General features: G+C 41.9%; 1 long non-coding RNA gene across 2 annotated transcripts; it reads left to right on the forward strand.

The window, feature by feature from the left end:
* Nucleotides 1–38,278: 38,278 nt before the first annotated feature.
* LOC116662798 lies at nucleotides 38,279–55,775 on the forward strand. 2 transcript variants are annotated; one of them, XR_004318883.1, is made up of 3 exons: nucleotides 38,279–38,725; nucleotides 54,754–54,886; nucleotides 55,669–55,775. It is a non-coding gene; the product is annotated as an uncharacterized LOC116662798 (long non-coding RNA). The 2 variants fall into 2 exon arrangements; XR_004318905.1 differs by lacking the exon at nucleotides 38,279–38,725 and adding an exon at nucleotides 38,940–39,221.
* The last annotated feature ends 5,173 nt before the right edge of the window (nucleotides 55,776–60,948 follow it).

Here is a 60,948-nt window from a genome sequence, read left to right on the forward strand (position 1 = left end):
ACTCTGGAGTCAGACTGTCTGGGTTCAGTTGAGTGACCTTGAGCAAGTAACCCTCTCTGTGCCTCAGTTTTCTCATCTGTAAAATGGAGGAAATGCCAGGATCCATCTTAAAGATTGCTGTGAAAATGTAACATGAATAGTTCGCATAGACTACTAAGGACCTGGTAAGTATTAACTGCTTTGATGATTTATTACAGGTAAGGAGCATCCAGGGAGATTATAGACATGCCCAAAGTCACACAGCTAATACCAGCCTGGCACTCTTTTTGTTATACTTGCATTTAAATCACCTTGCCCCCCCCCCTTCCACCTTCCCACACACTTACAGCTAGCCTGCCTCCTTACATCATAACCACTTGGCAGCCAACTATTAACATCAGGGTGACATCAGCACTTTTCCACTGGCAAAGTGTGCAGTGACTGTCCCATGGAAGCAGCCAATTTCCAGGGTTTTCTGGCTTGGTGAAATGTATGATCTCCAAGGTCCCTGTCACTCCCAATGTTCTTGGAAGATTTGAGCTAAGGAAGCAAAGCAGTTTTCTCTGTTAGGTAAGAGAGAATAAATCTTTTGACACAATTGTCTGAATCCAAGATAAGACTCCTTAAATTTTTCTATAGTAGGATAATAGTTGAGGGAGTAAAAAAAAGGAAAGGAGAAAAACTTCTTTAGCCTGGCTCAATCCCTGTGGCCACCTGCACAATTTATCTATGCAATAAACCTTTCAGGTCTTAGTTAACATTCTGTGGGTGTGTTACTGTGGATCCCAGTTCCAGGCTCGACCTGAGATACTCTGTTTGGTTTATTCCTCTGTTGATCCAAGATGCTAATATTAGGGTATTGCAACTCACTGAGGATTCATGTGTTTGGGTCTCTCTGCTTTTACCTGGAAATTTGAGGACTGAAGAAGAAAATTCTCTTATGCGCCAGCACCAAATGGCCAGGCAACTCTGAGTAACTGATTGGTTTTTATCTGTGTACATGTAATGCACAGTATTTTCCCCTTTCTCACTGGCTGCTAGGAAGCTCAGAACCAAATTTGCAACCTGTTTCTAGCAAACTATACTGTCCAATATGGCAGGTTTGGTACACAAACCCCTGCTTGCTAGTTTTTTCATATTTTTCCCTACCCTTATCTCAATTCTTCTATTATTTTCAGCACAACACCAGATATAGGATATAAATAACAAAGATGATTTCTGGTGTTACTTTAAGAGCTGAAAAAAAGTCCCCAGAGGTCCCAGGCTATTCAGTTTTAGTTAATAGGTTGCCAGGCACTGAGAGGGAGAATGAGGAGTGAGTACCACTGGGTACAGGGGTTCTTTTGGGGGTGATAAAAATGTTCCAAAATTAGATTGTAATGATGACTGAGCAACTCGGTGAATATACTAAAAAACCACTGAATTGTACACTATAAATGGGTGAATTTTATCGTATGTGAATTATATCTCCATAAAGTTGATAAAAAAACTGTAGGAGTGGAGAGATGGAGAGCACGTCTTAAGAAAGCCCCCGTCCAGGTAGTCCTCTGCCCTACAAGGGGGCTGCGCTGCCTCTTCCCTCCGTTGGAAAACCTACACTTCATTATGTCCGCTCTCAGGTCTTGGTAATAATGTCTATATTTAAAGCAATCTCACCCCAGATTTCTGAGTGTGCTGATATATTGGGGTTTTTCATAGGTTGTGAAACCTCAGAAAAATTTCCAGACCAAACCTGACTGAATGCGCATTCCATCTGATGCTGCGAGCGCGCCCTGCGCAGTGTTGGCAGTGTGACAACAAGCCGGCGAGAGTTGGGTTAAAATAGTTATGGGAGTACAGGTGAATTGGCACTTCCTGTTTTTCACACCTAGAGCCCATGGACATCTGCAAAGCCAAACCAGCAATAGCGTTTCACAAACTTCGCTTTCAGGAAACAGCTTTCTTTCACTTAATAAAAATGGGCACCTACTTCTCTGTATCTGTTCACAAAGAGCTGACAGTTACTATTTGCTGCTAAATGAGACACGGGAATCTGTGTCAGGTTTAGATAGATATCGATGCCCTTAACTTAAAGATGAATTTTTTGTCACAAACAGAAAATTTTAGATGTAAAAAGAATCACCAATATGTGTTTGCAGTTTAATTGTTCCACCACAATATGAAAAGTCCTAGCTGATGGATTTGTTTTTTCCAAAGCTGGCTTTCTGTGTGGATGGAGAAGCTTGTTACTTGTAGGGTGTCATTTGCAACTGGCCAGCTGGGCTTTCTCAACCCTCTGCTCCGGGCCCTTCCCGGACTCAGTCTCCATCAACTGTGACTGAATCACACAGTTAAACGCTAGCTATGGCTCTGTTTCTCTTTAATATATAAACACCCTTGGGAGGAGAAGCACATTTAACACTTTAGAATCATCAACACCTTAGCTAACCAGATTCCCTGAGTTTCTTTATCAGATCTCTTTTGTCTCCCTGATAACTTGGAGCAGCACCTGGAAGAAAAAGGGGGTGGGAATTCTGCCTGGGAATAAAGAGGCAGAGAATAGAGAGCAAAGGACTGGGTATTTTTAGAAGGCCTGGCTGAGCTCCCAGCATCAACAGTTACTTAGTTCCGAGCCTTAGTTTCCTTATTTATAAGAAGTGACTAACAGTGGTGATGACATCTGCCCCGTCAGTCTCACAGCTCAGTGCTGGGGTCAATGCAGCTGTGAAAGTAAGAGTTTTATAGCCTCCAAACTGGCCTTTGCAAATGTGCGGCCCAGGGAGCACTTAATGAACCTCCATGATGTGCTGGACACTGTTGAGGGGCCCAAACAGACCACTGCAATTGCACACAGACCTGGAAGGTCCTATTTCCTACAGACTTCCCGTGGAAAACAGTAAATGGGTCTTTTAAAGATGTTTTCTGCAGTATCTTGTTATGAAATTTTTCAATCATATGTATTAGTTGAAAGAAATTTACCATGAGCCCACATTCCCACCACCTAGATTCTATCATTAAGATCGTATTATATTTGCTTTATTTCACACTTCTCCATCTATTCAGGGTTATCTTTAAAAGTGGGTTTGCCTTGCCTGCCACTTACTAAGATAATTTGTCCGGCGACCAGCATGTACAAAGGGGGAACCAAATAAAGCTTTTTTTGGCATCCCACTTGGGGCTATTATATCTAAGAACCGCAACTGCCAAATACCCTCATCCCTTTCCAAAAACAAAAACAAAACAGAAAAGATAGATTCGGTAAAAACCAGTAATATCTTAATGGTCCCAGTTGCCCACGCCAGGTAAACCATGCCGATTTTCACATTTAGGCAAGAACACCAAGGAAGGAAACATAAGGATTTTGTTTTTGTTTTAAGCATCATTGATGTGAACAGAGAGGGAGGATGTATTTTTTCCAGAAAAAGAAAAAGAAGAAAAAAGAAAGGAAAAGAAAAGAGAACAATTTGTCTATTATTGAAAGTCCTGAAATAAAACAAAACCTAAAACTACAAAAAATTTAAAGAGCCCTGAACATTGGTTTAAACTGTGAGCTCTGCACTTGAAGAAATACACAAGGAAAAAGACAATCTTAAAACAAGTAAAGGTTCATCTCCCCAACAATGGTTTCTGTACCTAAGAAAGAGAAGATTCTGGAACACTATAAATTGGAACAGAAGGTTTTTGGTAGATAATAATAAACTCCTCGCAATAATGTTGAGCTGTGTCTCCCAAACCTAGCCTTTTGAGTATCCTTTCACTATGCTGGCCACAGCTGATTATCTCCTGTGCTCTTATTTACTTATTGTTTTTCTTTAAACTGACTTGGTTTTTACCTGAATATATAGATCTTCAAAAGAAACCTTATATTATTTCCAAATATGGAAACTCAATATTATTTGCCATACACTCACAGTAACTTCAAAAATAAGAGCCATGAAAACCAAACCGTGTTATTAACGTCTACCTTGATCCTGTTCCTTGACAGAAGCTCTGAACTTGGGCCTGTCCTTATTAGAGAGTTGTTAAAACATTCAAGTGGAAACTTTCTTCTTGATTTACTCAGAAGGACTGAGGAGGTAATTAAAAAGAAAATTAATTTCTCAGTATGTGATTCAGCATTCTATAATATTGCCTCCTTGTGCTATTTTGTGTACCACCATGGTACATACTCCACGCTGGGGATGGTGTTTAAAAGTGTATAACACACTGTCTTGGCAGTATCTTCTGTGATCCTCCAAATCCTGCTTTTCTTTGGAATGCAGTCAAGATTGTTTGATTCTTGATTTCCTCAATTACCAGAGTGCCTTTCCTTACAAGTGTCCATTACGCAACAACCCTAGTAATTCAAGGCAGAGTTATGTCATAGCTTCTCCTCCATCCTTTATCCCCTGAACATCTCCCGTGTTTGTTATTCTCCAGTCATTTCCCCGCAGCTCCTCATTCTCCATCCTTCTTTGACCTGTTCTCTGTCCTGGAGATCACCACCTAAAGACTGGCTTGGATTCAGCTGAAAGAATCAACAGGAGAACATGGAAGCAGAGGAGGAGGGTGGCCAGGAGATTTCTCACCCCACTCCCTGTTTGCTTGGTGGAACAGTTCTGGCAGTATCCTCACCCCCCTACAACTATGGTACCCGCAGGGGGCCCTGCCTCCACAGTTCTAGCTTTTACCAGCTTCTGTGAACACTGTTTCCTCACTTTGCTCCTTCGGGCCTAAAGGTGATACTGACATCCTGTTGATGATGATCAACAATGCTTTCACCTTCCTTGTTTGATCCCTCCGTCCTACTGACAATTTTGTAATAATTTCTTACTAAACTACCTTCATATAAACCATTTAGGTTGGGGAAATTTTTGTTTCTTGCCAGATTCCAAGTGATACAGATGGAAAATTTTCACTGCATATACTTTTGTACATGGGTTTCCATGTGCTTGCAAAAAATACGAATTTATTTTTAATCAAAGAAATAACAATATGATACACTAAAATTTGTGAGACACAGCTAAAGTAGTGCCTAGAGGGAAATTTTTAGTTTTAAAGAAGTTTGACAATTAATGGTCTAAGCTTCCATCCCAAGAAACTAGAAAAAGAAAAGCAAAGAAAAAAAGAAAAAAAAAATACAGGAAATAGAGACAGGAGCCCTTCATACGGTGGAATATTATATAGTAATTTTTAAAAGCACATAAAACAACAAGAGTGAATCTCACAAACATTGAGGTGAGCAAAAGAATCCAGACCCCAAAATACTACACACTACAGGATTTCATTTATGTGAAGAGGAAAAGGGTGTAGTTCAGTTAATAGCAATTAATCTCAAATGTACACAAAAGTAACACTTGTATAGAACACAGACAGAAAACAATCTCAGCTATTTAAATGGACATGATCAAAGGAATTAATTGTACTGACCATCTGAACTCAGTGCCTTATAATCTAATCACCGTCCGATGCGGGAGACAACAGGAGCGTGATGTTCTTAGAAACTCATAAAAAGCTTTCTGAAAAAAGCCTTCAGCAAACATTACATATCAGACCCCTGTGGTGGAATAATATTTTAAGATATTAGCCACTGGGCCCCAACCCGGGCCCCTGGGTTTTCCCATGGCCCTTCCTCCCACTCAAGCTCAATGCTCTTTGCCTCGGGGTAGGAACGGCCCAGCAGAGAAGGAAAGAAGCCTTTGTAGTTTTAAAAGACTAACCCACAGCAGGGACCAGAAAGAGCACAGGGCATAGGACAAAAGATTCCAAAGAATACGTAATGACTCAGCCAGTTTTTCCCACCCTCAAAACCAGCTTTACAAAATTCCTTGGGTGGGTGGGAGAAGAGGACTGAAAGGAAAGTGTGAAAAAAAGCGGGACCCAAAGAGGGACCTGGCACCTTGCCCTCCCCGGGCTGTGTCCTCTGGGTGGAGGTCAGGGGAATGATAGAAACCCCAGAAAGGTTTGAGGGATACACAGACATGTCTATTCTTATTTCCCAGTGGAAACCTGAGGGGGTAATAAGCCACCCCCATTTATCCTGCACTGGGCAAGCAGCAGTGGCAATGAATGGAAATGGTTATGTGGGGTGTCTGGGTCGATGGGCCTGCAGCAGCCTCAGAGTACTCCTTCATGCTCCCAATCAGAAAAGGGAGATGCTCCAAAAAGTTGACCCTAAGGTGGGCTGGGAGAAGCAAAAAGAGCCACACTTGGAGAGGCCCACAGGGCAGCAAGGGAGATGAGTTAACAGCACACGTGTGGACCAAGGGGAAGGGGACACTGTCCATCTAAGCAGATGCCAGCCTAGTCCATGGTTCCCAAGAGTCCAATGTCCCTTCTCAAAGCCTCCTGGAACTTAGACTCAATCTCAGAGAGAAAGGGGAACCCTGAATTGACTGAGATTAAGTTTCTGCCACCAGACAGGCAGATAGCTAAAATATGAATCCAGTTAAAGAAAAAGAAAGAAAATGATGTTTCTTGTGCAAATGGGTATTGTCCTGCAGTTTGTACACATTAATGGTTTTCTAGAGTGCAAGGTTTTGTTTGTGGTGTATTCTAATTCCCTGCTTATACTCTCAGAAGCAGCTCAACCAGACTTATCTGCTTTTCCCTGGGCAAAATGCATTTCCCTCCAGCTCTAGGGCACTGTGATGCTGCAAAAGGTTGGGTGAGGGGGCCTCACTCACTTTTAGAATATGTGGCAACAACAAAAAAGCATAAACACGTAAGGATTTTCAGATTTCCTCTCCTAAGCTCATTAAAGTGGATGCTGCCTTTCCCTGTTGAGTATCCATCAGTAGGGCTCTCTGAGAGACATCTGCCTTTGCCACTGAGCTCTGCAGAAGTCTTTCTATCTCGGAATTGAGAGGCAAAGGGGAAGGTAGAATGAGGGAATCTCGTTAGAGTCCTGGGGAAGGAGTCCGTTGTTGGGGAGTGGTCGCAGATGCGCAAGGTGTGAAGCAAGTGGATGGAGAGGAAAAGGTAGCTTTCCCAATTCTTGCTATAGACCAGGTATGGCCTTCACTGTGTTTCAAGCAGTAAAAACTTCAGCTACTTTGGAATTACTTTTAGATGGTTAAGATGGTACCTCTATTGGCTACAGTTTCTATAGGAACACAATGACATGGGAGCTAGAGGTCTTAATAGTAAGCAACAGGGAGCCATTCCCTCCAGTGGATTTAAGCCTCAATATCATTAATTACAAGGGGTGTGGGAAGCTGACAGGAATTGCAGGGAAGGAGGAGAACTGGGTTTGGGGCTCTGTATCTAGACTCATCTGAAAACCTTTCCACTTCTCACCTGCTTCCTCTCAGTTCTCTGCTTTGCTAAGTTTGCTTCCAAGTCCGGGGCAGGTGTGTCTGAGGTGTCGAGTGCAGGTGGTGAGCCTGAGATCTGGAAAGTGTGAAGCTTCAAGGTAGGGGGTGGGCCTTCTGACACCTTGACCCAAAAGGAGGAGGAATTTCTCCAGACATTAAAGGAGGTCATAGGGTGGGGAGTCAGAGGATGGTGCCTACCACTGAGGTCAAGTATCTCGTAAACCCCGACTGGGGCACCAGGTTTATTCTGAGGTGCTTGTTAAAAGTGCAGATTCCATGTCTCTTCCTCTGAGCTACTGAAACAGAATCAATGAGAATGGAGTCTTGGTACCAACAAGTTTTTAAACAGCATCCCAAGCGATTTTTATGTACCTTAAGATTTAACATAACCCCCCATGAGCTCATGGGCACACCTGATGATCACTCTAAAAATCAGCATATGTTGGAAGCATTGTGAGCTTCCCACCAGGTAGCTGAGAAAAAAAGTGTAACCCTCTATAAAGAGTATGACTGTCTATAAGAGTACAGTTCTCCAGTCTATGGCTTCAGAACGTAACATGCTTCAGTTTGAATCCCAGTTCTACCCTCTGTAGTGCTTCCATTTCAGCAAAGTTATTTCATGTCCCTGAAACTCAGTTACTTTGTCTGTAAAATGGGACAATGGTAGTATGAACCTGTAACCGGTAGGACAGGCTATCTTGCTGTCACAAACAGCCCAAAGCCTCAATGATTTAATGCAGTAAAAGCTTGTCTTGTTCCACAAGTGGGTGCAGATGGATGGCTTTCCAGGGCAGCTCTCTCTGAACATCTGGGCTCCTCTCATCGGGCACAAGTTGGAGTCCTTCGCTTGTTGTTGTATCGATGAAGAAGAGAGAGCAAAAAGGGACCGTGGGATATCACATGGGAGGCTGGAAGGAGGCTATAACGTCTGCCAATATTCCAGTTGCCAGACGTCTGCTGTTATGACCAACCTGACTCCAAAGGCGGGGCTGGGAAACGCTACAAAGGACACAAATTTGGTAGAACACTAACGGTTTCCACCACAACCATCTCATAGGACTGTCACGAGCCACACGTACGAAGCACCTACAAATATTTTCATTCCATTTTGTCTAGATTTTCTTGGGTTTTGCTTTAAGTGAGGAGAATGTCACACAGCAGAGTTTCCCTGGTTTTATTCACCACAAATAAAGGTGCTCACAAGCTTCTGTTCCACTTGCTTCCCTGTGCAGCCTGGCGCTGGGACTGGTGACTCTGACAGCCAGCCGGGCCGCTCTTGCCCTCAGGCTTTGTGGTTCTTGGAGGAGGTGTTTTTTGAGCAATCTCAGCGCACTAAGATCTGTTGCACATCAGTAGCGCTTCCAACTCCGTGACATTGTGGACCAGGAACTTTTAGAAGCTCTTGGGCAGCCTGACTTCCTTGTCTTGTGGTTCCCACAGCCAGTATTGGGCATGATGATCTGGCCCTTGAATCTTTTCTGCCCCCTGTTGGCAATACCTCTGAGTTTCTTCCAGTTACACTTAATGTTGGTGTATTGGTCTGACTGGTGCTAGATGAACTTCTTGGTCCATTTTTGGTGATCAGGGGCTTCGTGAGAGTTCTGAGGACAACCGTGATGCCAAATAGGAGATGGCTGCTACCTCAGGAAGAGAGAGGAAGGTGATTTTTTTGGTTTCTTCTTTAAAAAATAAGTTTGGATACAAAATTAATCAATATTCATCATAGAAAACTTATTTGGTACACATAAGCAAAAAAAGTAAAATAAAAATCACCTGTAATCTCACCACCTAGAGATAATAGCTATTAAAATATGAACCTTTTATTTTCTTTTACAAAAATAAGATTTTATTACACTTATCCACGTAGAAGCTTGTTTTATTCATTTATTTTTTAACATAATGGCATAGTGTAACCAGTTTGGGCTGTCATTCCATGCTCTCCCTCATCATCATTTTCAATACCTATGAAAGTGAGTGTTATAGTCTACAATTTTTTTTAACATGTTGTTAATTGTTGGACATTCTTACTATTATAATCGACACTGTGATGACCATTTGATGCTAAATCTTTGTGCACATCCTTGGCTATTTCATTGTTAACCTGGGTTTTTCCACTTCCTTTAGTTCCCTGGGTTGGAGCCAGGCATACATAGCAGAGAACACCTGGCTGGTCACGCTGCTCACTTAATCAGCCGTGCAGATTGGAACTGGTGGAACAGGTTGGATGTATTGCTATAAAAACCAGCCAACCCCAGCTTTGACTCTTAAAATTACTCCTGTTCCCTGCAGATTATGTCCCCAACTCAAACGTTCTCTGGCACACATAGTGAGGGAACTGCCTCGTGCGTTATCTCATGGTCTTAAAAAAAAACACTGTCATCCTCACCGGAGTCCAGAGGAGCCCCTGGCAGCATGGGCTTGGTTACTATTTATACAGTATGTTTTATACGTGCTGGCAGGTGCCAAGTGTATTAAGGACAATGAGAGTCACTTGCACGAGGCATATGGGATCAGGATATAAAATGATTTGAAGTCTTTTTTTTTTTTTTTTGGTACAATGTATCTTCTTATATAAAATCTACAGATCTGCTTCCAAACCGAATTTTTAAATATCTGGCAGAGATGTTTCACAAGAACTATTCCTCTTCTCTTAGATCTTTTCTCAGACTCATCTCTGTCTAAACAGGGCTCAGACAGAGGTTAGCAAAGCTCTTAAATGATCGTACCATCCCCTGTTTTTAAAATGCCCCAGCCCCTTGGCTGCCCACACAGGACGAAGTCCAAACAGACAATTTCCTTGTTTGGGGCCGAATCTGGCCCCAAACCTTCCTCTGCAGCTTTATCTCCTGCCTGTCACTCCTTTCCTAGTGAACCACTGTGGATTATAACACTTTGTATCATAACTTGTTTAAACATCTGTCTCCCCTTCCCCATAATTTATCTTTTAACCACAAGATCTTGTGGTTAAGGCGCTCCTCCCCTCTGTTTATGTCTAAGAATCTAGCACCTGGTATACAGTAGGCAATCAGTAAATGTCTGTCATAAAATGAATAGCGAATACATGATAAGAAGGGCTAGCACTTGCTGTGCCCTGAGAGCTTCACCTGTGTTACCTCACTGAGTCCTCACGACAACCCATCAACCTGGTACTCTCACCACCTCCGTTCATAGGTGAAAAACGAAGACACAGAGATTAAGAAACTGTCCAACAGCAATCAATAGATGGCAGAACGGGGTTTGAATCCAGGCAGTCAGGTTCCAAAGTCCTGGTTCATCACCTACAATGGATGAAATTTACTGTAGACTAACTGGTGTTAACCGTGTCACTGGAACAGAGATCACACGTGGGGAAGCAGTCCCGTTTTCTTGATGGGTGCACGAGCTTATAGACTGACTACTTCTACTTAAATTCTGTTCTCACCATTTAGTAGCTTTTGGAGTTTGGGAAAGTTATTTAGATTTTCTCAGCCTCTGTTTTCCCATCCATAAGTGGCCCCCTCCTAATGAGATTATAGAGAACATTAAATGATATAATCCTTATTAAGCGCCTGGCATATCACAGGAGCTCAATAAATACTGTACACGCATAGCTATGATTGCCAGATCATAACACTCATACTTACTGCTATTTGCTGTCCTGGAGGGAATATTTCAAATACCTTGGCAAACAGGCCACTCATTCTGTAGTCACCTGCTTTGCACATGAGTCTGTGTGTGTGTGTATGTGTGTGTGTGTGTGTACTGATCACACAACATGAATATGAAATGACAAGGTCCCTAATCCACCTAGAGGGCTTCCCACATTATGTTCTGTATCAGCCATATCTGTTTCAGTTTTCCAGGGCAGCACCAAACAGGGCTTTGATGTCATACTGCCTGACAGCTCTCAGGGACCCTCTAGTTCCAACACTCCATCAGTCAAAGATTAAGACCTCTCCCAGACCTCAGGCAGACATGAGAACTTGGGGGTAGAGCAAAAGTTGGAGGCAGCTCTACCCAGAACCCAGAAAAGAGCTCTGCCTTCAACCCATCACTAATAAGACGCCAGCACACAGCACCACCCAAGCCTGTTTGGGCTCAACCTCCCAGAGACTAAATTCTTTGGGTTCTTCTCCCATCTGGAGGGGGCTGGGTGGAGTTTGCCCATGATCCCATACCTCCCTCTTCTTGTTTTATTTCTAGTGGGTCTAGGCAGTTGTGCCCTGAAAATATATCTCTGCCTGGAAGAAATACAATCTCCTTTCTTTCATCACCAAAATTCCAGTTTAAAGCTGAGAGTAACCTGAACTTCTGAAAAGTAAAGGGAGAAATCGGTCAGCACAATTCAGAAAGATGCTGAGAGAAAGAGAGAGGCAGAGTAAACAGCATGAAAGCTTCTCAAAGATGAGGCAGCAACAGCCCAAGGCAATGATAACAACCAGTAAGCACAGAGCCCCGATCTGTACAAGCAAAGCTCATAAAAACCAGCCAACACCAGCCTAAATTCAGCCTCGAGTATTATTAGTCAGACTAATTGGTGAAGAAAGGGTTTGGGGGACATTGTAACTTGCCTAGGATCACACGAGTCAGTGAAGAGCTATCAGGACCCACAGTGTTTCCTCTGTCTTTTCAGAAGACGTGGTTGCTGGGAGGATGCAAAGACCCATGGAATGTTAGTGTTAGAAGGAATCTACCCAGCTCTGCCCCCTCGTTTCTACCTGGGGAGGAACTAAGGGTCAGAGTGAATCCATTTGCCCAAGGTCACAAAGCATGACTGCCTGTCCATCAGGCCTAACACGGTGTGGGCTGCATGGTGGAGCTGGGACACCCCTGGTGTGCTGCAGAGTGGGAAAGAGCATGTGGCAGGGTCTCACAGGAAATGTGGCGTGTTTTTCTGCCCACTTGCACAAGTCAATTTCATTTTGGACCCCGTATGTGGAGTTAATTTTGCACCCAGAGGAGAGACTACAGGGTTCCCAGACCAGAGAGAGAAACTTCCAGGGCTATGCTCCCCAGGTAACCAAACAGATGGAGGAGCCAATCAAGTTGCCAAATACTGATGTGGCCATTCTTTTGCTACACATGACTACGGATTATTAACATTTTCTTAGCAAGAAAAGAAAGGGCATCATTTTCAGGATGCTTCTTGTAACTCACGCTGAGCCCTTATCCTATGCGGGCAGAATTATTTAATCCTCAGCAACACCAAGCAGTTACTGTTATCCCCATTTTAAAGAAGGGGAAATTAAGGCACACACAGAAAAAAGGTTAAGTAACTTGCTCAAGGCCTTGCAAACAGTAAATAATTTAACTTCAGAACCTGACTCTTCATCTTGATTATCAACTTTCTTGTAAAACTGCATATTTCTTATTTCATAGCATGGGTTCAGTCATTCTTTTCAAGTTCTGTTCTCTTTATCAAGTCTTAAATGAAAGTACCCCTCCAGGGATTAATGTTGACTAACGCCTGAACCAAATCTGTTTGTAACAGTAGAGCTGATGGTGTTCAGTTAATTTGCTGTTCTTAAAAAATGTTACTTTGACAAGACTTTTTTTTCAGTTTGAATAGGCTATATGCCACATAACCAATGTTAGCATGCTGGTATATTTCCTTCCTGCCACTTTTCTTTTTATTTAACATGTGTGGAGGAGGAAAAACTTTCTCCTGTACCCTCTTATGTTTAGCGTCTGGGGACCTGCAAATTAAACTGACAAAGGACAGATCAACAGGAGAATAAAACCAAGTTTATTTATGTGTGCAATATGCGTACACACTGGAGAATTCAGTAATGAGTAACTCAACTGGGTGGTTAGAATTGGGGGCTTATATACCATTTTAACAAAGGCTGATACATTCGTAGAGAAATGCAAGACAAAGAAAAAGGGAGTTGGGCTCCTGGCAGTGGTAAATTGTGAGCAGGAAAATATATGGGGAAACTAATGGAAAATAAGTTATTTCAGCAAGACTCGTCTGTGCAGACCCATCTCAGTGCTGGACTTTCTGTCTCCAGTGATAATGGTTGTTCTCCTCCTGGTCCAGGAGAGAAGAGGGGAACACTTTCACAAAGGAAAATTTATATCCTGCTTTTAGGCAAATAGTGGGAAGGCAGAGAGTTCTTTCTGTGTTTGCTGCTTCTTCATTGTCTTCAGCTCGTAACAATTCTTATGCCAAAGTGGCATATTTTGGGATGGCCTATCCTGATTCCCTTCACAGGATAAAACCTGCAGGGAGCATTCAATTTCTTATCTGCCTCCTCCTCCCTCACTAGCTAATGTATTGTTTTGTGTGGCTATGTAGTCTTTATGACTTTTCAATGAATAAATAACATTTCATTGAGTAGATCCATCATTATTTGATCATGATGATAAATAAATAGGGCACATAAAGCCCTATGATGAGATATTTGGGCCATTCCCAAATTCCTCATGTTATCAACAGCTGCAGTACACGTCATCTTTTCTTTACTTACTGAATATATTTTATTCTAGGTTAGCAGAATTTTCATTCTCTTAAGGAAGCTCAAAGCATGGTTTATATCTTTGTGAGTGTCAATAGGGAGACTTAGCTTCATGAGCCAACCCAGAAGTCTCAGCCAGTTCAGTGAAGAACACGAAAGGTCTGCATAAATCAGTAGCAACAAGAGGAGCGAGTTGCCACACCAACCAAGAGAATATGTACAAGTGATTTAGGAAGGCTGGAAACATCACCAGGGCACAATGTCCCAGCTGGAGAGACAAGTCTGGTATCACAGGGAACACAGGCTACCCAGCTGCACAGGGGCAGTTTTTCTAAACATGACAAGTTATTCATGAGTCCCAGATCACTTGGGGCATTCTCAGTTCCCTGCAATAACCAAAAGTCACTGCACACGTGCACAGACACACACAGTCTAGAAATGTCCGTTCTCCTGCTCATTCATGTAGCAGAGGTGGGAGACCTTGGGATTAGGAGGCAGGAAGACCTCAGTTAGGATCTCGGCTTCAACCCTGCCCACCAAGTTGACTCAACATGACTATTTCCCGGCTTCCTCACATGCGAAATGGGAACCACATTTAAGGGAATGATTAAGTGGATTTTTTAATGAGCGCTTTAAAGACCACAGAGAGTACAAAAATGTTAGCTCTCACGTATTGTTAGATCATTTAGAAATGCTGGCTTTTTTCCATAGTTATCACCCATCTTAGGGGCCGAGGGTAGAAGTGATTACGTATCCATAGTCTGGTATTTTATATTTCCTTAACAGGATACTTAACAAGATAGTTCAAGATTTTTCAAAAGGGAGATATGGATAAATTGTTTATATCTTCTGCTTTAGGAGATTCAAAAGAAAGAGTGGTATTTTCCCCTCAGCCTGCCTGTGGTGTGAGAGTCTGAGCCACATGCCTCCAGGGCCTGACCAGCTTTCCTGATGCTAAGCCCCTGGAAGACCCCACCCCCACCCCTGGGATCCCTGTAGAGTTTTGAGCTTGTAAACCCTGCATTCTGAGAAATCTCGATCAAATCTTGGGAATCTCTCTCACCTCTTTGTCCATATTAAATTAGTTGCCAAGCACATTAAATTCAGTTGCCAAGTTCTTTCGTTCTGTTCTTTCAATTGAGTGTCTCTGCTCTAGTCCCCCTGCTGCTGTCCTAATCTGTCCCCAGGACCTCTTGCTTTGTCTAATGTCATCACCTGTCTAGTTTTTCCTCATTTCAAGCCATCTGACACATCACTGTCAGAGACTGATTTTATTGCTAATGACATCCTTTGCCTCAAAATAATCTACTGTCTCCAAGTTGCATGATGAATTAAGTACTGAACTATTTTAACATGATATTCAAGGCCCTCTACAGAATATCAATGTAGCAGAAACTGCCAATTTGTCCTCTCCCTTCTCCTTAATGAGACTCTGTTTCCTTACTGAATGTTAGCCAGACTGCATGGCAGTTCTGAATAAGGACTACATTTCCCAGCCTCCCTTTTAGTTGGGGAGCCATGTGACTTAATTCTGCCAATGAAATGTAAGACGTGACCTGTGCAACCTCTGGGAAGTACCTTAGGGAAGAGACCCATGATTTTTTGCCCTCCCCTTCCTCCTTCCTGCTGGCTGGGATGCAGACGTGGTGGCTGAAACTCAAGTAGCCATCTTGAACCATAGATGGAAGCCACACACTGGGTATGACAAAGCCTGGTTCCCTGATCCCATGGAGACCACACCGGTCCTAAATTGACTGTCTTGGGACTTGTTTTATACAAAAAAAGAATAAACTTCTATCTTCCATTGTTTTATTATACTTTCCCAAATATGCATTTTTAACAGCTTTATTTTGGAATAATTGATATTAAAAAAAACTGCACACATTTAATGCATACAATTTGATGAGTTTCGGACATATGCATACACTTGTGAAACCCTCACTGCAGTCAAGGTAATGGCCATGTTCAGCATCTTCAAAAGTTTCCTTGTACCTCTTTGTTGTTGCTATTGTTGTCATAAGAACACTTAACAGGAGATCCATCTGCAACACATTTTTAAGTGCATAATACAGTATTCTTAACTTCAGGCGCAATGTTTTTCAGTAGATCACTACAACTTATTTATCTTGTATAACTGAAACTTTATACTAATTGAACACCTCACCATTTTCCCCTTCCCCCAACACCTGGCAACCAGCATTCTGTTCTCTATCTCTATGAATTTGATTATAGTAGATACCTCATACAAGTGGAATCATGCAGCATTTGTTTTTCTGACTAATCTCACTTAGCATAATACCCCCAGATTTACCTATGGTGACATATATGATAGGATTTCCTTCTTTTTTAAGGCAGAATAATATTCCATAGTGTGAGCATACCAAATGTTCTTTATTCATTCTTTTGTTGATGGGCATCTGGGTTATTTCCATATCTTGGCTATTGTGAATCGTACTGCAGTGGACATGGGAGTGCAGATTATCTCTTTGACATCTTGATTTCAATTCTTTTGGATATATACCCAGAAGTAGGTTTGGGGTCCAAATATGCATTTTAATAAGTGATTTATTGGGATATAATTCACATACCACAATTTTCACTTTTTAAAAGTGCCAGTCTTCTCATATACTTGTCCCCTATCCTTTGGACCCATAACTTTTTCATTTGTTACAGTTGGCCTTGTTTCATATTATTATGCACCTGTCACATCTCCTCTACTCAAATCCTGTAGTACCTGGCATTTTTAGGAGCTCAGTTGTTTTAAACTTAAGACTTTATTGCTGATTATATTTGTGAACATATAAAAACATTAGTTAAATTCAAATTCCAAGATGAACAAAATCAAATATATCTGAGAAGCCTGTATATAATACTTTGATTTAGTTCTAGAGAACAGGTATTCTTTTCAAGCCAACACATTAAACTTAAAGAAGTTTAGCAATATTAACATAATATAATTCAAAACAGGATCGTATTTAACAAATTTGTCAATTGTTCTTTCATTGTGCAGATTTTAGTCTGGGTCCTGATACAGAAGAAAAGGGGGCACCTCTTAATGGTTAACAAATCTTAGCAATCCCAGTTTGCAAATGAGGAAACTAAAGCCCATAATAAGAAGGTATTATTTCAGGAAATGGTACCTCATCATTTGATATTATCTAAAGACTTTAATCATAACCAGTTTCCTGCAGCTCTGAGACTCTTACTTCCCCTACATCAATCAGCACTTCTCAGAATGTGGTCTACAGAAGACTACGGAGGCTTGATCCACATATGGATTCAGGGGCTCCACCCAATTCCTATGAATTAGAACCCTTAGGGACGGGGCTCTAGAATATGCATTTTTAATAAGCTTCTCAGAAGATTTTTATGCACATTGGAGTTTGAGGACCTCAATTCTGCATAATTAATGATACATTAAACCAAATTATCTCAGCCCTCATTGAGTGTCAGAAGCTCCATGGAACTTGAATTACTCTGTTTCTGGGCTCCAGTCCCAGATATTCTAAGTCCGCCAGCTTTGAAGATGACTCCATTCCACTCCCACTTAACTAAGACTCAACTACCCAGAGGTTTGGAATAATTGCTGAGTGGACTATGCACTTGGATGAAAAATCAGTAATTCATAAAATCACCTAAGGCACTGAATAACACCTGGAAATAGGTAAGGTTCGTTTATGTTCTTCATGCTAAGCCATCCCTGTATGGAAGAAAGCTGGAATACTATATATATGGAAAGAGTTTCAATAGGATTGTGCTGACTTCCCAAAGACCACCAGCAAAACCTGTTAATCAAGAAAAACTAAGCTTCTTAGCCTTATGGTAATAAGAGAGAACATCACCCTGACAGACAAGATTGTCTCAAAAGGGGAAAGTCAAGGAAGGCTATTTAGAGGATTTTAGGGCCTGGGATAAAAGACTTGAAGGCAAGCCTTGGAAAGCAGGAAACTGGGGTTGGACAGAGTTTACAACACAATAGCTTTGGGTTGTTGGGCGCAGGGAGGACAGGGTCTTAAAGAGTCTTGATGGGCATGTTGTCACTCTTGGTAAGTAAATCATTTTGCCTGGCTCTCAGTCTTACCCTCCAGGAGCAAGTACTTCCTGGAGCAAGAAGATAAATTATTTGGTCTGGTCCCAGGATTGTTGAACACAAGAGGAAAGTATATTTGTTTCCACTCTAACTGAAATTAAAATATTTACACTGACACCTCAATTATCCCTAAATACCCACATTTCCAGAATTTTACATTCTGCAAGCACTGTGGTAGAAACCCACCAATTAACATTTGTGCTTCATTGAACAGTTTACAGAAAGCATTCATAGACATTGTGTCTTTTGATGCAATAACTTGTGTAGTAGTTAAGTCAGGTGACTTAATATTCACATTTTATAGATAAGAAAATAATAACTCTGAGAAGTTATGCAATTTGTCTTAAAAGTAAAATGCTTTATCCAGAAACTGAACATTGATATTCAGACTCCAAAATCCATACTCTTAAATAGCACCGCAAACAGGTTTTGTGATATTACACTGGAGGCTTAAAAAAAAAAAAGAATAGAAAAGAGAAAAAGTGATGAGGAATCTGGAGATAGCCCTTGAAGCTTGTTTAGTGTAATTTGGTTGTAGGAATACTAGAAGGACCTCATTATAACTTGGCCACAGCTATAAACTTCCAGAATCATGGACCCTAGAGAACGAGCTGTAAGTAATTAGCAAAGTATAAATCAACTGAGAAATAAGAAATAAACGATGACTTCCTGAGTGCAAAAAGCACTGCATAGCACTTTTGTCCAGGTTGCTATTAGCTCTTTAATGCAGACAACCTAGAAGCAAGTTCTGTGGGTTCCAAATTGTAAACTCTTACAGAGTGAAATGTGTTTTTCAAGGACACAAAGCCCCCCAAGCCTTACCAGGAAGTTACGCAGTTTTTGAAGCAGAAACTTACTGGCGGGACTTAATGAGCCGTGTCACTTCCATTAATGAAATGAAATATACCACATTTCCAAATGTCCCTTTAAATTGCAAATTTGTCTAAACAGATCTTTTCAGATAAGCAAATGCCACAATTCCCTCTGGACTAGAAAAGCACACTCTATGATGATTTGGGAAAAAAAAATCACAAAGTTGGATAAGGGAATAAATCACAGATATGGTAGGTGTTACATATATAATGAACTATTTCTTGGAAACTGAAAGTCCAAAGAGATTAAGTTTGTAAAGCTGCTTGAAGAGTGGAAGAGATCAATTGTCCCCTGCGCTTTTCTCATGAAGGGCCCACACTCTAAATCAGGGGCTCTCAGCGCTCACTGTACATTAAAATCATCTGGGGAGCTTTGAAAATTCCTGATTTTTAAGCCTCACCTCAGACCACGTGGGTTTTTAAACTTCCCCAGGTGATTCCAAAGTGCGAGCAGAATTTAGCAACAGTGCCCAAAACCGGTGGTTCTTGAAGTGTGATCCTCAGACCAGCAGCAGCATCTGGGAACTTGCTCGGCATGCAGATTCTTCAGCCCCACCCCAGCCTCTCTGAAACAGAAATTCCAGGGGTAGGATTTAGCAGTCTGTGTTGTCAGGAGCCTCCAGGTGATTCTGTATAGACTAGAGCATTCTTCAGAGGCACTGTTCTAAATAAAAGGACTGCATCCCTCCACCTGCAGCTTAAGGGAACCCAAGCCTGACCTGCCCTAAACACTGCTTGGGACCTGGGGCTTTTGTCTAAAGATAGAAGCCACTATTGACACAACACCCAGGCCACTGGCTTTAGGTAAACTGTGAAGTATTGTGTATAAGTATAAACTGTGGGACTTTAAGGTAGGATGAACAACAAAAGTCCTGGGCCCCAAGTGCAGGGCTGGTCCCACAAGGCAGGCTGATCTCATAACAGAGCATCTCCTGGGGACTGCTGTCAGTAACCCATGGCCAACATTTGGGGTTTTCCTCCTAGTACACATTACACCTTCTGACTGTCAAGATTTTTATTCAAGAATTCATCTCTCCCCCTTTTAGTCCCTGAGTGGGGTCTCAGGTCTCAGGAACCAGGCCAATCACCTAAAGGCTTTGGCACTGAGAACCTTGGCCCTGCCATTCTCTCCACTCCATCTCCTTCCATTTCCCAGCAACACAAGCATCACTCTGGAGGACCATCTTGTTCCTTGGCCACGTTCTTCCTGAACTTCTTCATTTCTCATGACCTTCCCCTAATCTCAAGCTCATCCATTCCTGCACACAAACCTTTTATCTACCTTTTGTAATTAGGTTTATTTATTTATTTCATTTATCTGTTTTTTTTAAATGGAGGTACCGGAAATTGAACCCAGGACTTTGTGCATGCTACGCACGCACTCTACCACTGAGCTACACACCCCACTCCAGCAAATCTTTCACTAATTCAAAAGTCCCATTTCCTGCCCTCAACCTCCTCTCCTTCCAGTGCCTTGGCTTGAATGGTCCTGGTTGACCTCCCCTGCCCTTTTCATCCATTAACCCCTCACTCCCTTCCTGGACAATGAATGCCCCTCACTCAAGGACAGGGAATAAACAATTCACATCTCCAAACACCCTCCCTCTTCCTGCTACTTGAATTCCACCATTCTCTTCAAATCTCCACCACCATAATATGACGGAGGACATCCCTTCTGCTTTCATAGGCAAATCTCCCTAAATGCATTCTGGTTCCTCCCTCCACAGCTCTTCTAAGAAACCTCATGCTACTCAGCTCCTGCCCCTATTTGCTTATACGTTTTCAATCTGATTCTTGCAACTGGATCCTTCCTATCGTCAACTGTTAAGCGTGTCCCAATCATTCTTGACTAAATTCTTCCCCGTGTGACGATACAACAGGCACTGTTCTAGTCTCACCTCCTTGCTCATTCTTCCCACCAGACGTGTCCACATTTCCTCTCTTGGTGGGCTCATCCTTGTTTCTTAGCCCTTTCTCATCTGGTTTCTGCCCCCCGCCCCCTCCTAATGTCTCCAGTGGACTCAGCTCCATGTGGCTAAACCCAGTGACTGCTCTTCAGTCCTTATTGTCCTTGACTTCTCAGGAGCATCTGACACACTTGTCCACCCCCTTCCTTGCCTCCTTTCCCCACTTAGAAGTTAAACTTTTCGAAAACAGGCCTTGTCTGTCTTGTACCTGCTGGATCTACATCCTAGAACAGCCTGGCACATGGTAGGTTCTCATTAAATATTTATTCAATGAACGAATGAGTCAATTGTGTAAATTCTCATCTCATTGTAGTACATGAAGAAAAGTACAACTGGAAAAGGACATATGATTGGGGGGGAGGTCTACCCTCACATTAGGGAATAGCACAGGGGCGGGAAGGCGTCTCATTTCCGCACTCTCACTCTCTCCAACTTTTCTTTCCATCTCTCCAACCTATCCTTCCCAATCTCCTTTGCCAGATGTGTTCCCCCTCTCTCACCCTGATGTGCCATTCCTCAGGAATTGTTCCAGGACCCCATTTTCTTCTCACCTTACAGCCCCTCTCTAGGTAAGGTAAGCAGTGCCCTCTACCATCTACATACCCATGTGACCTTTAGTTACACTAGTCCTTTCTTCTGAGCTCCAGACCCATTTATCCAGTATATCCCTGCCTGCTCAACATCTCTACCTGCATGTCCTGGAAGCACTCAAATGCAACATGTCCAAAATTAAGCAGACAAACTAGCACTTCCGCATTCCCCATATTTGCTTATTTTCCATCATTCTTTGTCTCAGCAAGTGATGCCACATTCTGCCTAGTTACTCACGCTTCCTTCCCCTCTAACCCTCCTCCCCAGAATTAGGAAGAGTGATCTCAGGCATTGTCTGTTATAATAAATGGGATTCTGTCTCTCTTAGGCCCCTCATTCTTTTTTTCCCTATCTACTAGATATAGGTAAATCCCAATCATAGTACACATATACAACTTTCTTTTACATTTTTCTGTATCTGGAGTAATTAATTGCCTCTTTTTTTGTTGTTGTTGTCATTTCACTTGTTTACTGGCTAGGTCTTCCCATACCTCAAATAGCTCTAGAAATCATTTCTCAGTACAAAACGTTTTACTTTGTCAGACTTGTTACATTGTCCATCCAATCCATTTTTCTTCTAGGTATATTTCCTTTAGAGTCCTCTCTTCTCTCCTTCTCTTCTCTCCCTGTTCCCCTTATTCTTGGGCCCCATGTCTTCTTTTCTTGGTTTGCTCTCATTTTAATGAAGCATTTCCTTTGGTAGCTTCTGGGAAGCATCAAAAGTAAATTTTTGAGACAACATGTCTGAAATGTCCTTAGTTTATCCTCATATAAAGGTACTAATTTGCCTGAGTATAGAATTTCAGGTTGAAAATAATTTTCCATCAACATTTTGAACTTATTTTACTGTCTTTTATTTTTAAATGTTGTGGTTGAGAAGTCTGATGTCTGCTTTCCAGTTCTTGTAAGTGACATGCTTTCTCTCTGGAAGATTTTTAGCTCCTCCATTTAGCAGTGGGAAGATCCTAAATTTTGTGGTGGGCCTTGATATATATCTTTTCTTTTATTCATTTCTTAGGCCACTTCAATTTGAAAACTCGGGTCCTTCAGTTTTGATAAATTTTCCTATATTTTATATTATTTTTAGTTTTTAATATATAATTTCCCTTTCAGTTTTTTTTTTTTTTTTCTATTCTCTCTTTCTGGATTTAAAGTTTTATTTTATTTTGTTTTTTGTATCTTCTCTTTGTCCTCTAAGTTTTGGTTTCGTATTTAATTTTGATTTCTCCTTTTCACACCAGAGGCTTTCCTTTAAAGGCTGTCATCCTTGGATATTATAATTCAGCTTAAGCTGTTGGTTGGTGGGCTTTACTGTGGGGCAATTGTATGGCCATTTGCCTTTTTCATAGGGGCCCTCAAATGTCAATTTCTGGATATCTTTATTCTGAGGTAGTTCAGTTTCTCCAGAGCAGATCCTCTGATCTCTTGCTTGGTGTGTTTATAAGTTTCCTCTGACTTCCTGGAGCAGGGGGTTGGGAATCTCTGAGATCTCACTTTTCAGTTAGCAGACTTGCATTTAATCCCTCACTTTCCCCAGTTCTATGCCTTGGGTCCCGAATACAGTACCCCTCTGGTTCAATTTCTTCATGGGCTCTGTCTCCTATCTCCCTGGGCTTGATGGAATGATAATATGTAAAGAGCACTGAAATGAATTTATCTGGGTAGAAATTTTGGAAGCTGATCTTTCGAAGAGCGGACACTACCCCCTCAGAGAGAGATGGCTGGAGCGGCTGGACACTGGCAGGATTTTGCGGATTTCATGTCCTTCCGTTGCCTCAAGATTTAGAGTGTCTTTACTAGTTCCTGTGCTCCTTTTGCCCATCGGTATTTTATGTCTGAGAGGAATCCAGCCCCAGTGGTATGGAAAATTTAGGTAACCTAACTCTTAGACAATGACTTATCTGTGTCAGGCCTGCTCAGTGGGGCTCAGACAAACCTCCATTTTGTGCATTGTTGGGGCGAGGGGAGGTGGAGAAGTGGGAAAAGGGTGATGAAGAAAATGTAACGTTTGACTGAAAACATCTTTGTGGGATTGTGCCTTTGGCCAGTGTTCCTTGCCTGGTTTGCCTGATGTAAAGCTACTGAGCAGTCATTGCCCATTTTAAAACTCACTGGATTTTGAAAGCTGTTCTTCATTCGGACAACAAAAGAAAGCATGGTGTCTCACTAAAGGGACTTCAGAATTAGTCCAAAAGAAGATTTTGAAAAGATGTGGGAAAGGGAGCTGGTGATTCTTTTCACACTTGAAATGAAACCACTATTACTGTGCTATCCATTATAATGCACACAAGTGACTTTAAAGTTCCTAACAGCCTCATTAAAGAGGATTAAAAGAAACAGATGAAACTAATTTTAATAACATACTTTAAATCACTCTAGCCAAAACATTATCCCTTTAACATGTAATCGATATGTAAAGTCATTGAATTAGTTGAGTTAGGATGTGTTTTGCAGTGTGTGCTGCGTTCTTCCAGCATGTGTCAGTTGGGACTTGGCCACATTTCAAAGTGGCTAGTGGCTACTGTATTGGACAACACAGCTCTTAAATCATTCATTACCAATGAGAAGCAATGGGCTGTGACTATAATCTGTAAGATTCCAGTGAAAAATTGGTTTCTCTGAGCCATTCAGATGCAAAGCTGGCATGTTTGTCAACAAGCATAGTTGAGCTGAGACAACTCTGGGCCTGCAGGGCATAGGCCCTGGGGCCACTGAGTGGAGACAGGCTTTCTGCCCAAGGGGCCAGTGCCTGTCAGCTAGGAAGTCCTGGGCTTTTTCCTTTCCTGGGGCATCCAGTATTTTTCCTCACTTTACAAATTAAAGATTTTTATTTTTCCTATTTCCAAAGTGTCCTGTGTAACAACTAAGATGTATTTTATGAGCCTCTTCGGAACTTCTGGAATTCAGGTGGAATTCCATGGATGGTGAGATGATAAGCAGAACAGAGTGGACTCCGGCTGCCCGCTGGGGTGGGTGGGCCTGGGTCCGGTTACAACTAATTCCTGCATTAACTGAACAAGCATGCATTCAAATAATATGCTCCTTTGCCTCACAATACATTAGGCTTCTTGGGATCCCAAATGTATTATCAAGATGGCCTAATTTATTCTCACTTTGAAGATCGGTTGTTTGGGTTGGTAAACATGCCATTTTATCTGAGTCGGCTTCCTTCCATGAGGTGTTGCTTATTCCTCCTAAGAGAGACCTGGCCGGGCAGAAGCGTGGGGCTGCCCCCTCCCTAGGCAGACCAGTTGGGGGGGGGCCCTCCGCCCCCCCCCCCCGTTCCAGGTTCTGAGACCAGACCACCTTTGCGTCCTGTGCTGCTCCACCCGCCGTGCTCCCTGCACACGGCCCGAGAGGCATCCATGAGGACGGACATGCACACAGAATTCCTGCCTGACTTTCAGATGAGCAACGTTGTTTTTTTCTGTCCGCGTGAAAGATGGCACCTTGAAATTTTCCAGTCCTGGCCGACTCTTCAGACAAACGACCTACTTAACGTCAGCGCGCCAGCTCAGGCCGAGGCACCCCCTGCACCGGGTCCGCCTGACTCCCAGCCGCCCTCGTCAACAAGCCGCTCACACTTCTAAAAAAGTGACATTTTAGCAGTCTGTTTATAAAACTGCCAAAGGAACATTTATCATGAGGTGCAAACAGAAGAGGCACTGGAGAGAAATGTTTTTCACCAGGTTTTCCAGAACCCTGTCACCTGCCTCCTGGACACCTCTTGTTTCCCCGAGCAGCCTTGCAAATAGCAGAACACGATTCAGCAGAACAGGGGCCCCCGAAGGCAGGTACATGCTGTGTGAACGCTCAGGCCGCGGAGTCTTGGACGGTTAGATGTATCAGAATTCACCACAACTGCGTCCAAGGGATTATTAAAAGAATATGCTGAGGGGAAATTTTTCTGATTACAGCAGGAGTCCAAGAGGTTAAAAAATTGCTGACTGGAGCTGCCCCTAGCATCGTGTTACATCTTGACAGGCCGCCCATGTTGGAAAACAAGTAAGCACTTTCTTCTATAAGACGGAGATAAATCAATGATTCTCCTGGTGTCACTGAAGCACAGACTTCAGAGTTTTACATGGTTTCCTCTAGTGACTTATCCAACTTGCTGTCTGCCAACTTGTTTGAACCCCTTTGGGGAAATACCAGAATCAGAAGTTAATGTCCTGACTAGAAGCTTCCATCAGAACATTACTCATTTAACTGAGAAAACCTGAAAATAATCAGTAAGATCTGGCTGCTGCCATTGATGCCCAACCAATCTGGAGCCGCTGCCTTATTCCTCCAGGGGTCACCGGCCAGCCCACCCATGACACACGGGCTACCAGGGAAATAAACTCTGATCCACCACCTTGTCTGCGTTGTACTGTTCAAGCTCAGGAGGGAGCAGAGTGACAAGAGGTTCTGGGCACCAGAGGATCCCTCAACACTAACCTCAGTAAAATGTTCATGGAGGAGGTACAGACCTGATCCACATCAGATCCAAACAGATCAGATCCAGCTTCCGCCGGACTGGATGCCACCCAGTCTCCCTCCAGATTTCCTCTTTCCCACCCTCCTTCCTTTTCTCCTCTCTTCTCTTTCTCTCTCTCTCTCTCTCCTCTCCATTTTTGTCTTCCTCTCTCTCTCAACCAGCGAATGACGTCAGACAAATTTCATGGTGTCCTGGGGAGGAAGGGAGAGGAACACCTTGGCCTCTATTAATTAAAAGCATTTTGGAGGAGCCCCTTTGTGGCTGGGGCTGGAGGTGGGGAAGAGGCTGGAGTAAGTCCTACACTGACATATCTGTTTACGGGACTGCTTCTTTCCTAGGCTGTGGGCATCTTGAAGGCAAGATCTATGTCTTAAGGTCCTCTTTTGAAACAGTGAATATGAAATAAATACATGCTTGTTATAGAAAAGTTGAAAAATATAAAAAGATCGTTTTATATAGCTTTTAGACTAGTATTTGGAACGTAACAGGCACTCAGTAAAGCTGTGTTGAATGAAAGGAAGCAGAGGAGAAGTTCAGGACATGGATAACTGCGACATCCATCTCCTTATTAAAATGTACATAATTCAGCAGAGCCGCGTGGGGGCCATGAGTCATGAGGTGCCAGAGCCCAGAGCTGTTCAGTGTGGGGCTCAGGCTCACAGGCTGCCTGGGGCTCTGGTGGCCGCCCTGCCCTGGGTCTCAGGAGTTTATCGGGAGGTACAAAGGGAATTGATCAGAGTGCAGGGAACTGGGATTACTTCGCCTGGAGAGGAGAAGCCTTGAGAACAACTTAAAAATGAGTATGGCAATGTTATTTCTATTATAAAAAGTAGTGAATGTTTATGAGAGACAAATTGGAAAATATAAACAAATCCCCTGGAGTTTCAGGTTGTTGATATTTTGGCACAGTCCCCCCCAAGTACAATTTCTAGTCACACATTTTTGTCATTTGTTCTTTTCCATTGTTGGGATCATGTTTATCCATGAAGAGTCATGATCTGTCGTCGGTGGTGATAAAACCCATGTGGTGGGTCTAACTAGCATTGAAAGAGACCCAGTGGAAATGCATATAAAATGTCAAAATGCATTGCAGCCAGTGTTGGCAAGCATTGTTTTCTGCAACCTTTGTGTCAGCAATAAATATATGTACAAGGTGTCCCGGGTCAAGATGCTAAATGTACTATGGACAAAGAGGGTTGCCTGCCATTCCAGTAAACAACGAAGGTTGACTGCCATCAAACCATCAGTCACAGCAGCCACCCTCCCACCCCCACCCCCAACCACGGTGTGCCTTGACAGAAATTCAGGATGGGGAAGATCAGGACACTGGCCCTAGATAGTTAAGATGCATATCAAGGCAATAATTTTAAAAAGCCCAGACACTTGCATCCTGCCATACGTAGAAGAGCACTAAAATCATTAACTTGAGATGTCTGGTTTTTTTTGTGATTAGCAGTAATCTTTCAATATTCAACTGCGTGTGGTTTTTTGTTTCTATTTTCATTTTTTTCAGCAAAAACTTTTATATATCCTGTCTCCTCCCTTACCTCTTTGGACCACGTCCTCTGAGCTGTCTGAGAGGCTGCCCCCAGCCTATAGTTCTCAGTAAGGGCCCTGAATAAAACGTAACTCTCAACTTTTAGATCATGCATTTTTTTTTCAATCGGCAACTCTTTATTCTGAGTTGTGGTCAAAAGGTTTGAACAATACATTACAATATTACTTTCTGCTTGTTCCACTGCCCAATTTACTAGAAAAACAGTTCTATGTTATTGCATATTAGTGGAAACATCACTGTAATTAGTAGTCTAATATGTCATCAAGTGGATGTACTGTAATTTACCTAATTTTTCTCCTGTTGGGCATTTAAGTCACTTAACTATTATAAATATTATGTAAATAAAAATATTTTGGCATAGGTGTTTTTTCTACTTTTAAAATTAGACTCCCAGAAGTGAAACGATTATATTAAAGGGTATGAATTTTCATGCATAGCAGAGATGAAATGTAATAGACTGCATAACTGAGAAATGCAGTTTGTAAATGTCTTTACTTTCTATAACTGAACTTAACCAGCCCCCAGTTCCCTGTTTCTCCTCATAAGCAGGAAACTTAATCACACCATTTCAAGGCGAGGTAGTTCCTCTAGTTTAAAATCCTGTGTGTCCTTAGTAACTACTCCGTCAGTTTAGGATTTTTATTCCTCCCTACAGTCCAGGTGCAGCCCCCAGCAAAGTGCAAATCAGGCCCACAGTTGTCTGCTGGCCTTGTTGACCTCCCTTGAGATGTAACTGCTCCCACTAGCTTTTGAGCATCACCGTGTTTCTGCTGCATATACTGTGCATGACCTCGGCCAGTCGGTCCACACGCTCTGCCTCTTCTAGTCCAGCTGTTACCAAATTGGGCAAGTGGGCCCACCCATGTCAGGGTCCTAGTCCAGACTGAGACCCCCTGTCTCGTCCAGGGAGGTTCTATTCCAATCAGATTCATGCAGCCGGTAATGAAATGGATGCTACAACTGGAACAGCACAGTCTTTATTCAATGGCCAAAGGATGGAGAAGTGGGAACTCGGTTTGCAAATCAACTTCTCACCAATTCAGGTGGAGAAACCAAATATATAGGAGGGTGGAGGTAAAGGGGAGGGGACGAGAAAGAGTGGGAGGAATATGCATGAGTTATCTGAGAACAGGAGAGTGGTTTGGACCCAGAGCTGATGCAGCTCTACTTTTCAGTCCTTGTATGGGCTTTTCCAGTAGTTGTCATGGCCATCGTCAACCGTCTTGGTGCTGGTGGTTGTGTCATTTAGCATGCTAATGTATTACAGTGGGTGTTTAGTGAGGCTCAAGGTCCACTGGAAGTCAAAGCCTCTGCCATCATGGACCCAATGGTTCTAACTGGTTCTTATTCTTTTCTCCTTGTAGCTTCCTTCTGAAACTTAGATAAAAGTAATTGGTTTCTATTTGAGGGAGGGGCAGAGGAATGATCCTGGGGGCAAGGCAACAGCTTTAGCAACACAACCAAGAAGTATCTCCCAGTCTTCCTGCCTTATCTGCATGGCAGCTTCCCCATCCCCTCCCCATCCCATCCCAGGAGCTTGGAAATGCTCAGCTCTTTCCCCTGAACCAGCGGGGTGTGCAGGGTGCTGAGATGTGCCCCACAGGTTCCTCTGCCTCGATGCCTCCCCAGCCATTGCCATGCCAACACTTTGTCAGGCAGTTTAGATAGAAATGAGCACTGGGCATGGGGAGAGGGAGGGGAAAGGAACAACCCAGAAAATAACAGTACATCTGCACTCAGGATAAGGGACTCCAGAAACTTTTCCTTTCTCTAAATGAGAGCCAGCAAAAGAAGCCAGTTAAAAATCAAAACCCTGCAGCTGTGTGTAAGAGAAGGCCCTGGTATAACTTGACCCAATGAAACTGCCCAAAAGGGGATGGGCGTGCCAGAGTGCAGGGAACCTGAGTTGTCAATCAATCACAAAACCAGGATATAAAAACAGGAAAAACAAAGGGAGGGCGCCATTTTTCCTGTCTTGGGTTGGCCCGCCCCCAGTTCTCAGGAGTGTGCTATCTTTTACTATTTTTTTTACTTCACTAATAAAAATCTTGTTTATATCACGCTTTTTGTCTCTCGCCAAAAATTCCTTTTTTTCGGGTGACTAAGAACCAAGGTAAATCTCATTTCCCTTTTCCCATAACAACTTCAGTGCCGTGCTCTAGTCCCAGCGTCTTCTGGGAAGCCAGGCAACGGTAGCCTCTGCTCTGGGATCCTTCTAAGTTTACTGGGGAGGTTTTCATTATCTCAGCCCATCCAGCCACAGACTGTGCCACTTGGATCTCCCTTCTAGAAAGAAACCTGCCATTCAGATGCAAAAATATCTTAGGCTGCAACTATTTGTCCCTTCAGGCTCTTTCTTAGCTTTTGAGCTGAGGCCACACTGTTTCTAGGCAAAGCCCAGCCAGTACCTGAGCACAGTAGGGAACTCAGGCCTGGCCATTTCTGTCCAACACCTCTAAGGGGCAATCTTTGCTCCAGAGATCCCCTTGGACGGGCAGTGACTTTGCCAGATTTGCATTGCAGTCTGAGGCCCTCCCTGCCTGGTCCTTCCCCTTTTGTCTTTCACAGGTGCTGCCTCTCCCCAGTCCCCTACCCCCCACACACTCCTAACTCCATCCTAAGGGCCCAACCGGCACAAAGCTCCTTCCTTCTTCCCAGAAACCATCAGTAGCTAAACCCTAATCACTTCCTTCCCTTACCACTAGTCTAACCTGTATTTCCCTTGAGTGAGAAAATGGACTTGGCATCATCATCCCTTTCTATAGCATAAATTCCTGCTTCTGGTACTCCAGGGCCCTCACCTTAGAGACCATCACTGCCTGCTGGGCAGGTACTGGACACCTTCCCCATCATCTCACGTGGAATCCTCAGAACCACCATTCCTATTTTACAGATGCAGAAAGTGAGATTTAAAGACACTGAGTGTCTTTGCAGGTCATTCTCGAAAGCAAGTGCAAAATGAAGTACAGAGGACCCAGCTAGAAGGAAAGGGCTATGATCTATGATTTTCCCTTTCTTTCTTTCTTTCTTCTTTTTTTTTTTTTATTTTGCCTGCACTTACTTAACTTTTACTGACTTTTGGTGTGTAACTTACATGACTGTTACTTCTCATAGTAAGAAAAAATTAATGTCTCAAACTTCAGGGAGACAGGCAAGCTCTTGATTGTATACTCCTTCAGGACAGCTCAGAATTTACTGATTATGAAAGGCTTCAGGGAAGTGTTAATCATCATAATAACTTTGATACAAAATCTGGGAAATGGGGTTTACAAACAACATAAAGAAGGAGTTTAATCTGTGTTTGAATTAATGAACGAATGAATTATAGGATGTAGGACATTTAACAGCACAGGGGTAAAAACCCCTAAGGTATTCGTTCATCTGGCTCAGTATCTATGGCTTCTCCAACTATAAGATGAGACTGCAGGTGACAGACTGAGATGTGCTAGATTTAAGTGAAACCCCAAGGAATTGAACAAAACAGGTTCTTTTGCAGAGATGACCCGTCAGTTGCAGATGAAACTGGAGGAAAACAGAGCAGACATCATGGCCTGGAAGTTGGAGCTGTCATTCCACAGGTGGAAGCAGATCTCCAGGCTCTGCCCACCTCAGCTGTTCACTGTCTAAGCAGCTCTAAGCTGGTGACGTGCTTCTAGGATGGTGCTTCTCAAAATCCAATGTGCATATAAATCAAAGGGCATCTTGTTAAAATGCAGGTTCTAATTCAGTAGTTCTGAGTGAGATCTGAGACTCCACATTTTTAATAAGCTCCTAGGTGATGCTATGGATGCTGCTGGTCCATGGACCACACTTTGAGTCCCAATGACTTAGGAAATGATCAGAGAGCTCCATGTGCAATGCCAGATGCACAGACACTCTTCTGATAATTTATTCTCTCCCCCATCGCCAGCCTACACTTTCCTTTTTTAAAAATTTTATTGAAATATATTTGATTTATAATGTGTTAGTTTCTGGGGTACAGCACAGTGATTCTATTATATACATATACATTTTTTTTGTATTCTTTTTTCATTCTGGGTTATTATAATGAATTTTATTATTATTATTATAATGACTTATATTATAAACTATATTATATGAATATAGTTCCTGTGCTCTGCAGTAGGGCTTTGTTGTTTATCTATTTTATATACAGTAGTTTGTATCTGCTAATCCCAGACTCCTAATTTATCCCTCCCCCAGCTTTACCCTTTGGCAACCATAAGTTTGTTTTCTATGTCTGTGAGTCTATTTCTATTTTGTAAGTAAGTTCAATTGTGTCATTTTTAAAGATTCCATGTATAAATGATAACATATGATAGTTGTCTTTCTCTGACTTACCTCACTAAGTATGATAATCTCTAGGTCCATCCATATTGCTGCAAATTACATTATTTCATTCTTTTTTCATTCTTTTTTATGGCAGAGTGGTATTCCATTATATATATATATATATATATATATATACACACATGTGTGTGTGATTATGTATATATATACACACACACAAACCTACATACCACAACTTCTTTATCCAGTCATCTGCCAATGGACATTTAGGTTGCCTCCATGTCCTGCTATGAACACTGAGGTACATGTATCTTTTTGAATTAGCGGTTTCTCCAGATATTTGCCCAGGAGTGCCCAGCTCACACTTTCAAAGATTCCTGTAGGAATACAAGTGTAGCCAGCAATATGCTCTTTAGATTTTCTTACTGAGATAAGTTATCAAGAAGTAAACATAAGCCAATCATAGCTTCCTGCAGCTTTGTTTCTGTTAAGCCATCATCTCTTCCAGCCTAAGACAAAGACTGCCCCAAGTGAGGGTTGTGTGCCACTAAGATGATTTTAGTTGATGGGTGGATACACATGGCATTTGATGACCTTGAATCCGTAGGAGTATTATTCCCTTTTTAGCTCTCTTTCAATCCTCCTGATCACATCCAGGAGAAAGTCTCTGGTGGGTGCTAGTATATCTTTAAACACTTGCTTCTTTCCCTGTATTAGGGTGTGATTGGTTGCTAAAAATGGAAAACCCAACTCAGGTTGTTCTCAATAACTGAAATAGCTAATGAATATAGTTCCTGTGCTATGCAGTAGGACCTTGTTGTTTACCTATTTTATATGTAGCAGTTTGTATCTGCTAATCCCAGACTCCTGATTTATCCCTCCCCCAACTTGAAATAGCCTAGAGGGCAGGAGGGAGGGGATCTGGCTGGTCTGCTCAGCTGGCCCTGGGGCCTCTGGGACGCTGGCCTCGCTCTTGGGCTTCCCTTGGCTGGGGCAGGGCCAGGCCTGGCATTTGTACCCTACATTGGCCCCCAGTCAACATCCAGAGGAAGAGATGCATTCTCTTTCAGGGAATCTCGAAAGAGAGGAAATCTTTTTCCCCAAAAACCTCCAGGGAATGTCCTCATGTTTCCTTAGCACCAATTGGCTCACGTGGCCTTTTCTGAACAATCCCAATGGCCAAGAGTAGCCCTAAACTTGAGGTCTATGTCTGTGGCAAGGGGCCTGTGTCTTAAGTGGTTAAAACAAGATTCTCCACTCCCTGGTTAACAAAAAGAGAGCAGGCATCTATCTGGATACCTTTAAGCAAACAACAGTGTCTGGCTTAATTTGAATAATATAGGGGTGTTTGTCCCCCCCCCCCCCACTTCTTTTGATGGTAAATGATACTGATTTTCTATTTACAGCTGTAATAAGAAATTTTGCTTTTAAATATCTTTCAGCTTAAAATGCAATTTAATCTAAGAAAAATTTAATTAAAGACTAGGACACAAGATACCTCCATGAATGTGCTAAAAATTATGAAAGTGATAAGAAAATGAGAAGTTTGAGAAACACGACCAAGCTTTCCCTTCCCAGCCAGCAGGGATTTGGGCCTTCTAAATAAAGAAGTTTCCATCTAAGAGACATCACCAGCTGGTTGGTTCCTGTGGTTGTAGCCTGATGGCTTCTCAACCCCAGCTGGATGTCAGTCTGTTCAGGCTGCTGTAACAATGTACCACAGGCCAGGCAGCTTATACACAGCAGAAATTTATTTCTCACAGTCTGGAGGCGGGAAGTCTAAGATGAAGGTGCCAGCATGGTCGGGTGAGGGTTCTTTTCTAGATTGCAGACTTCTCCCTGTATTCTTACTTGGTGGATGGGGCAAGGGAACACTCTCAGGCCTCGGTTATAAGGTCACTAATCTCTTCCATGAGAACTCTGTCTTCATGACCTAATCACCTCCCTAAGGCCCCAGCTCCCAATACCATCACATTGGGCGTTAGGACTTCAACATATGTATTTGAGGAGGACACAAACTTTCGGACCATAGCACTGGATTAGAATCACATAGGAGTTTTAATAAAGAAAATTCCTTGGCTCCATTCTCCAAAAATTGTAAATGGTCTCCCATGAGGTCTGAGTATCCATCCTTTTAAAAAGCTGCCAGACTATTTTAGTGTACAGCCAAAGTGAGAACAACTGTTGAGAACTTTGGGAAACAGTTTTGAAAACTAGAGGTTTAGGGGCAACATGAGTTTGGTTTGGTCCCATTTTCTGCTATCTCCATCCCAGAAATGTCATTTGTATCCACTATGAATCCAACAAAAAGAACATAAAGATGTGCATTGTTGGCCATAGAGCAAAGGGGACAAGAGCTTTATTAGAGGTGATAAAACACATTTTGAAAATTACTGCTTCTTAATTAGCGTTCTCACAATAAATTTGGAAGGATAGTTATAAATGCAAGAAGATATTAATGTTAGCTTGTGCTGTCTCTAATTTGTGCTTTGCAAAAAGTGTACATTAAGCCTTGGAGTATTTGAAAATGTTTTTAAAAAATCAGCATCCCTTTTGTTATTGTTTTCTTGGTGATATAAACTGTTAACCTAAGTGTGTTCAGCTTCAAATTTCAAGTGTTCATCTGCTCCAGATTTTAGCTAGGTGTTGGAAGATGAGTATTGTCCCTGAGAGAGCAGAGTTATTGCAGTTTCAAAATGCAATCATTGTCAAATGCATCTGAAAGGTCATGTGTTTATATATGGGTGCTCTGCTGCTGCTTTTGGTGTTTACAGAATTAGGTACCTCACTCTTCACCAGGCCACAGTGAGATCAGTGTAATTTAGGAGGTTGCTAATCTCCTCCTTTCACATGTCCTCCCCATGAAATTGGACTTGTACCTTTGGTCTTCCTTCTGTGTCATGAGAGTGTTGACATTTTCATCCAACTGCCTTGTAGCATAAATGAATGTGAACGAAGGTGCTTTGAGTTCCTATGTAAGAGCTGTTAAAAAGTGATTAAAGAAGACCATTTATGTGATAGAAACAAACTTCATTTAACACTTCGTGAAGCAGACAGCCTTCTTTTGTAGAATTACAAAATGAGGTGGAAGGCAGGAAGACTTTATAGGATAAAGAAAAAAGAGAGAGAAATAGAAACTCTGATTGGCTGGGCCACACAGTCCACCTTGTTTTGGGGTGAAACAGCCCAGGGCTGGCTTGGTGTTTGGGGATTGGCTGACTGGATATATTGTGTTTCTGGTCTAGGGGAGCATTTCTAGGGACACAAAAGTTATCTAAGTTTCCATTCACTGACATGCACCCCAGGCAAGAGTGGCTCCATCTTTGGCCTAGAAATTTATTTCAACAGAACTGGAGGTGAAATGCCAACAAAGGAAGAAACCCAAGCAAAGGCCTGAATGAGTCTTCTGGAACTCCAAAAGGTGCCTGGTTTGCTAGGGAGGTTCCCCTGAAGGCCCTGGTGCTGGACCAGGAATGAATGATTTCTGGAAGATAATGTGCCCATCACTGTTTGCTCCACTTCTCATCCTGCTTACATTTTTAAAATTCAAAATTCACTTATTCAGCAATGATTTTGGCACCTGTATGTGCCAAGCTTAAGCACTGAGGTAACAAATGTGAACATGGAGACCACTGCTGGAGGCCCAAGTCAAGCCAGAAGGCAAGAACTTTGTTCTCAACTGGAGAGTTCTTAGGAGAATGAGGCTGACATTCAGTCCCAGAAGCACTAAGCTTCTACTGGGGAATTGCAACAAGCAAAGAAGCCTTAGGTTGGGAGGACAGAAGTCCTTCAGAGTGTGTCAGGGGAATTTTTCTCTTGGAGGGCTCTCATGTGTCTGGACTGCCTCTGACCCAGCAGCGGGCGAAAGCTGGTCTCACATTTTGCTCCCTCTCTTTGCCCTCGTGACCACCCAGTCCTCACACCGTCCCCTGGCCCAACCTGGGCCCGGCCTCACTAAACCACCGTCTACATCTGACTGCTCTACCTGGACCTCTGTTCCAGGAGCCCACACCCTTGGTGTGGTCCTCAAAATTTCTATCTTTATTACATTGGAACGTTATTTAATATTCCAGAATCATATCTGTATGTTACTTTTTCACTCGTATATTCCACAATGAGGGAAAAAAATTTTACCTAAAAATTTTCCTTTAGGAATTAAAAAAATAGGAAGATAATTCATAACCAATTGTATTCCTTGATGCAGCTGTAAGTCCATGTATGTTCTTATACCATGATACACACAAACACTTGGACACTGAAACTAAGAAATAAGACAACGGTAGAGCATCAAAAACATTCCTACTACAGAGGTCCCAGAAGGATGTATTATATGTATTCACATTTTTTGAGGTTGTAAAGAAAGTATTTGAACCCGGCATCATTCTAAGTGTGACAGCACATAAACAGGATACTTAATTCCAGGGACACATTATGCACTAGCACCTCTAACTAGCCAAGTCACGGGGTGTGTGTGTGTGTGTGTGTGTGTGTGTGTGTGTGTGTTTAATAGACTGTCACTTACATTCCAGTTTTGCTTTCTGACCAGTGCCCATTTAAATGCATGTCTTCACTAGATGTTTTTTTAAAAAGATATTTATTTCTACTCACCAAAGACAATAGCCCTTGAAACCCAGTACAGAAAGTAATGGCTTAGAGGGGCTGAGGAGTGAGGCCTGACACATTCTCGCTTTCACTTATTAGTACCGATGACTTTATGGGTAGGTTTGTGTGCAGAGAAAAAAAAAAACAGGAGAAAGTCATGGGACAAACTATTATCTGTCAAATTTTTTTTTCTCTTTTGAAACAATTTAATATTAGAGACTATAGCCCCAACAAAATGATTTTTCTCTCTTTCTACTTAACAGCACTCTCTCCTAGTTGATGTTTAATGCTACAATGACCACAAGGGACGCCTTTTGTTTGCATCCCTGTAAGCTGCTTTCATTTAAGTTCAGTGTTGTAGCCCTGGAGGGCAATTCATTTATTTAGTTGCCTTTCGTCAAAATGGTCCTGGGCACTTTAGAGGAATATTGATCATTCAGCCCACTAAACTATTTGCAGAAAGGCACACAAAACCACTTCGTGCCTTTCATAAAAATCCTTTCAATGATAGTTGAACGAGTTTTATTTATATCCTCCACTGCTGCCTTTTATGTCTAGTTTTTCTTTCTGCAGAGTTTATCTTCACTCCATCATACGTTTAAGTAGCGTAGGTCACAGTGATTATGGTAAAACTCATGAGGAAATGTAGGACTTCCATGGGCTACAGTTTCCGTTGCTTTTGGAGACAGTCTTTAGAGCTCTTCCCAAATATTCCAGCTCTCCCTCCTTCCAGACTCGTGGCAGGATAGCACTGCCCTGCCAAGGGAGGTTGGGGGTCATCAGGAGACTTGCTCTGATGCAGAGATAGATGTGCAAGTTGTGTGTGTCACTTCCAGACAGAAGATTCCAAAACCAGTGTGTGCTTTATCCCATTCTCTTCCCCCACCGCCATCACCACCACCCACAGTCCAGAGACTGGCCTTCCCTTCAGCCCGAGTCCCAGACAGAGGACCATGAAGAGGGGAAACCAAGCTCCTGCTGATATTTGATAGACACGTGGCACGATTATAAACGTGAGCTGTTTCAAACTACCAAGATTTAGGGGCTGTTTGTTATGGGATCATAACCTACACTCTCCTATCACACTTTTTTTTTTAAGTCTCAAGGAGAAGCTATCTTACAAGTGCCAATTAAAAGGGAATTTTGTTTCAGAGTCACAATAATTAAATGAAGAGTACTAGTCCCTGTCTAAATGGAGCAGATTAATTAAAGTTCTGTATTTATCTAATGTCCCATTATTATACAATAACAATTATGCTTCTCAGTAATATTTTTATTCTTAAACATAGAAGGAGAAATTATGGGAACTTTGGGGCCACAAACTGCCACTGCCACTTACATCTTGAAAACTTTTTTCATGTCAGTTTTATTACTAAAGAACACGTGTCCTTGAGTGAGTCACTTCACTTTTCTAGACCTTGGCTCCACTATGGATGTTGAGGGAGATTAACTAGATGATCCCAGCGATCTCTTGCAATAACATTCTGAGCTTAATGCACAGTGCACAGCAATCAATAGGAAAATTAAGTGGAAACTCGAACTCAAATCTTTAATTCTTCTTCTAGTTTCTAAAAAGTGTTATCATAGCTTAAAGTAACTTTGCTATGAGACTATATTCTCCTAAAGTGAAAGAAAGAGGATTTTCAAAGAAATAAAAATATTGGAAATTTTTATTTTAGGGTTTTAAAATGTTTTTATTTTTTGTTTGAATTCTTAGTTTGATTATCTACACCTGGAATGTTTTGTGACTTTTGATAGTCTACATCTGCAAAAATGCACAAGTCCTAAGTGAAGAGCTCAGTAAATTTTCACAAAGTGAACACACTCATGTAACCACTGGCAGAAACCCTCCCAGTCACGACCCCGACACAAGGTTACTGTAACCCAGCAGAGCAAGACCCTATGGGGCCTTCTAGGGACAGACCCCTCCCCATATCCTTGCAGTAGCTCCTGTCTGAAGTACCCACACAGTAGTATCTGATATATATTTCCTGAGTTTCTCAGATGCTGAAAACCACCACCAAATGGAAGAAATTAACTACTTGATGATCCTGAGCACTTAGCTCCCAGATCTTCTGGTGCCTAAGGATTGATCACCAGCAAGCAGAGAATTGTGCACAGCTAGTCACACACCCTGGGATGCCCCTCCCTCAGCTGGCTTTTACAAATGCTCGGCTGAAACCCTTTGAGAAGTTTGGGTTGTTGTTGGTGGTTTTTTTTTGTTGTTGTTGTTTTTTTTTTTTTTTTTTTTTTGAGCACGAGGCATCCTTTCTCCTTGCTTGGCCTTGCAATAAAACTTTCTCTGCTTCAAACTCAAAGTTTCAGTTTGACTGACTTCACTGTGTGTTAGGCCCAGCCACTCTGTGTCCACGGACTTGGTTCAGTAACAATTTCTATGAATCAGCGTGGAGTCTGTGCCCAGGGCAGGTTGACCCCCACTGGGGGCAGCCGCTTTCCTGGGTCCCAGCAGCTGCGGGAGCTCACTTCGCTCCCAGGACCTGGAAGGGTCTCTCCCTGACAGGCACCGGTATAAGGCTGTTTGGAGAAGTGTCCGGAGCTGTGGTCTACATTCGGTGTCACCTGGGGTGAGTGGCTCCAGCTTGCACAGGCTGGGAATTCTCTCTGCTCCACCTGGGCTCATTCCCTTGCAGGAGGTGAGCTGCTCTGGGCTCACTGTGAGCCACTCTGGGTCCGTTCTCTTTCGGCAGCTGGGACAGTCTGTTTGGAGGCCTCTGTCTGGGAGTAGAAATGAAATTTTTAGACTACATCTTCTCTAATTTTATGCCTGTGTGACTGGAGCTTATTTGTTGCTTGTGTTTTTGTGTGTATGGTTTTGGGGTGAGCCACTCTGGCTTCGGCAGGATGGGAAACTACCTGCTCCTCCTGGGCTCCTTCCCTTCCAGGAAGTGAGCCACTCTGGGTCCGTTCACTTTTGGGAGCCACGCCATATGGAAGCCTCTGTCTGGGAGTGGAAGTGGAATTTTTGGGTTGCATCTCATCTGATCTTTTGTTTGTGGGGCCGTGTTTGTTGTCTGTATGTGTATGTATCAGTTCGTGCACTGGCTGGTTGAGATGTCTTTGGTGAGTAACAGGGGGCCCGTGTGATGACACCAGGGTATCCTTGCCTGCTGCATTGGCTTCTTGGTTGAGATTTTCTGTTTCTGGCCTTGGGCATTCATTCAGCTTCCTCTCTGATGGGGCACTGGTTGGGGATCTTCCTTTGGGGCTAAGTCACTCTGACCCTGAGAAACCGTTTTGATTTGTTATTTGCTTGATATTTGATAACATCGTCCATGAATACTTAAGTATGGATGATCAGAGCGCTGTTCCATCTTATAGTCCCCTAGGGTATGTTATGCAAAACTAGGAGAGCTTCAGCTATGCTCCCATTAATGAAAGAAAATAATATTTTTTATTGTCACACTGTGTGGGCTCAGTACCCCTGAGACCTGGAGAACAATGGCCCCTAGTGGCTCTGCTAGTAAGTCAAAGTGGGCCTTTTATAGTTGCTTCGGCTTTTACCTTGGGGGGTGGGTGTATGTGTGCATGTGTGTGCGTGCATATGTGTGTGTGTGCATATGTGTATGCAGGCGCGTATGTGTGTGTGCGCGCGCTTGTGTGTATGTGTCTGTGTGTGTGTGTGTGTGGATGTTGTGTGTATGTGTGTGTATGTATCTGTATGTGTATATGTGTGTCTATTTATCTCAGTAAATGAGTCCAAATCCTTTCTCTTTTCCTGGTTTTGTTTAGAGTAAGGCATGTGAATATAAGTGAATTTTGTATATAAAATTATTACTGTTAATTTCTTTAAACCGAAGTGGATATTTGGGAATTAGAAAAAATATCCCAGAAAATAGCCAAGATGACTGGGTTTTGTACAAGCAGTTAGAGGAGGAATTTGCGTTTCTTTTCCTGTGTCTTTGAGATGTTGATGGTCTACCTGGGCTCTCAAGGAGAAAAGAGGGTTTTTTTTTGTTTTTTGTTTTTTCTTAAACTCAAGAGGGAAAAGCAGATCTTTGGTTCTGTATGTCTTTATGTTAAAAGTTAACTTGTAAATGAGCTCTATTTAATTGACTTAAAAATAAAGTGCTTACAAATTGAATACTGCTAAGTATAAAAGAAGCTAGAACAAGTTTCAGTAGTTTCATGTGATCTAGGAAATATTCAATATTAAACTGACATCTAATATAAAAGCTAGCTTAAGCTTGTTGGTGTAATCAACACAGATACAGCTTTTATTGCACCTAGGTTTGCTGAAGATCAATGAGTTCATGTTTCTGTTGCAGAATTTGTCAGCAAAAAGAAAAAAATTAACTTGGTATGATGAAATTCTTATAAAATGCAAATGAGATGAGAGCTTTGGGGTGAACTCTTTAGAAATAATTATGTTTTATGAATGCCTACTTAAAAATATCTCTCCAAATACTTGATAACTTGAAATTTTGGCATTGTACTGAGTTAAGTTATGTGATGAAAGTTTATTGAGTAGTTGAATAGCTAGGACATTCCCCCAAATTAAATACTGAAACATTCACCAGTAATCAAGATTTTTAATAATTGAGGATTCTAATTTAAATATGTAATTGAAGCTACTAAAAAATAATGGAGGAAACACTTCAAACTACTTGGTTAAGCTTTTTTGTCAAAAACATTGTAATCAGATCTTTTACCTTTTTGGGTCTTTTGTCATTCATACAGTTAAGCTGATGCTTTGCAAAACTGCTTTACCTTCGAGAAGACTCAAAAAAAGTACTTTTTGACAAGTACAGTTTTTTTTTTTCTCCAAATTATACTGCTGATTCTGGTAAGATACTTAAGAAGTCTAATGAAAACTGATTTCATAAAACTTAGTAAAAGGGATTGATTGCATAGAATTGAGTGAACTGATGAATGTGATTATAATTTTTGGTTGTCTGAAGTATTCCTGGCTTTTAATCTGTGTTTCTAATTGAACTGTTTACCAAATGTTTGTCTCCCTATCAATATTGCCCCCAGTGTCTAGGATAGGAAGAGAGTTCTCTAATGGAGTTGTCACAGAGTGAAACTGCCCATGATGTATAACAGTGCTTGCTTTAAGTCTATTGCTAAAAGCACATGTACGATGCTTGTGTAACAATTGGGTATATGTGATAAAATGTATAGCCTATTAAGTGTTTCCCCATTAACATACCTCTGAGCTGGTTCACAATATGTGATTAGTTTTCCTCCAACGTGGATAACTAGGCAAATATAAAGGAGTCCCAGTGCCAAGGGATATGAACTAAATTTGAGGCAAGAGCTACCAACGCAGCATCAGGGGACAGGTATTTTGATCATCAATGCTTCCTAATGAAAGATTTGTAATCAAAAGGGGAAATGATGGGAAAATCTGCACATATCGAGGTCTGGGGAAGTCATTCTAGCTTATGTACACTTTGACTTAAACTTTACTGACCAAAGCAGCCTGTTTTATGGTCTTTTGGACATGCATTGTGCGTCTTCGTTGGCCTTGAGGAGGGGAATTCATTTGAAAGTCAAAATGGAGTGCATGTGGTTCAGACATCCAAGGTAAAACTAGGTGGCCATTGTGGATGTGATTTCAGACACATTCCTGGATTGTTGGGAACTCTAGTTTTCTTTTTCTTTCTTTCTTTCTTTCTTTCTTCTTTCTTTCTTTCTTTCTTTCTTTCTTTCTTTCTTTCTTTCTTTCTTTCTTTCTTTCTTTCTTTCTTTCTTTCTTTCTTTCTTTCTTTCTTTCTTTCTTTTTTTAGTAGCTACTCAGTAAACATTAGTTATTGTCATCATTATTCTTATGACATGCCTACAGTTTTGATTTGATGAAGCTGTCTCATTGCTGTCCTAAGAAGGCTGGGAGGGTGTTTATTGCTTTCCAATAATCTGCCACCCGGAAACCTGGTTGTCATTCTTGATACCACCCGCTCTGTGGTTTCCTCCTCTTGTGTCCACCACCAGGTCTTGCTCTGAATTCTTGGATAACTCATGAGAGCCCTTGTACTTCTCTCCACCTCTGTGACTGTGCCCTTAGTTCATGACGCCATCGTCTTGTGCCTGGACTATTGTTTAAACTTTCTAGTTTGTCTTTTAACTGCCATTTTCATCCCTCTCCAATTCATTGTTAACCCTGGAGCCAGGGTGATCTCTTAAAAAGGCAGATCTGTTCATATTACACACCTGCCAAAACTCTTCTGTGACTTCCCATTGAGAACTCTAGTTTTCTGAGCTGTGACATACTCAGAAGGCCACCAGCCATTCTCAGAGTAGTGTCTGCTGGCAGATGGTAGCTGTAACCTTATGACCTCAAGGTCTTCTCTAATAATTATTAAATTTTTAGAGAATAAAATTGCTTTAGATCAGATGTTAGCAGAGAAAAAGGAGATGTGTGTAGTGGCCAAAAGCCCTTAAAATTAAAACCTATTCAGATCAAAGTAGACAACTGGCTGCCTGGCTACAAGTCTCTCCAAAGTGCCAGGTCCGTACTGGTTTTCAGGCTTATTCTCTGGAATTCCTCAGGGAATGAGACCTTAATCATACAAGACTCAGATCCAGGACTTGGAACTTGAGAGTGTTTCCAACACAGTATCCATCCCGCAAATCAGGCAGGACTATGCCCCATTACAGCAGGAAGTAGCCAGAGCAATCATCACCCCAACCCCTGAGAGATCTGGGGAAGGATGAAACAGGAATGTGAGTTCCTCTGCTGAGTTTATGATTAATCTCTCTATCCAAAATATCATTCCCCTTCTTGTCCAACACCTGTTCTCCTCAAAGACTGAGGAGGATCAAAGAAAAGGGGGAAATTGTAACTGAGCAGGACCCATGAACCTTCCCAGGACAGACCCCTCCCCAGTATCCTCTGCTGTAGCTCCTCTCTGAAGTACCCAAATAATAGTATCTGATGCATATTTCCTGAGTTTCTCAGATGCCAAAAACCACCACCAAATGGAAGAAATTAACTACTTGATGATCCTGAGCACGTAGCTCCCCAAACTTCTGGCTCCTAAGAATTTCACTATCAACCAATCAGAATTGTGCACAGCTGATCACATACTCTGGGCTGCCCCTCTCTCACCTGGTCTTTGAAAATGCTCAACTGAAACCCTTCAGGGATTTGGGCAGGGGTGGGGCTCAAGGCCTCCAATCTCCTTGCTCAGCCCAGCAGTAAACCTCTCTCGGCACCAAACGGCAATGTTTTGGTTGGTTTGGCCTCGCAGTAGTTTTGGGCACATGAACTTGCATTCAGCAACATTACCACCAGCCTGACTTCCACTAGGTTGACTTCTAATGGCAGAGATTAGTTTTGCTGCTTTTAACATCATTGAAGAGTACCACGTGCATTCTTCTGTGTCTTGCCTCTTTACTATAATAGTACATGCATGCATATCGTTGCATGAAATTGCAGTGTGTTCATTCTCATTGCTCTGTAGTGTCCTACTGTGTGGGTTTATTACAGTGCATCCATCCCACTGTGATGGACACTGGGGATGTTTCCAGATTTGGGCTGGTATTAATAGAGGACATTGTATTACATGACTTTTGGTTGACGTTATTTCCTTGTATTTTCAGATTTAGGGTTCAGGAGGTCGACATCCTTAACAAAGCTAAATCCGCAAGAGGAGCTAGCTCTGTTGCAAAAGATTGCATTTTGGAGCATCCCACTGGGGATGGAGGGGAGCAAGCAGTTCTGGAGTCCCAGTTAGGAGAAGGGAGAGAAGGAAGGAGGGAGTAGAAGTTCTGTGGAACTAGAGAATATGTGCTGAGTTCTGCTGCTAGCAGGAAAGCCACATCCCTTTGGTTTAATCCTTTGAAACTCCAGGCAATGACACCATGTGGAATTCCCTAAAAAGCGTTTTCTGGAGGAGCATTGTTGTATCAAAGTAGGAAGTCAGCAAAAATGGTAGATACTTAGAAGGAAAATATTTTTCCTAGACCTGCTATTCAAAATTGAACAAATCCTGTAAACATACACAGTATGGCAAATACTAAATAAAAGGGCATTAAAATTCATAAGGAGAAGGAGAATGTGAGCAATTGCTAATTCACCTGATTACATTTTTGATAGATATTGGAACTTGCAGCCTCCCCCACCACCCCTAATCCGATTTGGGGGTGTGCAATCATATTTAAAAAATGGTAATTGATCCTGAAGTATGACTTTTTCTTTCTTATTTTCTCCATAAAACCGTGAAATTAGGAGAGAATGAATAAAAGGTAGCATGCCCAGTAAGCTTGTCAGTTCAAATGTCATACTTGTTTTCGTTCCTGAAACTCAGGGGGGTTTTTTGGCCTCCCAGAATGTAACAGCCTTCTGCCATCAAACCCATTTCACTTCACCCTGAATTCCCAGTGCCTATCTTTAGTCATGTTTTCTTTATGCACATTTTGGTGAACTGACCCACTAACTATTGGCCAAAAGAAAGCAGTGATTTAGATAAATTAAGGTAACTTATGGAACACTTCGTGTACATTCTCTCTAATCCTCCTTACAATTTTGAGCATGATGATCTCTGTTTTGCAGAGGAGAAAGCTGAGGCTTAGTTCGGTGGCTTAAGAGATGCAAGGTCAATATTTAGTCACGAGTCTGCTCTTGCCTTCCATCTTTCCACTTGGGGCATGCCTGTGCTGAGACTGACATTCTCCCCCCAAAGCTGCAGAAACTTAACAAATGGTGCCTGGTATCCTTAGAGCAGTGGCTTTCATTTGAAAGTGATTTTGCCCCCACCAGGACATTTGGCAATGTCTGGAGACAACTGGACGGAGAGGGGATCCTACTAGCACCTAGTGGGTGGAGGCCAGGGGTACTGCTAAATGTCTTCCAATGTGTAGGACAGCCCCTCCACAAAGAATCCTCCGGCCCAAAACGCCAGTAGTGCTGAGGCTGAGAAACCTGCCTTACAGCATGTTTGTGCGCCATAATGGTGTTTATTAAGCCTAAAAGAGTGTAAGTTGCATTTGAAAGGGGCAATGAGGGATAGTTGAAAATATATCAAGAGTCAGAAGATCTGTGTTCTGGTCCACTGTTAACCAGCCCCATAGCTTTATGAAAGTAGACCCTCTAAATGTCAGTTACCCCATAAGTAAATGGTGATAATAATATCTGTCTGATTCACTTATTTATTCATCAGATTTTTGTTTATTACCTAGTATGTTCCAGGCACTGTGTTAGACGCTGAGTCTGCAGCAGGGAACAGGACGGGCACCGTCCCTACCTTCAAGTAACCTCGTGGAAAACAGAGATAAGAAATCTGAGGTGCTCTGGTAACCTGAGAAGGGACATCTCAGCTGACAACTGGAGAATAAGAAGCCAGGCAGGGGAAAAGGAAGGGAAGAAAGCAGAAAGTACAGTGTTTGCAAAAGCCCAGAAGACAGAAAGTGCATGGGCCAATCAAGGATCTGAAAAATGCTCAGTCTGACTGGAGGACAGAATCTGAATGGAAGAAAGAGATGTGCCTAGGGAAGTAATTCATGATCAGCTCTAGGAGGATTTTGTGGGCTGGGCTAAGGAATAGAAACTTCAGCCTGGAGCAGAGGAGAGAAAAATGAAAGGTTTTAAAAGCAAGGGGATGACAGGATTAGATTTGAGTTTTAGAAAGATCATTCAGTTTGCAGGGTGGAAAACGGATTCTAATCCAGCTAGGGACTGGGAGATCAGGTGAAAGTTCACTGCTGCTGTCCCCGCAAGAGATCATGGTGACCTCAACTGGAGTAGAGGCAATGGGAATCTACAGAAAATAATGCATTTTAGAGAAGATCAATCAATTCCTGGTACTGAAAGTTTGACAAGATATCCCTTCCCTAGAGCAGCAAAGCTTTCACAATGAGGCATGACTGCCACTGCTCTGTGTGGTAAGCTGGAAGTGTAGATTGGATTCTGTGGGAGCCTGTATCTTTGTCATTAATGTGAAGTCTTTGTGGTGTCTGATTGGCCGGCTGAGTTCACATGTCTGTACTCAAACTGCAAAGGATGCTGGGAAAGTGAAGTATCTGACTTCTCCCTGGGGAGACTGCCTTAAACTTAGGAAGGATGTTTAAGAAAGACAAATTGCCCTACAGGGCCAGTGGAAAGTGATTTGTTAGAGTCTACTTAAAAGCAAACCTGAAAAGAGCTTTCAAATTAAAAATATTCTTCTTAAAAACCTTGCTTCTCAATCTATTCCATAGAAGTAAAATTAGCCATACATAGAACAGATATGCATATGGACATTAGAGGAGCAAACATTTTTGCTATTCTCTGTGGCAAAATTTTTATAACTAATTGAATGCCTTTTAACTGAGAAAGAGTTATTATACTCATGCCATTAAATGTGCAGTAAATAAAAATAACTGAGTTAGAGCTAAACCAGCTGGGACTATATGAACAAAGACTGAGAGGGACAAGCAGGGCACCTCGAGTAGTAATCTTTTCATATTTCACACAAATCTTGATTCATACTATCTTCCAGAGAATGAGAGAGAGAGTTTTTCCCTAGGTTCTAGTGACTCTTAGTCTTGGATTGACATTATCTCACCCTTGGGCCAAGCAGTTCTCTGTGACCTGTCATGCAGGAAGCAAGGCCCTTATAGGAAAGCCCCTGAAATAAATCCCTGGGTCTGAGCTGAAGCTCTTCTGCCTACAATTCTTGACTCCCTGGTTAACAGCTTGGTTGTAACAGCTCTGTGGTCTTAGTCTACTTGGGAAGCCAAAACAAAAATGCTGAAGACTGGCTGGCTTAAACAACAGAAAATAACTTTTGCACAGTTCTAGGAAGTCCAAGACCAAGGAGCCAGCAAACTTGGCTCCTTGGTGAGGACACTCTTCCTGGCTTGCAGATGGCCGCCTCTCCCTGTGTCCTCACATGGTGGAGAGAGGGAGCACTGGTGTCTCTTCCTTCTCTTATAAGGGCAGTAATCCCAGTGTGGCAGTAATCTCTACCTTCATGACCTCATCTAAACCTCCCAAAGTTTCAATACCTTGGAATGCCATCACATGGGGAGTTAGGACTTCCACGTATGAATCTGAGGGGGACACAGTCAGTTCCTCACATGGTCTCTGAGTCATTATGGGGTGGTCGTCAAGAACACAAGCTTTGGAGGGGGTAGGGAACAGCTCAGTGGTAGAGTGTGTGCTTAGTGTGCAAGAGGTCCTATGTTCAATCCCCAGTACCTCCATTAAAAAAAAAAAGCATTAAAAAAAAAAAAAAAAGACAACACTTGTTATTAAAAAAAAAAAAAAAAGCTTTGGGGTCAGGCTAAATCCTGGTTCTGTTACTTACCAGCCATGTAACCTTGAGCAAGTCAGTTAGCATTTCTATGCTCCAGTCCTCTCAACTATAAACTGGGTTAGGAACAGTATCTATTTCATATGGTTGTTATGAGGATAAATTAGTTAATGTACATGATACAGCTATAGAGCAGCAGCGCCTTAAATATACAAGGAGCTTGAAAAACGTGATGATCAATCATTCCTTTCTTAATCCAGGAATGTCTTCAATTAGTATCTTCCCCAAATACTCAACCCAAGTGACAGTATCCCAGCAGTTTTCTTTCTATCCCAGCCTTTGGTTGATCCTTTCAGTTAAAAACAAAACACAGCTGGATTTATTACACAAGCAATATTATAGTAACAGGGATTCATAAAGGGCATGGCTAAACTTTCTGGGGGTGGGAGAGGGAAGGAGGAATTTCAGGAGTTCTCTAGATCCATCCCAGCTCGGGAACTGCTCTACCCCAGTACTGTTCTGTACTTGCAGTGTTGCTGTTTCCCACTTTCTAAAGCTCTATTTAACCATTGTAATTTGTGGCTTTCTTCAAAGCTAAGTATAGAGCAAAACACAATAATGCAAACTGGCTCCTGCTGAGCTGAAATGAGTAGTGTTCTTTCACCAAATTCTCTTGCGAGCTTTAATAACTTCTTTAATTTCTCTGCTATTTTCCAGTATTGTATACCTGATTCAGAAGTACTCATTTTATCTTTCCTAAACTGGCTTTCCTCTGCTGGGAAAATGACCAAATTATTCATGCTCCTGTCTTCCTGCCCCACCTCTATTTTTTGTTTTTTTAGCTCCCATTCTGAGTTTATAACCAATTTAGCAGTCATTGATCATGGTAAGAGGCTTTAATTGAGTCAGCACTGGAGATGGAGTACTTGTCAGAACATTTCATCAGAGGGAAACCATTTCTAGGACCCAGGGAGAGAGAATGACCAGAACCATCCATGTGCTCTGTACTTACTTGGGAAGTTCCTCTTTTTTGTTTGATTTTAAATTTAAGATTAGCCTCTAACAGAAGGCATGAAAGTTCCCTGTCTGCATTGAGGCATGGACACTGTGTTTAGACTACAAGCTCTCAGAGCAAAATTTTTTTTAATTTTATTTTTTTATTGGAGTATAGTTGATTTACAATGTTACTTTCAGGTGCACAGCAAAGAAATTCAGTTTTACATATACATACAAATATTTTCAGATTCTTTTCCATTATAGCTTATTACAAAAAATGGAATATAATTCCCTGTGCTATACAGTAAGTCCTTGTTGTTTATCTGTTTTATATATAGTAGTGTGTATCTAATAATCCCAAATTCCTAATTTATCCCTCCCTCAACTTTCCCCTTTGGTAACCATAGTTTGTTTTCTGTGTCCATAAGTCTATTTCTGGTTCATAAATAAAATTTATATCTTTCATCAGATTCCACATACAAGTGATATCATATGAGATTTGTTTTTTTCTCTCTGACAGATAATCTCTAGGTCCATCCATGTTGCTGCAAATGGCATTATTTCATTCTTTTATGACTGAGTAATGTTCCATTTGTGTGTGTGTGTGTGTGTGTGTGTGTGTGTGTGTGTGTGAGTATCTCATATATTCTTTATCCAGTCATCTGTTGATGGTATCTAGGTTGTTTCCATGGAAAGAGCTAAATATTAATGCTCAGCATCCATGGGAATCAGAAAATATGAATTAAAATCTACAAGCAGAAAGAAAGAGCCATGCTTGAAAAAGACCCTGGGTTGGTCAGTGGTCACCATATGACTACTTTTACAGGTTATGTAGAGCAATGTCTGTTTCTATGTTTGGATTCCTACCATAAGAAAGACGTCCGGACATCCCAAAGTCTAAAATATAATATATATATATATATAATAAATATGACAAACTATACCAAAATATAATGGTGAGGAACTGAAGCTAAAGTTTAGGATGAAATGGGCAGGAGAGACCTGCCTCCTTGCTGGAATGTGAGGGGCTCTGGGGTATTTTCCAGGAGAGTCTGAGATGCCGTTCTATCCACATTCCCTCTGGACCCAGTTGCCTACAATTCCTTGAGCACTCCATGTTCTTCAGCACCTCTGTGCCTTTGTTTTCTCTGCCTGAAGCATCTCTTCCCACAGGTGCACTCACTGCCCCACCCAGTCCCCATTCAAATAATACCAAGCCTTCTCCCAGCTAGAATGAATTCCCTCCACTCCTGCAAGCCCATAGCTCTCTGTTCATGCCTCTCTTAGTTATCACACTCCAGTGTCCATGCTGCTTCTAAAATCAGCCCCAGAGTAACAGACTTGGGTAGAATTTATTTGGGAAGAGATCCCAGGAAACACTATGAGGGAGTAGGAAGTGAGACCAAGAAAGGAGAAAAACCAGTAAAGGGTGTTTTAATGAGCAGGTTACTACTATGAGCAACTGGGCTCTACCCTCTTGGAGACCCCCTGAGAGTCAGAGTGGCACATGCTCAAAAGTGGTACTGAAGGGCAGGAAATGCGACCCTCATTGGATGTGAGTTGTTCTGGAGATGTGATGTCTCTGACGATTCCAATCTGCCTCCAAGGTCCTGAGCTACTCCAGGCCTAAAGAGATGCTGGAAGCCATAGCTCCTGGTGGGACTATCTGGAATGGGGGGAGGGGACAGCTGAGGGGATATGGACTTGACTAGGACAGCTTGCTACAGTGACTGACAGTTGTGTAAGCTCTTTAAAGGCGGGGAATGAACTTCATTCATCTTTATACACCCAAAACACCCAACAAGCAGCCTTGTACCTAGTAGGTGCTTAATCGCTGTTATATTATTTATTATATTATATCGCTGTTATATCATTTATTTATCTGATGAACCAATGATACATTCAACTAATATATACTGAAATACCAAGTATGTGCCAAAGAGTAGTTATGTCTTGTCCCTGCCCTTGAGGAGCTGACAGTCTCACAGAAAAGACAGACAACAAACAAATAGTTGCAATGAGGGTGATGAGTATATTGACTGACACCATCAGTGTACTTACCACCCATTGGAACAAAACCGATCATTTGATTCTCACAAACTAGATTTTTATCTTCCAAGAGGGGACAGTTTATTTTTCAGATAGAGGGTAGGAACAGAGAATAACTTTAAAGCTTTTTTGGTGTGATTTCATATTCTGAGTTGATGGACTTGGACTTGGATTTGAAATAGACATAAAAAGAAATGATAAATGGAAATGTAGAAATACAACCTCCTGATTTCTTCCCATTTTGTACTTGAGAAATGATCTGTTCAAATAGCTAAGTAGATTCTTGACTCAAGAAACCAGAGGAAAAAGTGTATTTTCTTGCCTTGCTTGCTAAATAATGCTCAGTGAATGCTAAAAAGAAGCTCAGAAAAGGAAAGAAAAAAATGTCCCCCAAAGTGGGCTGGTCTGTTCTGATTTCAATTTGAGATGAAGAGGCTGAGCAATAATATAACCAACAGAACCTTTGACCACTTTAGTTTTCTAGAACTTTAAAAACTAATGCCTTTGAGGACCTCCTGTTTCCAGCCCAGTATGTAAGGGGCTTGGTATTTACCCAAATGAATTGAAAATTTAAGTCCACACCAAAACCTGCACACAGATGTTTACATCAGCTTTATTCACAGTTTCCAAAATTTAGAAGCAACCAAGATGGCTTTCAGTAGGTGAATGGATATAAAACTGCAGTACATCCAGGTGGTGTCATATTATTTGGCGCTCAAATGAAATGAGCTATCATGTCACGAAATGACATGGAGGAAACTTAAACGAATATCACTAAGTGAAGGAAGCTGATCTGAAAAACCTACATACTGTATGATTCCAACTATATGACTTTCTGGAAAAGGTAAAACTAGGGAGATAGTTAAAAAAAAAACAGCGTTTGCTAGGGGTTGTGAGGGAGGGAGAGACGAATAGGGGGACCACAGAGGATTTTCAGGGCAGTGAAACTATTCTGGATGGTACTGCAATGATGGAATTAGGTGCATGTCATCATATATTTGACAAAACCTGTGGGATATACAACATCATGAGTGAACCCTAATGCAAACTATGGACACTAGGTGAAATCATGTGTCGGTGAAGGTTCACTGAGTGTAACGGATGTACCGTTGTGGTTTGGGATGTTGATGGTGGGGTGGTTGTGTTTTGGGGGGGGTATATGGGAACTCTCTTTACCTTCTGCTCAGTTTTGCTGTGGACCTCAAACTACTTTAAAAAGTGAATGTTATTAATTTAAAAAATGATTGAATTGTTAGAAACACAAACCTGTATTCTGCCAAAGTAAAAAGAATTCCTTTTTTTGAATTGTGGTACAACTAATTAACTTTTGGGTGACATAATTTGACATGAGAATTCATGGTGCCTTTTTACATTTATATTTAAACTAACTATAATTCAATAAAGTACTTATTATAGATTCTACTGCCACTCACTTTGACAAGTACTATTGAGAAATATTAGTCTTAAAATACATAGTTCAGAGATGCTAGATCATCTTTATTCATGAAATTATGTTCCCAGAAACAGTCTAGATTTCATTTACACAATTTGTGCTTCCCTGTATTTCATTCCCACATTTGTATTCTCTGCCTCCCTTCATAAGCATACTGAGGGCAAGCATAATGGGACATGATTTGCAATATACAGGTTGTTTAGAGGACAGTCCTAAATTGCTTTGGATTTTCAGCTGAGTATACATTGATGGGCAATTGTTAAACTATTTATATATTATTGTAAATATAGAGGATAACTGTTTCACCAGTCTTATCTACCAACAAAAGAAACTGTATCCACAGAGAGCTTAGGCAACTGAATGATCACCTTGGATCAGACTCTGAAAGAATAAAAGAATATAGCAAATTTGGGGGTCAGATCTTGCCTAACTTCTTCTGGGGTTCAGAGAACATTTCATTAGAATTGAAAGCTTCTCTTGTAACTTACCCTGAATAACACACACATGTTTTTAAGTGGGGTCACCAAGACTTTTGTTTTTGTTTATCTTTTCTCTCATTACTTTGTCTTTAATAAGCATGCATTAAGGATGTAATTAAAAACCTTTTTAAAGGGGCAGGATTTTTATTTGTTTGTTTGAAAAGCTTCTGAGTGAGCAATTTCACTCAGCAATTTTTTTTTTTAATTAAAGTATAGTCAGTTTAGAATGTATCAATTTCTGGTGTACAGCATAATGTTTCAGTCATACACATACATACATATATTTGTTTTCATACTCTTTTTCATTGTAAGTTACTATAAGATATTGAATATAGTTCCCTGTGCTATACAGAAGAAATTTGTTTTTTATCTATTTTATATATAGTAGTTAGTATTTGCTAATCTCTGACTCCCAATTTATCCCTTCCCATCCCTTTCTGCCTGGTAATCATAGGTTTGTTTACTATGTCTGCGAGTCTGTTTCTCTGTTTCTGTTTTGTAGATAAGTTCATTAGTGTCTTTTTTCTTTTTTCTTTTTTTAAGTTCCACATATGAGTGATATTATTTGGGGAGGCAATATCTCGCTGGTGGAGTGTGTGCTTAGCATGTTCAAGGTCCTGGGTTCATTCCCCAGTACCTCCATTTAAAAAAAAAAAGAAGCAAGCTAATAATAAATAAATATATAGACCTAATTACCTCCCTCCCACAAAACAGAAAAGAAGTATTGTGAGGTATATTGACTTTGGGAAACACTGACTTAAAGTCACTCAGCAATTCTTAACCACTTTGCCCCATGCTGCCCTTTGGTGGTCTGGGAAAGCCCAAGGACACCTTCCCAGAGTTAGATCGGGAAGAAGACATGTCTACTGATTTGAATAGAACGTAAGCCTGGGGTCACACCCTAAACTGAGTCAGGGCAATGAATGAATGAATGAATGAATGCACAGAGGAAAGGAAACTGGCAAAGGATTTTCCTGAAGTTCATGAAAAGCTTCTGATAGAATCCCTGCTGCTTTGTTATAATAAATGCTTTTTTAGGTAGTCAAGTTCATCTTTTTCATCATATGAGCATTCCCATCAAGACATTTAAAATATGAAACATCCCCATTTTCCATTAGGCTGGTGTAATTTGCAGACCATCACAGAAGAGAGGTTAGACCCTGACAGATGACATCGCTCCAAATGCGTCCCTCCCCCTTGGGGGCGCTCAGGGCTCCAAGCTGAGCATCATCAAAGGCCCTGCCAGGGGCTTGTGTCTTAAGTCCATCACAATGACCTGGCCCTGGCATTTGGCGGGGCCCCAGGGTATCTCGGGGCAAGACAGGAATTCACAATGAGAAAATTCCTTGTGGCCTGTGCTGGAGATCCTTTCAATTAAAGCTTTTAACATTTTTCACAAGCAACCCCGAGGGATTCAGGCATGCTCACCACCAGCTGTGATGGATGGCAGGCTAACACAGCAAAAGACTCACCCAGCTTACTTGCAAACACCATCGAACTCAGATACTCCTCCTTCTCTAGAAAGCCCCCTACCCTTCTGATGGGGACATAGGTCAAGAAGCTTTAAGAAATGTTGATTTTACTTATATGCATCAATGCTGTTTTCAGCAGAAATTATTCCTGATGCTTTTGTGTGTGTGTGTGTCAGAACAGTGTTTTTCCTGTGGTTTCTCATGGGCTGAGGCAGCAACGTGGTAGCAGGAGCAGAACAACCCTGATCAACTCCCAGCCCGGCTACTTGTTGTGTGACTCTAGGCAAATCACTTACCTTCGCAAAGCCCCCTTCCCCTATCTCTGCAATGGGGGTAAAATACCAGGCTCACAGTTTCCATTCTGATTCAGAGGAGGAACCCAGTCAGTACCTAAGGTGTAGCCGTTATTCATGAGTCTAAGTAACTATATGGAGCTGTATGTATGGATGGTGTTACCTATACATGTACATATGTGTGTATGTCAAGTACGTATCTATCTATCCGTATCATACACAGATACATGAGCCAACATTTAAGAGCTGGAAAATTGCATATAAAAATGGCAGATTTCCTGTTTCTTTTGAAAGTAAAATCAGAAGATTTGGCAATACTGGGCTGTGTAGCAACTGCTTGCTGAGCCATGGCAAGTGTGCACAGTCCCCCCTGCTTCCTGGACCACCTCCCTTCTTCGGTGGCCAGCTCTTTGGTCATTTGCACCCTTTTCTATCTGTGCCCCTTCACTCCTACCCCACCCTCTACCGTAGGTCATGTGACAAGAATTCTTCAGAAAGGCAGAAGCAAACTCCAGTGTGTATAAACTGGGGATCGATATTTATTTTCAATGAGGGACCCCCTTGGTCTCTCAACTTGAGTAGTTAAAGGGATTCAGAGGAGATGAGTCAATTCTTCAAATTAAAAATTATCTTTGGCCTAACTCTGTTTGAAAAGGCCCTCTGCATTTCTCCACAGTTGCCTGGCTTAGCAGATGATGTTGCTGGAAACAGGGTTGAAGCAATGGGTCCCAGGACACAGTTCAGCTATGACAGTGCTTCTCCATTGAGCAACTCCATCCCCCAACTTACGCATCCACATCCACACTCTGGTAACTTGTGAGACCTTTTGTTTTGGTTGCTGCATGATTGGAGGCTACCACTCATATTCAGTGGACGGGGCCATTATTGTAGACTCTGTCAATGTGCAGGAAAATACGCCACAATAAAGGATTTGCTACATCCCCTGCAGCTTTTGAATGTCCTGCCAGATATTCATGTAGGTGAAAAACTTATAACTTATCTTAACCTAGAACCCAACTCCATTATACACACAAATAAAAAGTGTTCTCCAACAGTTTAAGTAAGCACCTAATTTTCTAGGAGTTTGGGTACTGCGTAAATTGAGGGAAGAGTGAACTTTCTTTGTTCAGAAATTTACCAAGAATCGGTCTCCATTTCGGAAACTACCTGAAAGCATCACTGCTCAATATATTTGGGGTGACTTCTCAACCAGATGAGTCAGTCTGCCTGTGTCAATGCCTTATTCAGGTGTTTTTACCTATAGCGGCAAATGTATGATTGCTTCATTAAGGATAGTGTAGGGGAAAATGCGTACTTTAGTGGAAAACTGTGCGCTCTCTGTAGCACACCCCTCTGGGTTATCTGATTCTGATTCCATGGGAACGATTCTACAACTCTGTGAAATGCAGATAAGTGATAACAATGCAAGATAATTTTTGTGTGTAGACATCCAAGTTCTGTCCTGTCTGGCAGAGGTTTAGTTAACCTCTCTTCCCCACTGTTGAAGAAACTAGTTTTGCCTCCATGTGTACATTATTTCAACATTCCTACTTTATAAATGTATCCATTTTTTGGTTTGTCTCTTGAACAGGTTATAATATTTGCCTGCAGAAATAAAACAAGAAGAAAACCTACGGAATGGGAGAAAATTTTTGCAAGTGAAACCGACAAAGGCTTGATCTCCAGAATATATAAGCAGCTCATACGACTCAATAAGAAAAAAATAAACAACCCAATCCAAAAATGGGCAGAAGACCTAAACAAGCAATTCTCCAAGGAAGACATACAATGATCAAAAAGCACATGAAAAAATGCTCAATATCACTAATTATCAGAGAAATGCAAATCAAAACTACAATGAGGTATCACCTCACACCAGTCAGAATGGCCGTCACTCAAAAATCCACAAATGACAAATGCTGGAGAGGCTGTGGAGAAAGGGGAACCCTCCTACACTGCTGGTGGGAATGCAGTTTGGTGCAGCCACTATGGAAAACAGTGTGGAGATTCCTCAAAAGACTAGGAATAGACTTACCATATGACCCAGGAATCCCACTCCTGGGCTTGTATCCAGAAGGAAATCTACTTCAGGATGACACCTGCACCCCAATGTTCATAGCAGCACTATATACAATAGCCAAAACATGGAAACATCCTAAATGTCCATCAACAGGTGACTGGATAAAGAAGTGGTGGTATATTTATACAATGGAATACTACTCAGCCATAAAAACCGACAACATAATGCCATTTGCAGCAACATGGATGCTCCTGGAGAATGTCATTCTAAGTGAAGTAAGCCAGAAAGAGAAAGAAAAATACCATATGAGATCGCTCATATGTGGAATCTAAAAAACAAAAACAAAAACAAACAAACAAACAAAAACAAAGCGTAAATAAAGGACAGAAATAGACTCACAGACAGAGAATACAGACTTGTGGTTACCAGGGGGGTGGAGGGTGGGAAGGGATAGACTGGGATTTCAAAATTGTAGAATAGACTACACTGTATAGCACAGGGAAATATACACAAAATGTTATGATAACTCACAGAGAAAAAAATGTGACAATGAGTGTGTATATGTCCATGAATAACTGAAAAATTGTGCTGAACACTGGAATTTGACACAACATTGTAAAATGATTATAAATCAATAAAAAATGGTAAAAAAAATTTGCCTGGTTCCTCATGATAACTTAATTACCATAGGTACATTTTATATCTGTTTGAGAGTCATGATTCTATTTGTTTGTTTGGTTTTTTAATTATCTTTTAAACAGTTGTCTGAGTATTTGCAAATTGAGATACATCTCTTATTGAAAATTACTTTCCTTTTATTTCTCCTTTTAAAACAGGATGTTATATTTTTAATGTATAATATATAAATTTCGTTTCAGGATAGGAAAAAGGTCATTCAAACATTTGTTCTGAAAGGGAACATTGGGTCTGAAAGGGCTGCAATCACAGATTCCATCAGAAATCCTCTGAACAAGCCCACATATTGTAACTGGTCAGCTGGGTCATTATTTTTCCCAGTCAGACAGAAAGTTCTAGAGCTCCAAGCTATTTAAAGCAACCACTAAGCTTTGAATTGTTTTGGGAACCACTCCCCTTTCCCCTAATTCCAGCTTGGTTTAGATAGAATAGTTATAAAGTAGTCATTTATGGGTACCACTGATGCAAGTCCCTTTTTTCAATACTTTCACCCAAATCATTAGAAGCCAAGCGTATTCCAGACAAACTGTATTGTCTGACTATCTTTGGTAATGTCAAAAAATATAAAATGAAGTAGCTTTCACTTATTCCCCTTTCCTTGATTCATATTTTTTCATCCCAAGACGAGAACACCCCACGAGCATTCACTTCCCACATCACCTCCAGGGAATCTTCATCCTGACTTGCAGCCCTGTACCTGCAGTAATCTTGGGCCCAATTATTGAGATACAATCATCTGACATCATATTTTAGAATCTGAAAGAGTGGGATATGGGGCTGAAATTTTCTTAAGCTCAGGAGGAAACAGTGAAGTGGCTCACCCTCCTTGATGCCATAAATTTCACCCCTAGTTTCCGGCTGAGAATGTCTTCAGCTGCCAATGATGAATGAAAGAGAAAAAAGATCCACTCCTGTTTGTTTACTACTAAGACAGCCTTATTTCAAGATATCACTTTTCTTTTTATTAAATAAATATTTATCCTCAAAAAAGTACAGGAGAGCTTGGCAAGTAAAAATAGACTTTAGAAGATTTATAAGCCTGGCTTATATGTTGCTTTATTTAGAGGATAATTCTCACATATTTTTTCTTCCACCTACTAAAAGGAACATGCATAATAAATGAAACTAAGCTTGGCAGGAAATCCATCAATAAAGTTAATTTAAAGTGTAGGCAGGATAGCAAATCTCCGTATGGATATAAAGGGGGTGGTTCTTGTTCCAAAAAGCAATTGACGTCCAGACATATGAATATGCCTCTCTGAAGAACAACCAGATAAAAGGAAATCCCAGCAACTTAAACATCCACAGCCACATCCTGATGATATGTTTTCTGAGAATTCATTTTTAGGATCACTTACAATATAGGAGCAAGTCTTAGGAGTGAGGATTATATTATGGGCCTGTGCTAGGAAGCAACACTCAAGACCTGGGCTGCCTGGGTTCAGACTCTGGCACCATCACGCACAAGCTCTATGACTTTGGGTGAGATACAAAGATTTCCTGAGCCTCAGTTTCATCATCTGCAAAATAATGATGGCACACAGGGCAGTATAATGTCACATATCATGTATATAGTTGAAATTACGATATTGGAACACACAAAAAATTCTTAGCATCATGCTGGGCATTATTATAATTATAAAATAGTTAAGACAATTTTTAATACCATAATTGGTGAGCGGGGTTAGTGCAGAAATATGAGAGTATAATTTTAGAAACTTTTTAAAAAGAGCAGCCCCTCCAAAGAGGAGACAAAGACATAAGATAAGGCCTCAGAAAATGGTAGAAATATTTGTCTTTCAGCATGAACAAACTCGGTTCTCCCCAGAGCTTTGTTATTTTCTTGGCCTAAGTCCGATATGGTATTGAAAGGCACATGGTCATCTATCTCCTTGCCTTATTTCCAAAGATGTGATCATTTCTAAAAAACTGGAAGCCTCAAGTCACTGAATAATAACAACTGGCACGTACTGAACCTGCACCATGGAGCTGAACTAAATGCTTTACATGCACTGTGTCACCTAATTCTCACAACAACCCTGCGAACTCGTCCTGCATTTTACAGATGAGCAATCAAAGATGTAGGAAGTGATGTCATTTCCCCCAGGTTATATGGCTGATAAAGTGGCAAAGCTCAGGCGGGGTCTGTCTGACCAGCCGTTATGCCCAACAGGACGTCTCCCTGGCTCGGGCTTTGTGACAGCGGAGGGAAAGGAGGTTTACCATGAAATGGAGAGTGACTCACACGTGATTCTCAAGTTCCTCCCCATGGTTTAGAAATCACATTGGTGGGTGACTGAAATGATCTGAAAATGAAAGAAAGTAAACCGCCAGGTCATAGCCTTAGAAAACTAAAGGTCAGTGAATGAAGGCTGGACACAGAGTCCACAAGAATTCAGGAGATTTGCTTCCAGAGCTGAGTGTCAATATCATCCCCAAAGCCAGGCTGAGGAATCGCTCAGAGATTTTAGAGCGAAGCACTCCAAGTGTGCTATAACATTAGTATTATTGGGCCCTTTCTGAAATTACTAGTTATACACAATTGAATAAATGCTCCTAAATGCAATTAAGAATGTATTATATGTTAACTTCATGGATGAGCGAAGAAAAATACTCATTGTCTTGTCTCCCTGAGAGATACTACACATACTTAGAGGCTTGGTCTTGCCACAGTTGCAGAGGACAAGCAAGGAGGGGAGAACCAGAGCTCCCCAGCACAGCTGGGGGTGCCTCTTCAGCCGCCCCAACACCTGCACACAGATCTTGTCACCCTGGCTCCCTTCCCCAATTTGGAAGCCTTCCCTGAGAAAGCCGAGTGTGGTGAGGTTGGGAAACATGGCTTCCTGCCTGGTCCCAAATGGACCCCCCAAAGCAGGTGGCCTTCAGGGACTTCCAAGGAAAGTCTCAACAGGAGCATGTGGCCCCAGAAGAAGGAAGCCTCAGAAAGGGCATGGCTGGGAATCCTAGCCTCCTGGTAGAGACCCTCAAACCAACCCTCACCCTCTTCCCAGGTGAGTGGGATAAGCCCACCGGCTGATTTCACTATGGTGAGGTGCTTCCAGAGGGGACTGCTGTCTGCAGAGAAGTCTTCCCTTTTGTTTGACAGCTAGTCGTGCCAGGTCCTGCGCTGCTGGGAAGTCCTCACCCTTGGTAGAGTTGTTCAGAGGGGCTCCTGCCACCTCCTCACCTAACAGAGGTCCCTGGCTCACCAGTGTCACCATCACTGGGAGCTTGTTAGCTATGCAGAATCCCAGCCCTGCTCAAAGCCTACTGAAACAGACTGCACTTTAACTGGACCCCCCCTCCCCCCGCGATTTGGATGTGTCTTAGTTTGAGAAGCACTAAAAAGTTCAACAGATCCAAGATCAAATCAAACTTGTCACCATTTATAGGCAAGTTACTCCCCTTTTCTGAGCCTGAATTGCTGCATCTGTAAAACGGAAATAAGAATAAGTCCCACCTCATGGGCAAGGAGGCAGTGTGATCCTGTGTGTGAACCATACCAAGCACAGAGCAAGTGCTCAGAAAATAACGTCTGAGAGTCACGTGCCACCCCCTAAACGCAGATAGCCACATTTGTGTACTAAAGGGCGTCCTAGCCTGCCTGGCATCTTCTTTTCTCAGCCTATATTCACAAAAGGCTGATTCGTAATATTTTACCTGGGGGTGAGAGCAAGAGGTAACTGTGGCACATCTCAAGGGCCTCCGATGGGGTTCACTTATCCTCTTGCTAGAAGAGAAGACAACGATGTCCAGCCTTCCATGAGTCGGCGACTGTGGGAGCCAGCCTCCAAGATGGCCCTAATTATCCCCGCCTCCCAGTCTTCGTGCACCTGTAGGGGCCCCTCACACTTGAAAAGGGCTGGCTGTATAACTCATGAGACCTTGTAGAAATAACAAAGTACAGCTGCCAAAGGTAGGTCAAATAAGACACTGCAGCTTCTGCTTTGCTTTCTCCTGGATCACACATTCTGGGGAAAGCCAGCTGCCATGTCAGGAAGACACTCAAGCAGCCCTAAGGGGAGATCTTCGGGGCGAGGAACTGAGGCTTCCGACCTAAGGCTTTGTGAGTAACTCATCTTGGGAGTGAATCTTCCAGCCCTAGGCAAGCTTCAGAGGACTTCAAAGGACAGCCCTGCAGCCCCCGGGAAGCAT

Source organism: Camelus ferus, chromosome 1 (genome assembly GCF_009834535.1).
Source record: "Camelus ferus isolate YT-003-E chromosome 1, BCGSAC_Cfer_1.0, whole genome shotgun sequence".
Lineage (NCBI taxonomy): Eukaryota > Metazoa > Chordata > Mammalia > Artiodactyla > Camelidae > Camelus > Camelus ferus.